General features: G+C 36.2%; 5 protein-coding genes, 1 long non-coding RNA gene and 1 pseudogene across 7 annotated transcripts; 4 read left to right on the top strand and 3 right to left on the bottom strand.

The window, feature by feature from the left end:
* Positions 1-15271: 15271 nt before the first annotated feature.
* LOC143589937 (uncharacterized) lies at positions 15272-19630 on the bottom strand. The gene is made up of 3 exons (XR_013145376.1): positions 19535-19630; positions 18442-18588; positions 15272-15747 (listed from the first exon to the last, which is right to left on the bottom strand). It is a non-coding gene; the product is annotated as an uncharacterized LOC143589937 (long non-coding RNA).
* A 6401-nt stretch (positions 19631-26031) lies between these two features.
* LOC143589939 (uncharacterized) lies at positions 26032-26685 on the top strand. Its single transcript, XM_077070555.1, has one exon. It carries the CDS (start codon positions 26032-26034, stop codon positions 26683-26685), a length of 654 nt encoding a protein of 217 aa, XP_076926670.1.
* A 5628-nt stretch (positions 26686-32313) lies between these two features.
* LOC143589938 (teosinte glume architecture 1-like) lies at positions 32314-33513 on the top strand. Its single transcript, XM_077070554.1, has 3 exons — positions 32314-32433; positions 32524-32870; positions 32940-33513. The coding sequence occupies exons 2-3, from the start codon at positions 32530-32532 to the stop codon at positions 33511-33513; spliced, it is 915 nt and encodes a 304-aa protein (XP_076926669.1). The 5' UTR covers positions 32314-32433; positions 32524-32529.
* An 836-nt stretch (positions 33514-34349) lies between these two features.
* LOC143589936 (uncharacterized) lies at positions 34350-34692 on the top strand. The gene has a single exon (XM_077070552.1). It carries the CDS (start codon positions 34425-34427, stop codon positions 34629-34631), a length of 207 nt encoding a protein of 68 aa, XP_076926667.1. The 5' UTR covers positions 34350-34424; the 3' UTR covers positions 34632-34692.
* Positions 34693-34915: 223 nt separating this feature from the next.
* On the bottom strand, positions 34916-39565 carry LOC143589935 (nuclear transport factor 2B-like; annotated as a pseudogene). The gene is made up of 3 exons (XR_013145375.1): positions 39436-39565; positions 35167-35363; positions 34916-34990 (listed from the first exon to the last, which is right to left on the bottom strand). The product of XR_013145375.1 is annotated as a nuclear transport factor 2B-like (transcript).
* An 8644-nt stretch (positions 39566-48209) lies between these two features.
* On the top strand, positions 48210-51491 carry LOC143589929 (uncharacterized). Its single transcript, XM_077070549.1, has 7 exons — positions 48210-49372; positions 49449-49683; positions 49774-50004; positions 50093-50266; positions 50343-50519; positions 50593-50706; positions 50789-51491. Exons 1-7 carry the CDS (start codon positions 48216-48218, stop codon positions 51119-51121), a joined length of 2421 nt encoding a protein of 806 aa, XP_076926664.1. The 5' UTR covers positions 48210-48215; the 3' UTR covers positions 51122-51491.
* Positions 51492-52256: 765 nt separating this feature from the next.
* On the bottom strand, positions 52257-53960 carry LOC143589928 (putative adenylate kinase 7, mitochondrial). Its single transcript, XM_077070548.1, has 4 exons — positions 53594-53960; positions 52945-53085; positions 52746-52865; positions 52257-52666 (listed from the first exon to the last, which is right to left on the bottom strand). Exons 1-4 carry the CDS (start codon positions 53915-53917, stop codon positions 52514-52516), a joined length of 738 nt encoding a protein of 245 aa, XP_076926663.1. The 5' UTR covers positions 53918-53960; the 3' UTR covers positions 52257-52513.
* Between the last annotated feature and the right edge of the window lie 18129 nt (positions 53961-72089).

Here is a 72089-nt window from a genome sequence, read left to right as displayed (position 1 = left end):
ATTCACATTTGAAAACATAATGTGTGTATCATCCTCACATGACATAGGTCGTTTTAAAATCTCTTTTATCACAGGAACCGGTTTTGAATGTTCCTTGACAAACGGATGGAGATTCTGAGATCTCTGTTGACCACAATTTCTCACCACATGACCTTGTTGACCACACAAAAAACAACTTCGCATGCCAACATAACCATGTTGAGGTTTGGCAGAAACATATGCAACCGAAGGTTGATAACTTACATTTTCATTGAATCGTTTGGCCAAATCATCAGAAGTGACAGACTTTTTTATTCATATAAAATTCAAGGTTAGAACAATTGGAAAAACTTTTCAATGTATATGTTCCCGTTGATTTAACAAACTGAACCTTTTTAGCTTGTTTTAACAATTGTTATGCTTTAATTACCGGGTCTGATGAGTTCGATGTTTTGGTACAAACATATTGACGTTTCAATTCTTTCAACTTGTCAGTTTCATTGTAAAAGACACTCTCAATTAGTTCAGGTTTAATGATACTAATCGGGATATCTTTTTCAGTGAACATTGTGTTCATCCCTTTTAACTTAAAAACTCCAGCAGATGATGGCTTAGAACTTGGAGGATTAATGAAACGCATCAAGTCCTCATCAGAAATTTTCGGTTTTTCTGACTTCTTTGCCTTCACATGTTTGACTTTCACTTGTTCTTCCTTTTTCACATGAGACTTGTTTGAACCATACACATCTTCCTCAAATTCATGAGGCTCACAGAGAATATGATTAGAACTTGGAATGTTCTTGTTTTTGTGTATTACTTCTGGTTCAAACACATCCTCAATAATTACTTTTTCAACATTTTCAACAAAAACTTTGTTGCTTTCCACGTGAAGTTTTTGAGGTGCAAGTTGAGTTTTAACCGTTTCAGTTTTAACAGGTTTAGCATTTTCTGAAATCACAGGTTCTGTTACAATCACCTATTCTTCTCTTTTAGCAAAAGGATTTACTTTATAATCATTGTGAGAAGGTGGTGGAATTTCAACAAAACCTATACCTTTCTTTGAATCTTTTTTTGCTTTCCAGACACTTCAATTATTTCGTTAGCAAAAAGGAAGAATTTCGAAATTTACCCAACTTGTTCTTTAACTCAAGAACCTCATTCTCGAGCTCAGTTATCTTTGAACGATGTTTCAAAATTTCTTGAAACTTTTGGTCATTAATTGTCATTTTCACAGATAACTCAGCTTTGAGATCATGGTTACTTGTCGACAATGCTTCAAACTTCTCACGAGATCTCATTTGAGATTCAAAATATTGTCGATAAGTATCCTTTAGGGAAGCAATTTCTCTCACTAAATAATCATTATGATTCTTTAAAGATTCTAACTTAGGTTTGTTAGATTCACATTTAACACACGTTACTTTAACAGATGAAGTAGCAGAGATAGAATGACTAACCTCATTGATTTTAGCCATGCAAGCAAACACAGTTGTAGGCTTGTCACAAGAGCCGTCAGATTCAGAATCATTGTCAGAAGACATCTCACTTCCACTTGCATCTTGAAAGTCTTTAGTTAGCCCAAACATAGCCAAATTAGCTTGATTATCATTACACAGCAATCGTTGTGACCAATCATTTCCATCAGCTAACATTGCTTGTGACCCAGAAGTAGACGGTTTCTTATCAGCATTATTACCTCGTGATATAGAAGAATTTTGATTTTGACCACGAGGACCAGTATACTCCTTTTTCGGTTTGTCACACTCTTTTGCAAAATGCCCGAACTCTTGACAATTGTAGCACTTCACTTTTAACTTGTCAAATCCCAATTTCTTGTTCAAGGCAGGAAGATCTTTGCCAGTCCTTTGCATGAATCTCTTAACCTTACGAACAATCATATCCATGTTCCATTTCAAGTCCATGATCTCTAAATCATCTGGATCAATCTGATCATAATCTTCATCAGTTAGATCACTTGTGGCTATCTTACTGCTTACCAAATTCTCATATGAAGACATAAAGGCTGACAGAAAAGCAAAATTTTGTTCAGCTTCCTTCATGTTTACATTAGATGGTGAAGTAAATGGATTTGTATTAGATGAGTTTCCAGATCCAACAGAGACACCAGGTGATCCAGAATTACCAGCAGTGTAAAAACATGCTCTTGGATCATTATAAACAGTTGTTTCATTTTCACTTGCAGGCTGTGTGAGAAAAGCAGTGATTGGAGAAATCGTAGAACTTAGAGGCATACTACCACCATAGAAAGCAGGATCTTGACTTTCTTTGGAGAACTTCTGACATTTAAGATCGTATTCTCTTTCTTCAATCTTTTGCAAGAATTCCGTTGCAGTCAAGTCTTCATTCAAGAAATAGTTATTATCTTTCAAAACCATTAAGAATGTAGAATAAGAACTTGGTAGTGCACTCTTGATAGTGTCAATCTTATCAACCTCAGAAATTTCCAATTTCATTTTGTCCATCTCAACAATCAAGTGATTAAACCTAGTAGTCATCTCCTCAACCTTTTCTCCTTTCAACAAATTAAAGTTTCGAAATTGAAACTTAAGCATTACCTTCTTACTCTCAGCTGTATTCCCAATACTCCTCATACGAATATGTTAAAATAAGGAAGCACAAATCTTTATGCTACCCACTTGGTGAAAGATGTTTTCAGATAAAGCCATAGTAAGAGTAGAGTAAGCCTTTGTTTCAATCTCTAATGCTTTCTTCTCTTCTTGTGAATATTGAGAAATAGATTTAAGAGTAAAACCAATATGTCATCTCCAATCATTGGAACAACATATACCTCATCTAAGCAATATGAGCAGTCAGGATGAACAGAACCCAAATGAGCACGAAAATGGGGTTCCCATTTAGAAAAATCGCTAAATTTCATCAACCTTGGACATTTCGAATGTGAGCTATTTCGGTATCAAGTTGCAACATTTGTTGCATTAACATGTTCTGTGAAGCTAGTGCATACATACCAGCCATGGTTGATAACTGATAAATTCCAAACTCTAAGGATTAGAATTGAAAATTAAGATTAACGAATGGTGAACAGTAAGGATAACGAACTGTGAACAGTTGTAGCGAACTGTGAATAGTAATTAACGAATCACAACTTAACGAAGTTAAGAGTGATCAGGTAACGAATCAGAAATGATTTTAACGAAACTGAAAGAAATTTAACGAATCTGACAGTCGACGAATCAGATGGTCAACGAACAAGTCAACTAACGAATTAGCTAAACGAATCACTAAGGATGGGCTTAGTGAATCAGAAAGTTATCCTTAACGAATCACTAAGAGAGGTTTAGTGAATTAGATAACGAACCGGCTACAGTTGATAAAGAATCAACTTATAGCGAATCAGGTTGTTACAACGGTTTGTAACAAACTCTGACAACAATTGCCACGTGGCAAAAGTTGTTATAAAACAATTACCGAGGTGAGACACGTGTCACACGAATCAATTAACACGAATTAGAATACTTAGCGAATTGGTTCACGAACTAGCTAATGTTTTTAACGAATTAGCCAAAATGATTAACGAATTAAGCTGAATGATTAACGAATTAACGAATCAAACTTAAGGAGTAACGAATTGATTTGAATCTTCAAATCTTCAAACCTTCAAACTCAAATTTCCAGAAATCTAGAAATCTTATGAAAATAAACCCAGAAGCCAAATCTGGATTACCAATTCAATAATTAACCAAATCGTTCAAACAAACTACCAACACACTTGTAATCACAACCCGAATCCAAAACACCTCATTCCGTGAACAATAATCGATTAACTCGTATCCAATTTAACCAAAAACCATCCCCTGTTTCAGTCACAACCATATCCAAACCACAAACCTTACAAACTCAATACAATTACCAAATCCGAATCACACAACCGCTTCTATACCTTACCAAACACAAATTCAGTCCAATCAGTCCATAATCAATTCAATTCACACACAGTTTGATTCAAAATCAAACCGAATATAAACTTAACACAAAATAACAATTAAACGTCTATTAATAACGAATTAACTATCAAAATCAAGAGCAAAAGAGCACCGAAAGCTCTGATACCACTTGTTTGAAATCGTTAATCTCTTAAACACAGATCTTAAATCTATGTATATATAATTAACCTACTAAGGATCTAGTTCGTAATTGCCATTGATTTGTTAGCAATACGTTATATGTATGTATGTATGTATGTATGTATGTATTAATTGTATGTATGTGATAGTGATAATATTAATATGAAGCTTGAGAGAGAATCTGAGCAGAGGTTCGTTAATTAAAACTCAAAAACTTATATTAACAGTGACAGAGGTCACTATATATAGAAGATGGACCTAGTTCGTTAACATTCCATAACGAACTAGAGTCCACTTTGTTACATACATTAAAGGAAATAACTTAAACGAATCACCCCCCTGATTCATTAAACATCCTTAACGAATCAAGAGGGAATATAACTTAGATCTAGTTCGCTAAACATCCTTAGCGAACTAGACAATACATTAACGAACTAAAGGATAATATAATTGTTTATTACATAAATCAAACGAAAAATACGTTAACGATAAATACAAAGAATTGAGACGCAAATGTGCACTAACAACTACAACAAACCCAAATGCAGCAGCCAACCTGTTACATTAAAAAGTGGCACACCCACTGTTGTCTCACCAACTTCAGAACCAGTTATGGAGAAGGAATCCCCTGATAAAACGCAGAAAAGACTAATCCCAACAGGCACCGTACAACCTAAGGAACCAGTCCGAACTTATGTTCCACCTATTCCATACTCTGGACGGCTGAAACATGAGAGATTGGAAGCTCAGTACGGGAAGTATTTAGAACTCTTCAAACAACTGCACATCAATATCCCTCTCGTCGAAGCCATTGCTCAAATGCTGAAATATGCAAAGTTTCTTAAAGAAGTGCTGACCAATAAAAGAAAGCTGGAGGAACTCTCGCACGTTACCTTGAGTAAAGAATGCTTAGCTGTCCTCCAAAGCAAGCTGCCACCAAAAATGACCGATCCAGGGAGTTTTACTATCGCTTGTCTCATAGGAAATTTGTCTGTTAGCAATGTCCTGGATGACCTGGGAGCTAGTATTAATTTAATGCCTTATGCGGCTTTTGCAAAACTAGGGATAGGAGAACCAAAGCCCACATGCATGAGCATTCAGTTAGCTGACCGATCCATTAAATATCCTCGGGGCATTGTTGAAAACATGCTTGTCAAAATTGACAAGTTTGTTTTTCTCAATAGATTTTGTGATTCTAGACATGGAGGAAGACAAAAGTGTACCTCTGATTTTAGGAAGACCCTTTTTAGCCACCGCAAAGGCTATTATTGATGTTTGCACCGGCAAACTCACTCTCAGGGTCAATGACGAGGCAATCACTTTTGACATAGGAAAATCTATGGAATATCCACAACATCACGATGACACATTATACTGTGTTGACATCATCGATTCTATCGTTAGTTGCTATGTGCGGAAATCTTCCTTTAATACCTCATTAGAAACACAAATCTTAACTGACATTATTACCTAACCCATTTTAGAAAATGATAATCTCAATACTGTGAATAACTATTAGGAAGCATCAAAAGTAGTATATGAGATCACTGAATGCAATGAAAAATCAAAACCATCAATCGAAGAACCACCAGACTTAGAATTAAAAGAACTACCAAACCATCTCGAATACGCCTTTCTGGAAAAGGACTCTCAACTCCCAGTAATTTTTTCATCTCACCTTTCTAAAGAAGAGAAATACGAACTTCTTAAGGTTCTCAAAAACCATAAGAAGGCTATCGCATGGAAGATCATGGATATCAAGGGCATCAGTCTTTCTTTTTGTACTCACAAAATCCTCATGGAAGAAGAATACAAAGCCGTGGTCCAACATCAAAGACGTCTCAATCCCAACATGCAAGATGTAGTGAAGAAAGAAGTAATCAAACTCCTTGATGCCGGCTTAATCTACCCAATCTCAGATTCACCTTGGGTTAGTCCCGTTCAAGTAGTACCCAAGAAGGGAGGAATGACAGTTGTAATGAACGAGAAGGATGAGCTAATACCAATGAGGACTATCACAGGCTGGCGAGTTTGCATTGACTACCGGAAGCTTAATGACGCCACAAGAAAAGATCATTTTCCACTTCCTTTTATCGATCAAATTCTTGAGCGATTATCTGGAAAAATTTTCTACTTTTTTCTTGATGGATTCTACGGATACTTTCAAATTCCCATCGCTCTTGAAGATCAGGAGAAAACCACCTTCACATGTCCATACGGAACCTTCGCCTACTGAAGAATGCCATTTGGATTATGTAATGCTCCAGCCACCTTCCAACGTTGCATGGTGGCCATCTTTCATGAAATGATCGAGCACTCTATGGAAGTTTTCATGGACGGCTTCTCAGTCTTTGGAGACTCCTTCGATCATTGTTTGAAAAACCTAGACAAAATGTTGGCTAGGTGTGAAGAAGTAAACTTAGTACTCAACTAGGAAAAATGCCACTTTGTGGTCAAAGAGGGCATTGTTCTCGGTCATAAGATATCCCAAGCAGGACTAGAAGTTGATAAGGCCAAAATAGAAACCATATCCAAACTTCCACCACCAACTTCAGTCAGAGCCATTAGAAGTTTTCTAGGTCACGCAGGCTTCTACCGCTGCTTCGTAAAAGACTTCTACAAAATTGCTAGACCTATGACTAAACTTCTGGAGAAAGACGCACCATTCGTCTTCTCTGAAGAATGTGTTGAATCATTCAACATATTAAAAGACAAACTTGTCAACGCACCAATCATGACTACACCCGATTAGACCCTTCCATTCGAGATCTTGTGCGATGCAAACGACTTTGCAGGAGCCATACTCGGACAACGCAAAGAAAAACATTTTCATTCAATTTACTATGCTAGTAAAACTCTTAACGATGCACAAGAAAATTACACCACAACAGAAAAAGAGTTACTAGCAGTAGTCTTTGCCTTTGAAAAATTTAGATCCTACATAGTTCTTTCCAAAACCATAGTTTACACCGACCATGCCGCCATACGATACCTTTTCAACAAGCAGGACGCCAAACCTAGACTCATCCGATGGATTCTACTACTCCAAGAATTCGACATAGAAGTCAAAGACAAAAAGGGAACAGAGAATGTAGCCGCAGACCATCTTTCACGCTTAGAATGCCCAGCTTCAGAAGAACTTCACAAAGAAATTATCGATGATAATTTTCCACATGAAATTCTCATGCATATCCAAGAAGTCATGCAGGAAAAGGATGAAAGTCCTTGGTTTGTCGACTTCGCGAACTATCTAGCTTGTAGAATCCTAAGAAAAGGACTCACTCATCAACAACGGAAGAAATTCTTTTCCGATCTTAAGTTCTATTTTTGAGAAGATCCATACTTGTTTAGGATAGGTGCCGATCAGGTTATTCGTAGTTGTGTAGCAGGAAAGGAAGCCTTAGGTATTCTCAAACACTGCCATGAAGGACCAACTGGTGGACACCACGGTACCGCCACGACGGTCAGAAAAGTGTTTGATGCAGGATTTTTCTAGCCCACCATAAACAAAGACACACATGCTTTGATCCAAGCATGCGATGCTTGTCAAAGAGCCGGAAACATCTCAGCCAAGAATGATATGGCTCAGAAAGGCATTCAAATTTGTGATGTCTTTGATATATGGGGAATAGATTTCATGGGCCATTTCCTAACTCTTTCGGAAATAAATACACCCTTGTTGTAGTCGACTACATATCTAAATGGGTAGAAGCACAAGCTCTTCCCACTAACGATGCTCGAGTAGTTGTACGATTTCTGAAAAAGTTATTCTCACGATTCGGTACTCCAAAATCCCTTTCAGCGACAGAGGTACTCACTTCTGTAGTGCTTTAATGGACAAAGTCTTAGCACGATATGGAGTTCACCACCGGCTGTCAACGCCATATCACCCTCAGACCAGTGGGCAAGTAGAGGTCTCGAATCGAGAAATAAAAAGGATTTTAGAAAGACCATAGGAATGAATCGCAAAAATTGGACAGAAAAGTTAGATGACGCTTTGTGGGCCCTCAGGACGGCTTACAAAACCCCCATAGGAACAACACCATTCAAACTTGTTTATGGGAAGGCATGTCATCTACCGATAGAACTAAAACACAAAGCGTATTGGGCTCTGAGAGAAGTGAATTTTAATCTAATGTCCGCCGGTAAAAACCGAGAAGATCAAATTCACGAGCTCGAAGAACTAAGAGCACTGGCATATGAAAATTCCTGGTCTTACAAAGAAAAGACTAAACGTTTACACGAAATTTCAAGTTGGCGACCGTGTACTGTTATATAACACACGTTTACGTCTTTTCCCAGGAAAATTGAAATCTCGTTGGACAGGTCCACACATAGTTGAATCAGTTTTTGATTATGGGACAGTTGAGATTTCAAATTCTGACGGCCACAAGTTCAAAATTAATGGACATCGATTAAAACCATACATCGATGGACTATTCGAGACCGTCTCGGAGGTACTAATCCTCCACCGGAATCGATGAACATATTAGAAGTAGGGTCTGGCCAAGACCCTGATTAAACTAGGCATTGTAAATAGATATAAAAATAAATAATAAATATATAATAATTGTGATTTGGATGTTTGTCGGTTGTTTGCAATTTTATTACTCAGGTACACTACAGGAAAACAGACGAAAAATAGGGGACGCTCTGTCGAAATTTCGTTGGCCTGTAGGGAAGTTCCTTTCCATTTTACCCTCCATACTTCATATGAATCTTATTATTAATCTTTTTATGAATCTTTTCACATTGAGGACAATGTGAGATTCAAGTGTGGGGAAGGGAATTACTTGACCAATTGTTTGCTCAAGTAATTATAAGATTCTCTAATAACAAAATTTTTGTAGCAAGTAAAGACTATTTTTATAACAAAACCAATGAAAATCCAAGAAATTTTTTTGCAAATAACCAACTATAAATATGTTATAACCAAAAAGTGAAAAAGTAAAAACAAGTTTTGTAATAATGAGAACAAATTTATGCAAAGTATGGCGTTTAAACTCAATCCCTCCGTTACTGTGAAATAATCCTCATGCCATATAAATATTTTTTCGGAAGAATTGAGTGAGTCATATGTTTCGTGTGATTTAGAACTTGTCGCAATTATTCATTTCAAGACCACACGAAGCGATGTATAAGGAAGAAAGTAATATTGTAACAATCCCCTCAAACCATTCTCCAAATTACAAATCCCAAAAATTCTAAACCAAAACCTTACCACTTTATCCCTCTCACCGGTAAAATACAACACCGGTCTTTTACCGGCAGACCCTAAAGAACAAGAAATGCATTCTTTCGATTTCAATTTCCTTTGCTACATACATTTAGCAAAACCTAGGTTGCCTCCAGAACTTAGGGAGAGAACTTTCCTCTTTAGCAATGAGGTGAGGAAAAAGTGGCGCCAAGATGAACAAAGGCCACCATTTTGTGGAGTTTCCAACAACGCAATGAAAAGAAGAGCAAAAAGATATGAACGATGCTTAGGCTGCGGAAACTGGTCCCACGAAGGAAGATGTAGAAAAAGTCAAACTCAGTCTCACTTGAATATACCGAACTAATGAGGGTGGGGGCTATTAGGCTCAAAGCCGAATGATCCATTAGAGTTGGGAGTTATGTTCAGAGCATGATTGAGGAAGAACTGATCTACATCCTCGACAAAACTGGTCTTGACAATCTGACCTTAAAAGAGTCACTAGGTTTGTTTAAAATTAAAAAAAAAAAAAAGTTTAGCAATCGGGAGAAAGGAGCTAACCGTTGAAGACATCTTAAGACTCCCGACAATCAGCAGAAGTTGTATTTACCTTCATCATTAACCAAAACCCTTGAACCACCACAAAATAACAAGATCCCTACTCACACAAAACCAACCCAATTACCTTCTGATCTATGCAACCCTTCACAAAGGTGGAGATTTTAACTTGTTACAAGCCTATTTATCACAGGTTACATTTTGGCTAAGAGTGTTCACATACATACATCACATGTATGATCTGATATAAAACCGAGTGTGAGTGAACATTGTGAGAACGTGACGTTTTGCATAAACGGAAGCTCATAAAAACAAATCACCTTTTTATATATCACTACATATATTCTTATGATTTAAGGTTGGATATTTTGTTCCCATTTTCTTGGAACTCTTTTGGGGATGTTTAAGCTATGGTCCTAACTTGCTATTTTTAGAGAATATTTATAAGTAGCTTGCTTGAGGACAAGCAAGGTTCAAGTGTGGGGATGTTTGATGTATACAAAAATATACATCCTTTTAGCATCAAATAATCTCTAAAAACTGCAACTTCTATCGTATAATATAGTTAAAATAACTACTTATCATGTTAAAATGTATTTTCAGGTGAATCCAAGCCTCAAACGAAGAAACGAATGAAAAAACGAAGAAAAACCAAAGAAAACCCAAGAAAAAAGAAAAACATGGGGCTGTGCTTCAAAAAGCATGGGGATGTGCTTCTGGAAGCATGGGGCCGTACTTCTGGAAGCACGGGGCCGTGCTTACCTATCAAAAAAGAAAAAAATCTACAAGAAAATACAAAATAGTGGACAACTAGACACGGGGCCGTAGTCACCTTTCAGAAAGGACAAAAAGAATTAGCACATGTCACTAAAAAGCACGGGGTCGTGCCTCAGGAAGCACGGGGCCGTGTCACCTTTCAGAAATGACAAAAAGAATTAGCACATGTCACTAAAAAGCACGGGTCCGTGCCTCAGGAAGCACGGGGCCGTGATGAGTCATCATGTACAATCTGACAACATGCAACTGGGACACGTAGACATGAGGCCGTGCTTAATAAAGAACGGGGCCGTGCTTCTACCTCCAGACAGCCTATAAATAGAGGCTCTTGTGTCATTTGAGAAGTGTGCATTGAAAAGAATTCTATCCGGTTTTCTCTTATAAAAACACACACTAACACTCACATAGAAGATTTAGTGAAGAGTTTGAAGGCTTGGAGGTCATCACCATCAACCATCATCATCATCATTAAGAAGGAAGATTCATCTACATTTGGTTAGATTGTTCCAAGTTTAATCATGTATTTGTTATCATCATTCATCTTAATGTTTATCATCATGCTCATCATGAGTTAAACTCCTTTTACCATCTAAAATCTATGAAGAAGCTTTGTTTTACTTGATGATTATTTAAAACATGTGGTGTAGTCTAGTAAAGTACATGGTTATCTTACAATTATCTTTTGATGAGAAATGTTTCACCATCTTAAATCACTAATTCAAAGTTGGTGGTTGTCAATTCTATTGGCAATCGTTCATGATCGATTCATGTTCTTGAAAGATAGAAATACTTTTATACATTATCGAAACGTGGATCCTTATATTGTACTTAGAAATGATGAGATATAAGTTATGATGTATTTCTCTAAGTCTTGGTAATCTGAAAATGGCTTTGCCTAGGATATCATGCTAGTTAAAGAAATCATATGTTAATGGAATGTGTAAGTATAACCTACTTAAATAAACCAATGGGAGGTTGTGTGAGTTAACTACAACCACCCGAAGTTGTTAGAATTGGTATTTGAGAAATCGAAGTCAATCCTAATCTTTCTACTTTACGAAACTACTTGCCAACTTAAATTGACATCATTGAGGTGACATGACATTAGGAAAGGATGGACTTTAAAATGCGCATGTTACCTCCTTAGTGCCAAAGATGCTCACTTAAGCCTTAAGGAGCTATCTATCATATATTGCTACGACAAGTTTACCACATGTTTGAATATTAATTATCAATGCTAAAATGGAGTGAATTCTTGATCATAGATGGTAGCCTTCACGCAATTGAACTACTTGTTTAGAATCTCTTGTCTTGGTCACCTATATATTATATACAAGTATTTATATTTTATAAAAAGTTCAAAAATTAACCCAAAATGATTAAAACCTCCGATTAAAGTAAAACAACGATTTATCATCAGAAACATTTGTGTCCACGGATCGATACTTGGTTCTTACCAAACATAGGTACACTTGCCTATTTTGTGTGTGTTTAGTCTTTGTAGAAATCACTTTTATAAATTTAAAACACGATCTTGTGCAAAAGCAAATCATTCCATTTATTAATATTTAACCGTAACGCACACTGAACATCAGAAAGTATGTATGTAAGTATGAAGGAAAGAATGAAAGTACGTGTGTATGTAAGCATGTAAGTAAATATGAAGGTATGTACCTTCGGGTGCATATGTAAGTATGTGAATGTATTGTATGTCGTCTGATTAACTAGAACTCACTCAAGCATAGCTGACTTTTAGTATGCACGCAAGTGATCAGACTAAAGAGTTAGCATGAGGATGGCATGTGACATGGATTGAACGGTTGGCATCTGTAGATGATAAAATGATGTTTTAAATATGATGTTTATGTTATGACTCTAAAGAAAAGATTAAATGTTTTGTAATGAATGATTTAAGTTAACGTTTACGCGAAGTTTTTAGTTCACTCTGATTTGTAGAACTGTATTTATGAGTAAATCTGACGTTAAAGTAGGGCTACCGGGTTCGGAGCCTCACATAATAACTTTTTAGTAATTCCATGTTTAAGGTATTTCCGAAATCAGTTTATATTTAATAATTATACATTGAATAATTTAGGAATCAAATAATAAATATATTAATAAAAACATAAATTATTTCCTTAATTATCGCTTTTATAGTAAAAAGGTTTACATAAAATTTGAATTTTGAATATAATAAACCGGTTTATTGTAAATAATCATCTCCAAAAATAATCGATTGATTATAAAAAAACTATTATTAGAATAATTATACATTGAATAATTATACATTAAAACATAAATTATATTCAAATAATCATCTCAAAAACTAAGCGATTGATTATAAAAAAGAAGTATATTAGAATGTATTATATAATAAGTTTTAATATTTTCATGTTTAAGGTTTTTCCGAAATCGGTTTATATTTAATAATAATACATTTAATAATTTAAGAATCAAATAATAACAATAATAAAAACATAAATTATTTCCTTAATTATCGTTTTTATAGTCAAAGCTTTAAATAAAATTTGAATTTCAAATTATAGGCAACATGTTAAATATTAAATTTGATTTGACTATCAATTATAGCTAAATAATAACATATCAACTTAATGTACATTTATAAATTATTATATAAAATATTATAAAAAATTTAGTAAATTTATTATTAATATTTCTGGAATATTAAAGATCAATATTATATATGAAACAAATAATTTACAAACAAATTTATTAAACATTCAAAAAAATTGTAATTAACAAAATATTAAATCGAAGTTTCTGACTTTTGATAAAACTGAATCAAAATTGGCCGAAAAAAAATCATAAATTGGACGGAAATTATGTTTGTTAATATTTAGTAAAGAAAACAATAACAAATTGGACGGATAAAAAAATCAGAAATTGGACGGAAATTCACTTCTTAATATTTAGTAAACAAAACAATAAGAAATTGGCCGGAAATTGAAGAAATTGGACGAAAATTACGTTGCGAAAATTTACTAAAGAAAAGAATAACAAAGTGGCCGGAAATATTATAATGAAGAACTAACTCTATGTGCAACAATGGATTGTTAATTACCTTTAATATATTCATCGGATAATCGATGTGTTATAATCATCATTAATTGACCAAAAATATCCTTTTAAAATCGACTCTGAGGAACGATCAATTGAACGGAATCGAATCGATTGGAGACATCAATAACCTTGGAAGTGAAGAAAATCATAGTAGATCAAACAATTGTTTGTAAATACTGACGTTCGATGTTGGATATGAGCGACGGAATTAGGGTTTGTATTTTCGTGAGGAGGTTAGAGAGAAAAATGAGTGGTGGAATTGGTTGTGGATTATGAAAAATGAACTGAGTATAGTTTTTTGTGGAGGAAGCGGGTTATTACGGGTCATGGGTTATAAATATTATAAAATGGGTCCGTGTCACATGATATTTAATATTGATTTATTTTAATGGCTAGAAATTAAGAGAATAGGAAATAATCCACATGACATCTAGGTAACATTCTATGTAGAGGTCCTAGAATTGTGCTATGTATACAAATTGTATTGTCTTAATAGTATATAAAGATGTGATACAATGAATTAAAACTTCTGACATAAAAAAATAAAGAAAATGAAACAGGTGTAAGAGTTATATTAAATGGGGATACTCAACTACTCACGGTTGCATTTTGTTATTAATGTAAATTTATCCTTGTAATAATATCAAGTCAAATAACATAATATTAAATACTAATATGATATGATATCACACTTTTATTTTGTATGTAATAATATTACAATGATGTATGCTGTGGAACCAAATTCAATCAATCGGATTCTTGAACCTTTGATGAATTAGTTCATTAACTTCATACATTAAAAAAGAATTTTAAAAAATCAAACACAATAAAGGATATTCGCTTTGGAGTCATGAAGGAACCAAGTTCATTTACGTTACATATTAAATCGATTAAATCTACAGCTAGGTAAGTGAGTCGAACACCCGTAAACTACTCGAAATCAGCACGTTTAATAAACATGCTTGAGCTTCGGGTTTATTACGCTCGCGACCTTAAACAAATATGTTACTAGATAAATACAATATAATATATGATTAAACAAATATCACTATGTCCAGTACATAAAATCAAATTATATACAATGAGATATAAATGTAATTAAGAATATATTAACAAACAGGTATACATATAAATAAAAATAGTACGAATTAATCTACTTTTAAATACTCGTAGTTTTTTACTGAACAAAAAAAATGATCCATTTACAACACAGAGGCAGGTAAGCGAGGCCAATAAGCTACACGCCAACCCATTTTGAATGACAATAAACAAACCAATCCCAAACTTTTAAAATTACATATGTGCCGTGCATTAGCTTTGGAGATAAAGCTCGCAACAAGCCGAGCTCAAGTTATACGGGGCAACATGAGCTTTCAATATCAAATCACCAAATGATTTGGTCAACTACCTTGAAATTCAGATGGTAAGAAAATGTCTAGAAAAATCAACTGAAATCAAGTGCAGCATGCCCTGCACATAACTTATAAGTAAACCATTTTGGAAGCACAATTGTAGGGTTTACATAACAGATTTAAGTACTTTAACCAAAGCAATATGTGTAGACCACACACATACGGCTAAAGGCGTAAAATTACACGTCAAGTAGAGAATTTAAAGCATCCACCAGAAAATGATACATGCCACACATATAATCGCTTTCCAAATAACACGAAAGTAAAACTGATATTGTTTTGAGATAAGCAAGCATTGTCAACTACACTTAACTGTCATGATAACCAAAAAAATTACCAGAAAATTATTACAAACAGCCCATGTCATAACTCATAGTCCAAACGAAAACATGAAAACAGATGAACAAAAACAGCTGACCATTTGTTGTCTACTTATTGTTGTTCATCGGGCTATTGATAACTCTCAGCCACCATTCCCCTCGTTTGCCACCTGAACTTCCGCCTGCCGAGGACTCAGCGGCTACATCATTTTCAAGCGGGCGTTTGCCATTCTTCTTATTTTCTTCAGACGTTCGCCTACATAATTCTGACAAGGCGTGGATTTCACACGCCCTCCTCAGATCCTTATATTTATCAATCGCTGCACAATTGGAAACCATTAATATCTGCAAATGATACCTAAAGCGGACATGAAACAAAAGACACCGAATAAATTTTCTATTTTGACAGTTAGATCTACATCTACCAAAGATTGTTGTGATACAAAAATATACCTTCTTTCAGAAAGTACACAGAGCAGGACAACTGATTTGATAAACCAACGGTCCTGTCGTATTCAAATTCTAGTTCAGAAATTAATTTTTTGTAGTTTTTTACTTTCTCATAATCATCTTCTTTCATCTCTGAAAGATCCGAGATGAGCTTAGAGATTCTCATGACGTTATGGTTTGCATTCAAATCGACATTCATCATTTTGTTTTAGAAAAAGAAATGAACTGGCGAGAACAATGAGACTGCATAAACAATGGCCTGATTGAGATTTTATATAGCCATTCAACCCCGTCTTACAAGTAGTCAACGAGGTTGTTAGAAATCGAATTACTCGCTAAAGTCCAATATTAAATGCAGATTCAATTAAGAGTTTTATTATGCATATAATTTAAAATTGAAACTATATTTCCCATTAAGTAGGCTTGTAAACGAACACGAACGGAGCACGCTCATGTTCGTTCATTTAACTTTAGTCGAACAAACAATTGAACATGAACAATTAAATGAACGAGGTTTTCTTGTTCATGTTCGTTCGGTATGAAAATGAATGTGTATACGTTCGTTAATGTTCATTTGTTAACGGTATAAACAAACGGTTCACGAATATAACTGAACATAGATGAACGAACATAATTGAGCTACAACCAACTAAAAGTAAATGTAAGCAATAATGTGTTGGGTTTAAAAACTTACAAACACAAGATTATATGGTAACGGGACTAAAAAATTAAATTAAAACGTAAACAAAGGAACTTGAACAAACCTAAACTAACAAACATAAATGTATTTAAACGAATAAACATAAATGAACAAAACGAACACAAATAAATGAGCGAGACATGTGTTCATGTCCGTTTAACTAAATGAACAAAATACTTTATTCATGTTCGTTTGTTCATTAAATAAACGAACATAAATGAACAGTTCATTGAACGTTCAGTTCGTTTACAAGCCTACGATTAAGGTTAAAAAGATACAACCTATCCATAAATGATATTTTTTAACTACTAAACTAATAAGGGCTAGAGTTTGTCTCCACAAGTCAAATTGTTAAGTTTTTAGCTACAGGTTGATAAGAACTATTTTTTCATAGACTAAATTACTAATAAAATAAAATAAGAATAATGCGCTGCAATCAGCTATTTTTCATGGCCTAGTAGCTAAAAACAGCAAAAGAGTTTTGTATTTGGAATTTCAAGATTTGAGTTTTCATTTTTCAACATCAAATCTTAAAGGTTCAAATAAATGAAAAGATAAAATTAATACTGCAAAAGTTTTACCCAAAAAATGTATTCGTTTTAGAAGAGGCACATGAATGCTCTTGAATAGTAACGGCAGTATTGGAACTTACAGCACCTTCTATTAAAAAGTGCAAGGCACTTTGGGGCGTTTAGGTCCCAAAAACCTAGGCGCGGGGCACTAGGCGATCCGCAATAGCTTCACGTACGTGAGGCGCCATGTATTATAACATAAAAATAAATTGTCAATAATATTTATCACATTATTAATCCTTGAGTATTAAATAAAGCGAATATTAAAAGAAGGCAAATTCACTTTTAATCATCCAAATTATGACCATTTTGCCGATTATAATCCATATTCACAATGTGACCAATGACACTCCTAACTTTTATTCTAGTTTTTAATTTGTATCTTTCATTTTCAATATTAAGTGACCAAACGTGTCGCACCACAAAATCATCTGTGTAATTAATTTTTTTAAACCAAGAGTGTGAGTCACGCACACAGATTTGTTTCCAGAATGAAACACAGTCACAACCTAATAACTAAAAATCATGTGTTTTTAATTTATTTTATTGTAATTTGAATGTTTATTTATAATACTTTATTCAATCCTTTTGAATTCTAATTATTTATTTCATACTTATATAAACTTGGGTCGAAGTTTTATATAATTTACTATAAAACGATTACAATAAAGTGGCAGGCAAACGGGCAACAAGCTGCGCCGCAACCCCCTTTTGAACAGCAAAGCCAATCATTATCACTTTGTGTATTGTTATTTAATATAAATTATAATTTATATAATTTACTTATATATGTTTCATACAAATATTTAATAGGTTATTTAGTGACAATTCATTATCACTTTGTGTATTGTTATTTTGTTATTATTATTTTTATTATTAAGATTCATAATTTTATGGCTATTTCAACTCTTACCCCTTATAATAATTTCATCTTCAAGATTTAAGCTAAACATGACGAACATCTAACCATTAACAAAACTTTACTGCCTCACAAGCACGACAATGGAACAAACATTCAACTAGCATATGCTTAAGTCGCGTAGTGTTTTATATCCATCTCTTAACTAGCATATATCGCATAAAAGCATGTTAAGACTTCAAAACAACAAACAGAACCCTTGTAACTATTAATTTGTACTCTATGCATTATTTGGCAGTGTGATAATGACAAATCAATTGCAGCTTTGCATCATTAGTGGTAGATATTATTGTGGTAAACATCAAATTGAATAACATGATTACACTGCAATAAACTGACTTAAAGTTACTCACACATAAAAATCATCACATACCGTCATTAGAATTTGAAGGCCAGAAACGTCTTCCAAGAGCCTTACTCATTTGAACATGCCTATAACATCCACCGCAAAGAGTTCACGAGCTGGTTCATCACAGCAACCGGGATCTGGATATTATCCTTTTCAGACATCGGAAATAATCTACGAACAACAACATATCATGTATATTAAAACTTTTTAGCTTGACGAAGATCATAAAACATCAAGTCATCATGAATATTTAATCCCATACCATAAGACCAACAATATCATTCATTTATGCAAACAATCAATCAACACACCTGTTACTATTAAGAATTAGTTATTATTGAAAATCAGGCCCAACAACACGAACATGGAATTTGATCTCAACCAAGATACAACGACTCCTAACCAATCTATTTATTTATAGTAAAATAAATAAAATATACTAATCCTACTCAATTAAACATAAAGTTAACCTACTAAAATATACTAATCAACATGTCTTTCTACCATTTGCCTTTGATACATTTGGTTTTCTGGCTCCAGAGGCTGTGAAATTTTTGAGTAGGGTTCAGCGCGTCGTACACGGAACCTCTTCAGCTTCTAGGTCCCAAAGCTTCGTTTTTAGTAGGATTGGCTTTGCTATTCAAAAGGGGGTTGCGGCGCAGCTTGTTGCCCGTTTACCTGCCACTTTATTGTAATCGTTTTATAGTAAATTATATAAAATAGATTAATATTGATCAAAACTCTGAAACAACTAATTAATTAATTAATTAATTCATATTTAGTTACAATCTTTTGAAGGTATAGACAGGTAAGTAAATTGTCAAACCTGTTACTGACTTAGCTAATTATTATATAAGCTCCAGCATTGTTAGTGGAGTAGTATCTATCTGTTGGTTTAAAATGTACGTAATTATTTGCAATCTATATATCAGTTTGAATCAAAGACGTAGTAATTAACTGAAAAATGAGGACAATAAACAATTGAAATGAATAGGTAAATTCAAAATAATAATATTATGAGTAAGAAGGAATAATTTTTGAACTAACTAACCATGTTTTACGAGTACCAAAGGTCGTGTTATTTTCCAATTTTCGAAATTATTTTGACCTGACTTACTTCCGTTGTGGTGAGATCCGAATCCGACACCATATTCCTTCCATCCGTGGGGGTAGGGTATCGAAAATGAATTGGTTTATGAGGGGTGAAATAAAGTTACCAGTACCGATAATCGAACCCTAATGCGTCAACCAAAACGTAATCTTAAGACCATGTGTACTCCTCCACTTTCGGGTATTATGCGCTTAGAGTTATGATTATTTACAAAAACAGGCTGTAGTCATAACTCTCCACTCTCGGGCATTATACTTCACGTGGAGCCTAGTCATTATTAATTTTATTTGTTTTTTAAATACTAAATCATTTAAATAAATTAACATAAAATTAAAAAAATACATTAAACTTCCAAATAAAAACTAAATTAAAAAAAAATACATCAAATTAAAAAAACATAAATAATACTAATAAAACTAAAACTTATTTATATTTTTCTAAAATTTTCGCTCGTCGAGTGGCTTTTAGATATTGGACTATCGGGTCGTCTTCGGATAGCTCGTTTGATAAAATCTCGATGTCTTTGTCCATTTCATTCCTTCTAAGTAGGTCGACGGCGTCCAAATTTACTTGAAGTCGTTGGGTTCCAAGTTCGTGTAAATCTTGGAGTCGAGAGTTCATTAATTTGAATTGGCTTTCCAATTCGGGATTCGAACCCGTTGCCGACGACGAAGCGGCCCCTTTCCCCTTTCCTTTGCCTTTGGTTCTTCTACCCCCCGGCCGAGGCATCTCGGTAGTATTCACGGGGTCATTATCGCTTAAGTTGAAGTTTCGAGCGTCGGAACGGGGCATGTCTGGATCAATTGAAGACGATGTTTTAAACTTTTTTTTACCCGGGCCACCGTCGGCTTTGGCTTCGACATCCAACACCAAGCCCCGTTTTGGGTGATGCCTCAATAGGTCTTTTCAAATGCCAAAGTAGTTGAAGGTCCCGCCGACCTTACGTTGAAACTCAACCAACGCGTTTTCCATGACTTCCGCGTCCGAGACACCGCTACTCCTAGTTCGATTCATTCGAGAGAAAACCGTATGGAAAGCCATGCATTTGGTGTTTATGTCGCCCCATTTCGACAGTAACGAATCTTTTTCTCAACGCGAGTCCCCGCCAAGGTTGTGAAACCTCTCTATAATTTTGTGCCAAAATACCCCCGTTTTTTGATAGTTCGCTAAAAAAATAAAAACATTACAAGTTTAATGTTTGTTATAAGAAATTTAAAAAAATATATATGTATTTTAAAAACCTACCGCATTTGGCATCTTCCGATATCTGGCACCAAGCACGAGCACATAGTACGCACTCGTCGCTACTCCACGCTATCACCGTCTTTTTAACCCGAGGTTCGCCGGTGGGCTTCTTTGCGTGTTTTCTCGAACGTCCGGGTTGACTCGAACCGCCTACGGTCTCCGGGACGGGTTGTGTCTCCGGCACGAACTCGACCTCGGGTTAGGTCTCCGGGGCGGGTTGGGAACCCGAACCGGCAAAAATGTTTGTCATTGGGTTTTGGAAACCGGGCACCGCGTTTGGCATAGAGTTTTGTAGAAGTGCAACGTAGGCGGCCATTTGCGGGTCAAACATTTGCAGGACGGGTACGGTTGGCGTCGGGACGGTAGATTGGTTCGGTTGTGGATTTTGGTTGTCTTGACGGGCATATTGGCCGAAACCGAGAATATTTTGGTTGTTGTTTGGAAACATGATGATATAAGTATTTGTGTAAAAGATATAAATATTTGTGTAAATCGGTATAGATTGGAAAGAATGTGTTAAAAAATATGAGTTTGGTTTGTTTATATAGTATAAATATAATTAATATAATTTTTTTTATAAAAAAAAGCCCAACGGCTCCAAGACCAACGGCTCTTTTTTTGGATATGCGCGCCATGTCCAGCGTTTTAGATATAACGTTTGCAAAAAAAAAGCATAACGCAGGGGGGGGGATGTACCCCCCCCCCCCCGCGTTTTCACCCACAACGTTAGCCACAACGTGACCAGTACACATGGTCTAATGCTTAAAACAAAATTAACTTATGTAATACAAACACGGTTAGAGTTATGAGTTTTGAAAAAAAAACCTACATATTTCAAACGGGTAGCGAATACCCGTACCTAAAAATAAATGTACTTAAAATCAGTAAATTTGGTTACCGTACCGAATAGAAAGATACGCGTACCGAACAAGAACAGATATGAGTACGAGTATCTAGGAAAAAAATCTCACCCATACTGATCACAGTAATACGTCTCATTTCAATGATGGATCAATCAAAGGTGTTTTCTTTCATCCTTATCAATTCTTAGTATTATTAAATAATGTTATTGATGGAGTATGAACCATATCAAGGTTTAAGAGATGAGACTAAATGATGAAGGAAAGTTGAGTTGGTATTGAGGTGACGTGAACGTTGACGAATAAAAGATGAGGTGCATATCGTTTAACTTAAGAGCATGAAGGAGAGGGGTTAGGTGGAGAAGAGAGAGGAAGAACTGTTTTGAAATTTAACGTGGTTTTGAGAAGATAATGAGATGAGAGAGAACAAGGGTTTGAGTGGGGTAACGAATGATTAGAAGAATGAGATAAATGTTTTGTATTTCAAACTACAATTGACGATACTATAAAACCATGCGTAATCAAAACTCTAAACATTTGGGAGACGTCTAGTATATTTTTCAAAACTCTATAAAAACTCTTTAGCAATCATTACCCAACTAATTAGTCAATTATTTTTTTTTCTATTTTTCATTTATATTTTTCTTAATAAAAATTAAACAAATTATTGTACATTAATATAAAAATAAAAAACGACACTTAATTAAAAATCATTAAAATAAAAAAAATAAAAAAAACAAAACTACATTAAAATAAAAAAATATGCTAAGAAAAAAAACATAAAATAAATAAAAATTATTAGGGTGGGCGACCCAACCGAGTATAACCGAGTTGGAGAATATCCTTGCTGTACAAGAAGCCTTAGCAAAACAGTTAGCCGGTATGTATATTAAAACCAAGTCTGAAGCCTTTTATGTCGGAAAAAGAAGAAGCATCGGTTTAACAAAAATTAAAACTCTAAAGACGAGAAAGGAAAGGGTAAATATTGGGAGAAAAGAGGTCAACCGAAGAAGAAAGAATAAAACAGAAAGGGACGAGATGATAACTTTGAAGATGATTCATTAGACGAAGAGAACCGAGACAAGGAATCAAGGTACCAACCAAATCAGTTTCCTTTTAGATGCCATAATTGTGGACAAAAAGGGTATATGGCAAAATATTGTCGAGAACCTAGGGAGGAATGTAATGCAACTATTGTTAAAGAAGAAGAACAGTGGGTTGTAAAGGCTAATATGGCCGAGGTTCAAGAAAAAAATGCGTAGTTGACACCGAATTCAAACCGAACCTGGTAGATGAATGGTTTGAAGTAGGCTCATGTTGGTTGACATGTCCAGAAGCAGTGTTATAGTCAAATCAGTTGAAGGTAACCTTGGAATCATCTATTTTTATTTTGATTCTAGATGATGAGGAAATTGTGGTGTAAAAAGGAAAGTACGGTTGATCAAGCCGTAACTGTGACAGAAATCGAACAAGACGAGAAAGAAATCGTGTTGGATGAAGTGCACGAGAAGATACTTTCGTCTCATGTTACGGGTTGTCATGATGGAATAGAAAAGGTTGAAAGTTAATAAACCAACAAGTTTATGTTGGAGTTTGCATGAGGTTCATGCAAAGTTCGAATGAACAATCGAATGGAGGATGTAAGTTCAAGAGGAAGCATGCATAAATTGTGTTCCCGAGCTCACTTACACTGCATTCTCGGGTTTAAAATATAAGAAAAAAATAATGATGAGATTGAATAAAGGAAGAAAGAAAAAGAAATTATATACTTAAAAGGCATTCTCGAGTTAAAATAAAAGAAAAGTAAATAAAGTGTTTATTACATTCTTGAGTTAGATTAGAAGGGATGATAGGAAAAAATTTTGTAACTTTACAATTATATCCTCATAGCAACATGAAAAAGAGAATTAAGATATGGTAAATTGGTAATATGGTAATGGGATATACACTTTCCTTCACAATCCGGCCATATTTGGCAGGAAAGTTTTGAAGGAAAAACAACTTAACTTTTTCTTCCGTTCTCTTTCTTTTCTTTTAATGAAAAAAAACAAGAATGAAGAAAGAAAATTTTCTTATCTTTTTTTTCAATCCCTTAAATAAAAAAATCAAGAATGCAGTGTTAAAGAAAGAAAGGAAAACATTTTCATTTCTTTCTTTTCTTTTCATTTTTCTTTCCTTTCATTTATTTTTCTTTCCTTTCCTACCAACCGATTCCTTCCAAAATGGAAAGAAAATTTTTACACTACAAAAGCCTCCACTTTCCTTTCTTTCTTTAAATGAAACTCGGGAACACACCTTTATTCTTTCCTTCCTTAAATGAAACTCGGGAACACAACACTTCATTCATTTCCATCCCTTTCTTTTCTTTTCCTTCCCTAAGTTGAACTCAGGAATAGAGCCAAGTGAAGATGGAAGAATTGCTTTGAGTACCATGATAGTCATGAAGTTGAGAAGAAAAAGTCGTTTCCCATCTGAAACCGGGTAATAACATTCTAAATAGTGGTAATCTCGAAACTAGCTCATTTGTAACCGGGAAAAAGAATCATAAAGGTAGTGTGATGAAGTTAAATCCAATAATTAAGCTCAAGGAAGAGTGTTACAAGGTGTGAAAGAACAATGGAAGTTGGTATTGAGAGACAATGTAAAACTTGAAGCTAGATTTATTTTTACTTAGTAATCGAATGGGTGTTATATAAACCTATCAAAAGTTTTATTTGTAGTGTAAAACTTGGAGCTAGATTTATTTTTAGTTAGTAAACAAAGGAACAATGGGTGTTATATAAATCTACCAAAAGTTTTATATTTAGTGCAAAACTTGGAGCTAGATTTATTTTTAGTTACTAAGCAAAGGAACAATGGATGTTATATAAACCTATCAAAAGTTTTATTTTTTGCTAGTAGATTGTATTCAGTTCTTGTTTGTTATTAATAAAAAAGAGTCGCATAAATGTTTTATGCAATACAGTGTATGTGTTCTTGATTCACTTGTCTAAGATTTAACACTCTCTTATGTCATGACCTGCTTTACTTGCTTTCTTCTTAATTCTTCTGCATTATCTCTCTCTCTCTCTCTCTCTCCATCCCTTAACAGGGCTGCTCCCCTTTCTAATAAACGATTCTTAAAACATCTTCTCTTTCGTCAAGCTCTGATACCAATTGTTGGAAATCGGGTCCAAGAATACGATATTTGATCTTAACCAATATCGACTTTTTCTCTGTTTTATTATAATTCTTATCTCTTTCCAATACATAAAACATAACCCTCTATTTATATTAAATTAACAACTTGCAAAACAAGGCACCACTTATTCTAGAAACTAAATAACCTATAATATTCTTATCATACTATAATACGCTTACCAAAATTAAACATACTAAAATATTTTCACTTTATACCCTTCAACTTTCTTGATAACTCGTTTCAGGATAACTTCCAATATACACAACGAGTGAAACAATGTTAAGGTAAATCACGATAAAAGCCAATGATTCAGTGTGGTGAAATTTGGAATCCAAACCATCTATTTGGAAAGCAAGATCATTATCCATAGGAGACCAACTAACATTGATTATTATTGGGTTGTTCTAAAGAAGGTGAATCTGAACAAACATTTCAACTTTTGTATAATATGCAAAGTGGAAGTAACCGAGTGAAACCGAATCAGGTCACTATCTTTGGTGGTGGTGAATTAATGGTGGGTGTATTGGATATTCAAACTTTTTCAAAATCTCACGGAGGAGACAAAATCAATCTGAAACATTACGGAGACGATTGTTTTCAAGGAGACGGTTGTGGTTTCAAAATTCACGGGTCAGACGAGTTTAGTTTGAAATCTCACGGCTCGTGTCAGCCATCAGACACATGGCATTATTTTATTGGCTACCGAAGACCATCGGCACGAACCCAAATGTCATGGCTTCGTGTGTTTTGGGAAAAACATTATTGAAGGTTACAACTTTTTGGATCAAATATGGTTTATCTCTATTGAAATGGTTTATTTTGATAATTTTCCCATATTTTACTTTACTTTTGTATCGAGGGTGTACGTGTCTGAGCATCTGCCACTTGTAAGTGTAGATGCTATATTAGACACTTAATACATAGTATTATATTAGAGGGATTAATGTGTAACTTTGTATTCTATTTATAGTTCCTGTATTATTCTATTATTGAATACAATGTGTAATACAATTACCAAAGATTGTTTTGGTATCAGAACCGATCCCAACAACCTTAATTCTGCCGCCACCCTTCTAATAATCCTTGATCGGCTTCTGTTCTTCTTTGACTGGTCAACAATGGCCATCGTTTCTTTCACTAGAGAAGATAAAACCAGCCACAAATCTCACAAGTTTGGATTCACTCTAAGTCCTACCAATTATTGATATTGGAAAACAATGATCCAACCTTTTCTTCTCACTAATGGACTATTTCCCTACATCGATGGAACCATTGTTTGTCCATATAATACTGTCACAGTTTCATCTTCATCCTCTGACAAAGAACCTGCGTTGCTAACCCAACAACCGAATCTAGAGTATTTATCATGGATCTCCAATGATGCTCATGTCCGCATGCTGCTCCTCTCAACGATTTATGAAGCTTATTTCAAACATGTACAGGGTGATACTTCTCGTGAACTATGGCTTTCCTTGGAGCGTGCATATGCACCACATACATCTACACGAGAATACACCCTCAAAACCCAACTGCTAAAGATTCAGATGAAACCAGAAGAAACATTTATTGCCTATCTTACACGAGCACAAGAGTACTCAGATGCCTTAGCAAACATTGGTGAGCCCATGAAAGAAAAAGATATTGTTATGTTAGTTATTTCAGGTCTAAGAGAAGAATATAATTATCTAAAACCCACCTTAATTACAAGACACCCTCCTGTTGTTTTTTTGGAACTTCATGGATTGCATGCGGACCATGAATACATGACCAAGAAAACTGATCCAGAACCCACTGTTCTAGCTGTCCAAGCCTTTACGGCTACTAGCAGTCGTGGCTCTTCCACTGTTTCACTTCCATCTGAAACAGTCTAGTCCCTTCAACAGCTGATGACACAATTAGGGCTCACAGTGCAACCTGCACAGCAACAACATCAGGCCTTTAATAATACCCGTGGACCATCCAATCGTAATCGTGGGTACTCAAATCGTCGCGGTCGTGGCAACTACAACAACAACCAATCTTACAACAGTGACAATCAAAACAACAGAAACATGGGACCTACGACAGGTTATAATCAAAGACTTGGGCATCCTCATCCGTAATTTTTACAACTTGGGCATCCACCGTTCGCGCTTCTCCCACAACTTGGCATCAAAGACTTGGGCATCCTCATCCGCAATTTTTACAGTCTATGATTTCTAAAACTGTTTTCCTGTTATGAATAGTTCTGGTTTTTATTTTTGTAATGCTTGCCCTATGGGAAAATCTTCAAAAATGCACTTGTCTTCTTCGAGTTATAAAAGTGAACATGTATTGGATTTGGTTTTTTATGATGTTTGGGGTCCAGCTCCTGTTGCTTCTTTTTATGGTCATCGTTACTTTTTACTTTGTGTCGATCATTATACTAGATACATGTGGACTTTCCTCCTAAAACATAAATCTGATGTGTTTAGCACTTTCAAACAATTTCATACAATAGCTGAAAGACAATTTAAAACACAACTTAAAACAGTTCAATCAGATTGGGGGGGGGGCAGAATTTCAAAACTTGTCCTCATTTTTCTCAACACTTGGAATCATACATCGTCTCTCTTGCCCTCATACAAGCGAACAAAATGGTTTTGTTGAGAGACAACACCACCATGTGGTGGAAACTGGCCTCACCCTTTTGGCGAATTATGGTGTTCCAAAGCGTTTTTGGAACTTCGCCTTTGAAACTGCTACATACCTTATAAACTGGATGCCTTCTCGTACTTCATCAAATATATCTCCCTTTGAACATCTTCTTAACCGTAAACCAAATATGTCCTTCTCACGTGTCTTTGGATGCCAATGCTTTCCTCACCTTCATCCTTATAATCCACACAAAATGAATTTTCGTTCGCTACCATGCATCTTTTTAGGGTATAGCCCGTCTCATCACGGGTATCCATGCCTTGACCCTACTACTGATCATATTTACACTACCCGACATGTCAGGTTCAATGAGACACATTTTCCTCTTTTACAACCATTCTCCCCTACAAACTCTACACCCGCCCCTGATCCTTATTTCTCATCATATCCCTCTCCTATTCCAAATTCCCAACCATCTAGCCCACAAAATCTTGATACACCTGAAACAACCACCCTGGATACCACTACCCCAAACCAATTTGTTTCCAAACCTTCTACTACTACAACTCCCTCATCACCATCAACTACCTCTGAACCAGCCCCACCTATCTCATCAGCAGCCCTTGAGACTATCAGTCCACCCAAACCGAATTCCAACCTGCCCAACCATATCCCGATACACCACCAACCACCACAATCCCTAACTCCTCAGCTTCTTCCACCACTAATCCACCTTTGCTTTTTTACTTATAGCAGGCGTCAAACCACCCAATCAGCTGCTAACAATCAACCACCTACCTCTTCATCCATAACCGAAAGTCAACCGCGTACCCGACCTTTAAACCTTAAACAAAATCCTAAGAAAAATGTTAAATACAATGCTTTCGCCTTCCACACCTCTATCGACTATTCCTCAACCGAACCTTCTACCTTTGCCATTGCTAACAAAAGTCCTCCATGGCGTGTTGTCATGGTAGAGGAATTCAAAGCCTTAATGCGAAATGGTACGTGGACTTTAGTACCACCCATTCCTAATGCTAATATTGTTGATTGTAAGTGGGTGTACAGGTTGAAACGAGATGAAAATGGAAATATTAAACGATATAAAGCTCATTTGGTGGCCAAAGGTTTCCATCAACAACCGGGGATTGATTACCATGAGACCTTCAGTCCAGTGGTAAAATCCACAACTGACCATGTCGTTCTCTCACTCGCTGTTACACGACAATGTCCACTTCGTCAACTGGATGATCAAAACGCCTTTTTGCATGGTGATCTTCAGGAAATTGTGTATTTACGATAGCCACCAGGTTTCATTGATCCCCGAAAGCCGAATCATCTTTGTTTGCTTCACATGTCCTTATATAGACTCAAGCAAGCTCCACGGGCCTGGTTTCATCGTCTTTTGGGAGCCTTATTACAGCTTGGGTTCCAAGGATCTTAAACAGATCCATCATTGTTTATTTACTCTCACAATGGTAATTTACTATATATGCTCGTTTATGTGGATGACATTATCTTAACCGTAAAAAATCCTCGGCTCATTGATCACATTATTCAGCGTTTAAGCACTACATTTGTGATTCAAGACATGGCTCGCCATTCTTTTTTATGGGTATCAAGGTGTTTCTCGAGGTACTGATTTGATTCTCTCTCAAAGGAAATATATCTCTGAAATTATTCATAAAGCAAGCCTATCTCAGTCTAAACCGGTCGACTCTCCTATGGCCACCGACTCCAATTTGGCACTTGGTGATAGTCCTCCGCTTGATAATCCAGTTAAATTTAGACAAACCGCTGGAGCACTACAGGACCTGACCCTTTCCAGACCAGACATTACCTTTGCGGTTAACAAAGTTTGTCAATTTATGCACTCCCTCACCGAAAATCACTGGTCTGCGGTCGAACGGATTCTTCGGTATCTTCAAGGCACTTATCAACTTCGCTTGCTAATTCAACAACAATCAGCCCCTGTTATTCATGCATACACGGATGCTTGCAATCATTCTCTCATTGCCTTCTCTGACGCGGATTGGGATGGCTCTCTCGATGACCGTCGATCCACGGGGGGATTTGCCATCTACCTTGGATCTAATCTTATCTCGTGGTGTGCTCATAAACAACGCATTGTCTCTCGGTCATCTATAGAGTCCGAGTATAAAGCTTTAGCTGACACGGTCACGGAGCTAACATGGCTTGAGGCACTTCTAAAGGAACTTCATGTTCCTGACATATGCTCCTATTTTGGGGTGTGATAATCTTGGTGCCACCTATCTTTCTTCTAATCCAGTATTTCATGCTCGCACAAAACATGTAGAGATTGACTACCAATTTGTTAGGGAAAGAGTCGCTCAGAGAAAGCTCTCAGTTCGGTTTATTAAGACAGGCGATCAAATTGCGGACATGTTCACCAAGCCTCTATCATCGCAACGGTTCCGACTTCTTAGATCCAAGCTAAAGGTCGCTCCCCGGCCTTAGCTTGAGGGGGAATATTAGACACTTAAATACATAGTATTATATTAGAAGGATTAATGTGTAACTTTGTATTCTATTTATAGTTTCTGTATTATTCTATTATTGAATACAATACGTAATACAATTACCAAGATTGTTTTGCTAGTGTCTTTCTTATGGGTGCAACATATATCTTAAGTTATTAATTATTAGATTTGGATTGAAACTAATGGTGCAATTTTCAGTTAGGAAGACATCTAATGTAAAATTTGTAATGTCTTCTTCCATCTTCTTGCTAGAATTCGTTTTAATTATACTATATATAGTTAAGAAGTTTGGTGCCATAAAGATTTTTTTGGAATATTTTATTAGTTTTATTTTGCTTTTGTGAAAATCATTTTAACACTTAACTAATTATGATATCTTGGTGTGTTGGTTATTGCAAAGTCTCTTAATGTTTTGGAATTTAGAAAAGCCATGCAAGTTCAAACCACACATGAAGCAAAATTTTTTGGTATTTATTTTTTGTTGTGTAGAACTCCATTCTTCATACATATTTTTTTTGGTTTCTTTTTGTGTTTTTAGTTATATTATATGTGTTTTTTTTGTTTAAATATATTGATATATATAAGAGTTTTTGGTGCCGCAAATACGTCTTTGGGCCTCTTTACGACACTTTATTGGCGCAACTCCGTTTTTATGTTTTAATTTTGACATGTAACAAACGTAAAAAACCGATCGAATGCCAATTTTCTTTTTCTGTTGTATTTTTTCTACTTTGTTCTATTTCTGGTACCTTAAAAATTGTGTCGGAAGCTGACCGAATTTGTGTAGTCTCACCACGTTGTTTTAGTTCCAATATCGTAATGAACATAACGAAAACCAACTGAATGTTGTTTTGTTTTTTTAGTTCCGATATTGTAACGAAAGTGACGGATACCGGTCGAATTTGCGTAGACTGAACGCCTCTACGTTTGGGATCGACAATAGTCGGGTTTTATCAACGCTCAAGTTTTACCAACCGACGTTACCCCATTGGTCCGCCTCAATTTTTTTTATTTTTTTTGTTTTATTTTTTATTTTAGTTCCGGTAAATAACGCACGTAACTGAATCCGACTGAATTCGTGTCAACTTACCGCTCAATGCTTGGATATAACCACCATCCGGTTTTACTGACCTGCCCGGCGCAACGCGCCGGGTAAAACTCTAGTTTATTAATAAAAATGTTAGCTACCATTCAAAAAGATGTCGTAAACTAGTTAAACTATCTTGCACGATATGACATAAATTTTGTACATGTATAGCTACATTCTAAAATATCAAAACAAAACATGTGTGAAAGTAGTTTATCATAGTTTTATTTGCTTAATTTAAATACCTCATTTCCAATAAAATCTATATTGGAATGCTGAGAATTTTTTTTTAATTGTCCTCACATGATGTAGCAGAAAAACGCCCATGTATAACCAAAGGTTTTTGTGTTTATTACAAAACGAATACCTTTCATGGGTTGTAAATTGTTATACATCGATATAACTAAAGCATGTAGATTATAATTTTCAAAATTTCAGTTTCTTATTCATTCAACTAATAAAGTGTTTATTTTGATACATAAGCAAGTTATAAAGAGTAAATTTAAAAATGATGATGATGTGAAAATATAAAAATGATTCTAAAAGATGTAGATAGGAGAGAAAATAAATGTTTTTAAAGAACACAATTGAGTGAACTTGTTTTTAATCATTTTTAAAATGCTCTATTATAACTTTTTAGAAGAAATTTTCTTCTGATGTCCCTATATGTAAGGTATATGATGCCATTTAACAAACCCTTTCTAAATGTAATTATTTGAGGTCCTAATACTATACCATATAAAAAATATTAATAGGCACTAACCTACAATTTAAATAAACAAATTGTTTTGTTAATTTTGTTAGTGGCAAAAACGTATTTTGGTGCAATCTTTTCTTTGTTTTTTATGTTGTTGACTTGACATTGACAAAGACATCAACAACTAAAGTGGATGTCAATGGAGTCTGATCAGTGTTCTGTCGTTTTGCGCCATTGTCACATTATCCATGAATTCAAACACAAGATTAAACATCATGAAACCATAATCAAATGCACCAAATGATAAACAAGTGGTCTGAAGGAGAAGAAGATGATAGTCATCAGTTGTTCCTGATTCATGTGTATGTTGTTTGATGATAATAATGATTAACATCACCATCTTTCAACTGTTCATCAGTTTGAATTGAAAACCTTAGTTTATGGGGACCATTTTGGTGGGCAGATAATTACAGAACAAATCTCTCTTTCTCAAATGGTCCTCCTTCAACCTCTGGCTTTAGTCTGCATGTTGTGATATTAAAAATATTGAATAACACAACACCCTTTTTAATCGAAACTCATCATCATTGACTCTTTTGTACATAGTGTCTGTCTGACACCTGCTGCTCTTAAATCCTAATTAAATATATACTCCTTGTTATGCAAATCCATGTCACTTATTGTTCATTAATCTCTTTCATCTTCTCCACTTGTCTATGTAAGTGATCCCCTTTTATTAGTTTCTCCCATGTTCTTAATACTTTCTCTATATCTTTTTCTATTATTAATATTATTATTGTTGTTACAGATCATTATGGATTGGGTTTTCACACCATCTTCTCCATGGGACCTAACTGAACTGGACATAGATGATTTTGATGTGTCGGACGTTTTCTCGGGATCCGATGACGGGATCTTTAACAAAGTGAGTGATCAAGAACATATAATAATGTCATCTTCATCTTCTGCTTTATCCAAGAAACCGAGAGCTGATTTGGGTGAGCAACACGCGTCTTGTTTGGTGGACGGGTGCGAGGCGGACCTTAGCGGTTGCAGAGAGTATCATCGTCGCCATCGGGTGTGTGAAACTCACTCCAAGACACCGGTTGTGACGATTGGTGGTAAAGAGCAGAGATTTTGCCAGCAATGCAGTAGGTATGAATGATCTTGATATCCTTGTGATTATGAATTATTTGACTAAATTTAAGGTTAATTGTTCTATAGATTCCACTCACTTGGGGAGTTTGATGAAGTGAAAAGAAGTTGCAGGAAGCGTCTTGACGGGCATAACCGACGTAGGAGAAAACCGAGACCCGAGTCCATGTACTTGAATTGCGAGAGCTTTTACACCAATCATCAAGGTTTATCATTTGGTTCGATTCGGTTCTCGAAATTAAGATATAAACAAATGTTCCATGACTTCAAATTGGTCGTTGCTGGTACAAAATTGGTTGACTTTGGTGGTTCACCGGCGATGACATTTGGGGAGTCTCACCAAAAACAAAAGCTTAACGAGAGAACACCATCGGATTCATATACCAGTTTCTTTAAGAAGAGGAGGTTCCCGTTTCTGTTGGGAGTTGACTCGGATAAAGTCAACCAACCGTTTACCGGATCATCTTTTCAGCAAGCTGTTAACACAAGTGCATCATCTGGTGTTCTCTATCTTCTGTCAAATTCAAAGCATGTACATCATGCTTCAGTGTCGATGCTGACCAACAGCTTGGTTCAGACCAGTGGTTCTGAGTCAGCACTCAAGTCCACATCTACCGACACGAAATGTAACGGGACTGAATAGTGGTCATACCAACAGTCAGTTGATAGGGATGATTCACTTCCGGACTGAAGGATTGTTGGAAAATGAAGCTGCCCAATTACTCTCGTTTTCTTGAGATTAATCACCATCTCAAAACTTGGTTGTCACCTTGGATGGAGATGAGTTGTAAGCTGAAAATAACCGTCTGTTGGATTGTTATGTAGCTGTAATGATGCAATCTAAAATACATTGTTCATACTTGATTGGCTATTGTATTGTGTGTTTAATTTGATGGTGTGTGTGATCATTTGATTATTTAAAGATCATGGGGTCATATTCAAATGGATGACAATGATTTTTAAGATTTGACTCAAATGAATCACACTTGAGTGATTAAATGTAATCTTATTTTTGATATTATATTGAATCAACACTGTAAGTAGGAGAGATATCAAACAAGTCGTGTTTCGGTTGATATGTTCTATTAAACATGCAACCGTCAATCCGTTTAGCCCACTTATTATGACCACCAACCCGCTTAGCACATTTACAGCTTGATTACAACCCATCAATCAACCTGGTTCCTTAAACGTGCCATGTTCCGGTTAAACACTTTTCAATGTGTTCGGATTAGGGTTAATGTCTTTGACATGAATAAATATAAGTCGATGTTAGGGCTTAACGATTCAGCCCATCAACCCAAAACAATTGACACCCTAACCATGAACTCCTGATGTACAAAACGAGCAAATCAGTAAAATATAAAAATAAATAAAAAGGTAGCTTTAATCCCTTGATTGATGCTCTTGACAGATATCCACACCATAAAACATGTAAAAGTGGGCGGCTTTATTCTTTAGCTTTATGAGAATAAAATTCTTAAGGCATCTACACTCTGTGTTTACATAATATATGCAAACTTATCATCATCTTTGTGATTCTGAGAGGAAAAAATGCAAGACTGGGCGGCCCCAATCATAGCTGCAGCACTGTTTGCATTTCTAGCACCAGGGCTCGTGTTTCAGATGCCTGGAAACGAGTCCCCAATGGGTTTCATGAACATGAAGACGAGTGTAATATCCATGTTACTGCACACAGTGCTGTATGGTTTGTTCCTTATTTTGTTTCTTGTCATACTAGATATACATATCTATGCTTAGTATTTGTATGTAGCATGTAATCCTAATCTTTAACTTAATGCATTTTCTCCTTATCTGTTAATGTATTCTCTTCTTCCCCTTTCTAATAGTAATAAAATCACTTTGATTTAACATTCAAATTGTAGTATACAACCAATTCAGTTATCAGACAATCGAGGTTTTTCAAGAAAGAAAGTACACGCAACATTCATATGTTTTAGCACCAAAAACTAAATAAAGCAAACATGTTCGTTATCGGATTGAAGTCTCACACATTTTAGTTGAGCACAAGATAAGATGATATGTCAAGCATAGTTGAGGCGGAATATGTCATTGTACACATAAAAGCTTCCTTGTGGTGTAGGCATCAAATGAAACATCTGCACGTAACAACAACATTCACATAAATCAAGTGTTTCGGGTCAACCCGTATCAGAATCCCGTTCCTGTTTTGACCCATTACCCAACCCAACTAACTAATTAATACAATTAGATGATCAGATCTAGTTAGAAACATAATAAGTTGGTCAGAGACAGAAGGTGTTTGAGGAAATACCTGACTGAACTTAAGAGCGTGTTGTTCACCGGAGGTTGCCACTGACAAAGACAAGCATACCACCAGCAGGTCCGGAAGGCTGGCAATCGACGGTGTGTTTGCACTGCTGGAAGGGAAGAGATGTGAGCTTGTTGACGATGTTCTGAGACCCTTGGATCTTCTGACCTTCGAAAGTCAACATGGAAGACTTGTGACATCTGCCCGATCCGACCCGACCCAGGTACCCGTTTCTCTTATCCGATCTCTTTCTGTTATGATTTAATATTTATTTATTTACTTATATTTTACTTTTAATAATAATATATAATTTTCCTTCCCGCCTCTTTCTCTCTCTTTCTTTCCGCCGTCCCTCTCCTTCTCTCTTTCCGCCCTCTTTTCCCTCTTGTCGCCGTCCCGCCCTTAAGCCTTGAACCTCTGTCCTTTGTTCCTTCCCGCCTAAGGTTGTCTGCGCAGCTCCACGCGCCAGACCCCTTACAAGGAATCCTGCGTGAAGACCACCTGTTTCAGCGATACGCGAGACGAACTCTTCTCGCAGCGCGCTAAGAATTGTAATTCTTCTCGCAGCGCGCTAAGAACGGTAGTTCTTCCCGCGACGCGCTAAGGATTTGTAGTTCTTCTCGCAGCGCGCTAAGAATCGTAGTTCATCCCTCGACGCGCGAAGAATTATAGTTCTTCCCGCGGCGCGCTAGGAATTTTAGTTCCTCCCGCGGCGCGCTAAGAAATGTGATTCTTCCCGCGGCGCGCTTAGAAATGTAGTTCTTTCCGCGAGCGCGATGCGCAGCGCGCATCCATCAGTAATGGTAACCTTCGCGCCGAGTTAGCGTGTGGCGCGGAAGCACATTTTGTCCCTAATCTGAGTGGAATTCTCTGCTATCTCAATCGCATCTGGATTCCCTTTGATGAGAATCTTCGCGCTGATATCCTGAGTGAAGCGCACAAATCTCGGTATTCTATTCATCCTGGCGCTGATAAGATGTACAAGGATTTGCGCATAACTTATTGGTGGCCCGGTATGAAAAAGGATATTGCTGTGTTCGTAGCTAGATGCCTGACTTGTTCTAAGGTAAAAGCTGAACACCAACGCCCATCTGGTTTGCTCGAACAACCAGAAATTCCTACGTGGAAATGGGAATGTGTGGCGATGGACTTTATTACCAAGTTACCTTTGACAGCAAGCAAACATGATAGCATTTGGGTAATAGTGGATCGTTTGACTAAGTCTGCTCACTTTCTGCCCATTCGTGAAAACTACCGTGTTGAGCAACTCGCGCAGCTTTATGTCAAGGAAATTGTCTGCCGCCATGGTACTCCTTTGAGCATCACATCCGATCGCGATGGCCGTTTTATATCTCGCTTTTGGAAATCTCTCCAATTTGCGCTAGGAACTCGCTTGGACATGAGTACGGCATATCATCCTCAGACTGACGGTCAGTCTGAGCGAACTATTCAAACTCTTGAGGATATGCTCCGATCTTGTGTTCTTGATTTTGGAGGTAATTGGGATTCACACCTGCCTTTGATTGAGTTCTCTTATAATAACAGCTATCATTCCAGTATCGGTATGGCCCCATTTGAAGCACTTTACGGTCGTAAGTGCCGCTCCCCGATTTGTTGGAGCGAAGTGGGTGAAACTCAAATCACAGGACCCGAACTTGTTCAAGAGACAACCGATAAAATCGCCAAGATCCGTGATCATCTGCTGACTGCCAGAAGCCGACAGAAGAGTTACGCAGATTGTAGGCGGAAGCCTCTCGAATTTCAAGTTGGTGATCTTGTTCTCCTCAAAGTGTCGCCCTGGAAGGGTGTTGTCCGCTTTGGGAAGAAAGGTAAGCTTGCTCCTCGTTATGTTGGTCCATTCAAAATTCTCGCGCGTGTAGGAAAAGTTGCCTACAGACTTGACCTGCCGCCCGCGCTCAGTAATGTGCATCCAACGTTCCATGTATCCAATCTCAAGAAGTGTTTAGCTGACGAGAACCTTCACATTTCACTTGATGAAGTTCAAGTTGATGAAACTATGCATTTCGTTGAGAAGCCTGTTGAGATTATGGATCGCGAGGTAAAGCAAACCAAGCGCAGTCGTATCCCTATCGTGAAAGTTCGCTGGGAGTCCAAGCGCGGAGCCGAGTTTACATGGGAAAGGGAAGATCAAATGAAGATCAAGTACCCGCACCTGTTCTCTGCGCAACCTACTTCGAGATAAATTTCGGGACGAAATTTCTTAAAGTAGGGGAGACTGTGACATCTGCCCGATCCGACCCGACCCAGGTACCCGTTTCTCTTATCCGATCTCTTTCTGTTATGATTTAATATTTATTTATTTACTTATATTTTACTTTTAATAATAATATATAATTTTCCTTCCCGCCTCTTTCTCTCTCTTTCTTTCCGCCGTCCCTCTCCTTCTCTCTTTCCGCCCTCTTTTCCCTCTTGTCGCCGTCCCGCCCTTAAGCCTTGAACCTCTGTCCTTTGTTCCTTCCCGCCTAAGGTTGTCTGCGCAGCTCCACGTGCCAGACCCCTTACAAGGAATCCTGCGTGAAGACCACCTGTTTCAGCGATACGCGAGACGAACTCTTCTCGCAGCGCGCTAAGAAGTGTAATTCTTCTCGCAGCGCGCTAAGAACGGTAGTTCTTCCCGCGACGCGCTAAGGATTTGTAGTTCTTCTCGCAGCGCGCTAAGAATCGTAGTTCATCCCTCGACGCGCGAAGAATTATAGTTCTTCCCGCGGCGCGCTAGGAATTTTAGTTCCTCCCGCGGCGCGCTAAGAAATGTGATTCTTCCCGCGGCGCGCTTAGAAATGTAGTTCTTTCCGCGACGCGTTAAGGTTAGTTCTGTCTGCCTTCGCGCTCGCGCTCTCTTGACCTTCTGTGTCTGCCTTCGCGCCTTAGCCTTCTCGCGCTAAACCCTTTGAGTTTTCTTCTGTTTAATCTAGCCGTTGCTTTTGTGTTGTCTTATCTTTTGAGCTGTTGACCTAATCTGCCTTATGTCTGAAAAGTTACTTTCGGCGCAGCATGCGCACCAACCCCATTGGTTGGCAGAAAAAGTGACTGACATTATCTTTTGAGATCTGCTTTTTCCATGCTTGACCAGTACCTTTATCTGACCCGCCCATGCTTTTTACTGTTCCCTGTCAGCTTTATCTTGCCCCCTGCAGCTGCCATATCTTTTGATATCTTTTGCTTTTGGAATCTTTTGCTTTTTGAGATCCTTTCCCCTTTTCTAGGGATTATGTCTCCTAGGGTTTTCCTATAAATAATAATAATATTTTCATAACACTACACACACAAAACACTTAATCTCTCATGTTCTCTTGCCCCTTGCTCTCTCTGCCGTCTTCCTCTCTGCCTCCGTCTTCCTCCCTGTTCTGCCCTGCTTTTCCGGTAATATATATATTATATATAATAATTTACTTATTAATTATGCTAACTTATAATCAAAACTTAAAACAAATCATTAAAACAATAATCTTATTTATAGGTTAACTTGTGCTTGTTTAAAGTTGGTTCTTGCTTTATCTTACACCGCATCGTTTATCAAGTGAGTAATCTCGTACCTAATCCCTTTTTGCTTTTAATGTTTTGGGATGTTCATGTGTTCATACAAACTTAGAGTCTTAAACTTGTTTATGAACTTTAGTCGCGCAGTATCCCATGTGTTGAGGACGTAGACTTGGCTGTTTATTTGTATGTGTGGATCATTAACCGTCTTGTCGGTCTATTCCGCAGTTCTCATGGTACCATTAGATGAACACGGGAGAACTATCGTTTATGATTTTCTCTTTTGTTTACACATGCACAGTTTGTCTTGTTTGTGAGCTCAATTGTGAGCACTGGCAGTCTTATGAATCTTAGAGTTGGTCCCGATCAGATTACACCCTTGTTGAAAACCAGACATACACATGTTGCGCGCAGATTTATTGTTATCTATGTATTGTATTAAACTTGATTTCTCACCAACACGCAAGTGTTTGACGTTTATTTTAACACATGTTCAGGTTTGCAGTAGCTGTTTTGGAGCTTGTGGACACATAGGAAGTTTCTTTATTTTGGACCTAGATTAAAATGTATCAAGACAAGTTTTTGCTGTTTGAATATTATGATTTATAATATATTGATTTATGATGTTTTATGTTATCTTGTTTACCCTGCGCGTGCGCGAATGAATGTATTTATTAAATATTGACACCCAATAGTGTCACGAGTAATGAAACAATATGTGGCGCCCCGATGTATAATCCGCCTTTGGTCGGGGTGTTACAAGACTCCTGGTACAGGTTACCCAGACCACTCCGGTTGGTATCGAACGTCGAGTAGTAATGCTCCACGAATGCTTTCGCCAGAGCGTCCGGATCCATCGACTCTGGTTTGGTTTAGATTATTATTATTATTATCACCTTCAATCGACTTGGCTGAAATGTTAAGCTACTGGTTGGTCATGGGGCCTTTTATATTATTAATACCAGTCATGTCCTGTCCGTCCAACCCATCTCTCTTGCTAGGCTTTTTTTTTTTTTAAATATAATTTTAATTATTCTATAATGAATAGTAGATTTATGCCTGTTTTGTATTCGATGGTCATGTTAGCAACGTGAAATCGATATGTATCAGTAAGGTTTTTTAATATGCTAAATTCAAAAAACAAGTTAGCAAATATCAAGAATAGCGTTGTCACTCATATAATTAATAATAAAAAATATTATATATTTAAAATGACGTGTAGTCAATTGGTAAACCTCATGCGTTGTGGCTTTGAGTTGATGTGAAATCATTTGGTTACGTTCTTTGTGGTACGCATTGCGGTGGCGAAGCGGTGCAGACGCGCGGTATAAATTAGGATAACAAAATGCAGTCATTGCGACGACGATACGACACAAATTTGATCGGCATCAACTAGAATCGTTTAAATTCAAATTAGCAAACGTCTAAAAATTTAACATATGTATTTTTTTTAACCAACATACTTTTTAAGAGAAAAAAAAAGGCATGTTTAAAAGAAAAAAAAAACAGATGTTGAATTACCACAAGACGCCACCTAACCTGTTCAGATTATTGAAGTGAAACCTGCAAACTTTTTATATATGTGAAAACAAAATAAAATGTCTAAAATAAAGAGTAGATAAATGGTGGAGATGGACATATATCATGGTACATTCATACTTTTTAGTTTTGGGGTTTTGAGTATCGTTATCAGCTTCAATTCAATTCACCTAACAAAAGTTGTGATTAATACAAGTACACGCATTATATGGAAATAACACTTTTATAAGACATGAACAGATGAGTAAATGGTACGGCTACCGGGTGCCGGTATTTAACCGGTACCAAAATGAGCATTTCACTAAGCGAAACTAGTCTTCCAGTACCAATACCAGTACCAAGTTCTTTAGAAAATCAGAATCGGTACTGGTACGGTGGTACCGGTATTCACCAAATATTTTCTTATGATACCGATACTAAACCAAGAATTTTCGGTCCAGAAGTTTTATGAAAATCCGGATTGTTAGTATCGGGATCAATACCGATATAGTATCAAACTCATACTTATTACCATATATAATGAATAAAAAACCTAATAAGGAAACGTTTCGTCTTCTTTTTCTTTTCTTTTTTTTTATCTTCATCAAGTTCTTTTTTTTGTTTATCTTCAAGTATAAACAGTTAAAACACTTATGAGTTAGAAAATCTCTCACAATGGTCAGAATTTTTTTTAATTATGTATATATAGAAAAAATGGCCTGGTTTGGCTGTTTGGTTGGGTCATATATCAAACAAAATATCACAAATAAAAAAATATTGTGAAATGTCATTAAAAAGATATAATATATTAAAGCTATTCTATATGGGTATACATTTTTTTTAATATAACCATAAGTTCATAACATCATTTAGTTTCATACTCTTAAGTAAGTCGTTCTCAATGAAACAAATACAACTATCATATAAATTCTCATCACTCATTCAATTGCACAAATTAGATTTCACGTACTTCATCACTGAAAAGTATCTTTCAGCAATTACGGTTACGATGGTAATACGAGACTAACTTCAATAAACGATACACCAATGAAAATAAATGGTGTTTTTCTTTTTGAGAAATCTTTCAATTATGAGATCCAATATTATTTCTTCATACAAGATTCAAAATTCAAATCAAATCATCATTATCATTATTCATCACTAACAAACTAAATTAACATTAATAAAATCCAAATATCATAACTAAAAAGTAAACCAATGACAAATTAAGCACTAAATTTAAAAGAGTTTTAACTAAAAATAAACTAATCAAGCAAATTGGGCATTAAAAAAATTTTAAAATATTAATTTACATAGTAAAATAAATCAAGCCAATTTGTTCTTAAAAATACTGGCAGGTTGTAATTGGTTAAATGAAAACTATGAAAAGAAATCACATTTTCTAATGTACAAACCTAAAACTGGACGACTCACAACTGTCGATTGGAGTTTGAACAATTGGACGACAAACTGCCATTGGTCGATTGTCGACTTGTCGTTCGGTGATTTTGATTCTAGACGACAACTCGATTACTAACTTCAATGAATTTGGATCCACTTGTTTTTAATTAGGTTAGATGTAGATTGGATTAAGAGTTTGAGACTTGAGTTTAAAAATTAGATATAGATTGATTGGACATTTGAACTTAAATTTTTACCACCATTTAGCCAGTTTTCTCTTATAAAATTGGCCTTTCAAAAAAAAAAAGATTGAGCTTAATTTCAGTTAAACCCAATTTAATTGGATAATTATTATATATATATATATATATATATATATATATATATATATATATTAAAAGAGAACATAGTTTACCAAAAACGTGCATTGCCTGTTGTAATTTATGCTTCTTTGGTTGTAAATGACGTTTTAAAAGTTGTACATGTTGCTATTAAATCGTAGCGTCCTTTTTTTCAGCTTTAAATATTTGTATGTCTGGCATTGTGTGTCGTACATCTTCTTTGGTTTCTGGCTGTGACGCGTGGAACTTGGGAACAGACACCTGTCTCCTCCTTTTGGTTACCTACTTAGGCTGAGGGGTGTGGGGCTTCAACGGGGGCGCTAGAGCCCCTCCGCTCGCGCCCCCAGGCGCTAACACCACACCACCAGGGCGCTAGCGGGGGCGCTAACGGAAAAAAAAAGAGAGAGGCGTGAGCTGGTTAGCGGCTGAAGAGAGAGAGAAACTTGCATTGGGTTTAGAAAAAGAGCCGTTGGGCTCTTAAATATTAAAAAAAAATATTTTCTTAAACTATAAATATATACCTTTATAAAATATACTTTATTTCACAATTATACACCTTTACTCCTAAAATCCTCTCAAAACTAACATAAAAAAAATGTCGTGGTACTCGTCTGATTCCAACTCCTCCGAAGAGGATGATTTGCTTCTTCATGTAGGGGGAGTTTTGACCGCAACCGTGGTGGATCTCTTGCAAAATCAAGCCCATCAACCTCGAGTCCCGAGAGTTGGAGCACCACCTCGTGATCGTGATCGATCGGGTGCTAACGATACTTTGATTAGGCATTATTTTAGCCCTCAACCGGTATACGAGGAGTCGGATTTTCGAACTCGTTTCCGAATGAGCAGACAATTGTTCATGCGTATAGCAAGTGATTTAGAGGCACGGTATCCCTTTTTTCAACAAAGGGAGGATGCTAGGGGTCTCCCCGGTTTTACCTCTCTTCAAAAATGCACGGCTGCTATCCGTCAATTAGCGTACGGCATCTCGTCGGACGCTTTGGATGAGTATTTACAGATGTCGAAAAGGGTTGCACGTGAATCCCTTCATTTTTTCTACCAAGGTAAAAAACATTAATTTTAGTTTTCATTAAATATTTATTACATTTTTTAATATATATTATATGTTTATAGATTATTTTATATACGTAGGAGTCATATCGATTTACTCTCGGAGATATCTGCGTAAACCTACAATGTATGACATCCAACACATATATGAGGTGCACGCAGAAAAACATGGTTTTCCTGGGATGCTAGGTAGCATCGATTATACGCATGTTGGATGAGCTATGTGTCCAACGGCCTAGCGAGGTCAGTTCCACCGTGGTGATCATAAAGGGCCGACTCTTATACTTGAGGCGGCGGTGTCACAGGATCTTTGGTTTTGGCATGCTTTTTTTGGTGTTGCTGGGTCAAATAACGACCTTAATGTTATCGATCAGTCACATTTGATCAACGACCTTATCGACGGGGTTGAACCACCTCAATCTTTTGTTGCAAATGGAGAACTCTTCAAGTACGGGTACTATCTGGTCGATGGTATTTACAACGAATGGGCTTTGTTAGTTCAAGCTTTTACAGATCCAATCGCCGATAAACGGAAGTATTTTACGAAGAAGCAAAAGTCTGCTAGAAAAGATATTGAAAGAGCTTTTGGAGTTCTGAAAAAACAATATTATGTGCTGGCGAACCCGATACGTTATTGGACTCGGGAGAGGATAATGAACGTCGTCTACACGTGTCTGATCCTACACAACATGACGTTAGAAGACGAGGGCAAAGCTATCTGCCAAAACTACCAAGGTGACATTCCGCCACAACCGTCCACAATCAGTGATCAACAAAGACTTCATAACATAGCAAATATCAAGAGCCGTGAGATACACGGGAATCTTCGACATGAGTTGGTTGAACATTTGTGGGCGAGGCGACCCGATGATCTTGTATTAGATTAGTGTTATTATTAAGTATTATTGTTTGTTTAATTTTTAGTATGTTTTTTTTTGTAATTTGAATTTTAGATATTAATGTGTTTTTTTTATTAATGTGTGTTTTTTTAATAATTTATGAGTTTTTTTAATAATACGTTGTTTGAATATATTTATAAAAAAATAAAAAAAAAAATTTTCGCTGGAGCCCCTGCTGGAGCCCCTCCACACCAGGGGCCAGGGCTCCAACGGGGGCTCCAACAACCCCCTTATCAAGTTTCTCTCTCTGCCACACGTCATAATATTATTGGTTGGAGCCCCCACTAAAGCCCCCATTAAAGCCCCCCACACCCCTTAGTCTAAGGCTGAGGGGTGTGGGGCTTCAACGGGGGCGCTAGAGCCCCTCCGCTCGCGCCCCCAGGCGCTAACACCACACCACCAGGGCGCTAGCGGGGGCGCTAACGCTAAAAACAATGCAGGCGTGAGCCGGTTAGCGGGAGAAGAGAGAGGGCTGCACAACTTTTGATGGTTTTTTGACCGTTGGGAGCCGAACAAACAAAAAAAAAAAATATTTTCCTATATTTTTATACCAAAACTTCAAACCTTCACCCAAAATCAATTCATCTTCTCAATTTTTTAAAAAAAAAAATGGCTGGAAATTGGTTCCCAAACCTTGATTCAGATTATCTTGACGATGATTTATGGTCGTCACCGCACCAACCGATGTTTTATTCGGAGCCGTAAGAATCATCCGGCTTTCAACCATCCAACACACAACCGTCTCCTAACTTTGTTGTTCCGGAGACACAAGAATCACACGGTGAAGCTACGGGACCAAAAAGACGCGTCCACCGGAAAAAACAAGTTGCAACGGACGGGTCGGGACCGGCTTCGGCTCCGAGGACGAAACGGAAAGCCACTCCGTGGTCATCGGATGAGAAGGAAGCCTTGTGTCAGGCTTGGATAGTCATTTCTGAGGATCGGCGTTGCGGTAATTGTTTTAACGTTTTTAAAAATGATTTTTAATAAAAAAGTTAAATAAAAAAGTTAAATGGAAATCTAATTTATTTAGTCATTTTGCAGCCGACTACCAAAAGAGCAAGATTTTTTGGACAAAGGTTAGGGAGACGTTCTACATGCTCGTTGGGAGTACAGAGCGGAACGCCGATATGATTTAGGGTCGGTGGTCCGAAATCAGAAAATTTGTCGGCTTGTTTACTAATCTTTTCAACAGGAACAGCGGTCGTATGAGACCAAGTGGCAGTGATGATTTGGCGGTTTACAATTTCACGGTCGAAGAGTGGAAGCAGGAGTGTTTGCGGAGGTATGTGATGGTGAAGATGTGGGACGATTTAAAGTTGGGGGAGAGGTTGAAAAGGTGTTCCAAGTGGGTTGAGCTGGTGGCGCCGGACTTTGATGCGGAAGTAAGGCCGAAACGGACTAAAACTAGTTCGTCTGGAGCGTATAGCACTTCAACCGGGTCGGATTGCCGCGTTGGATTCGACCTAAACATTGCGGAGGAGGAAACGTCTTCACCGCCGAGGAGGTGGCCATTGGGAAGGGACGCCAAGGGGAAAAAACCGGCTGAGGGGGAAGCCGTAAACATCGCCAATCTTGTTGAATCCCTCAATAAATTCAACAAAACCATGGAGGTGGTCTCTTATGACAAAAAGGAAAAAAGTCGAATGAGAGATTTGGACTTTCTTACTAGAGACTTCAGTAACCTAAATCCGGTTGATCAAATGCTAATGGAAAAGCAAAAGGAACGTATCCGAAAGAGGTTGATCGAAGAAGACCAAGCCGAAAAATAAGAAGAATGTTTTTTTAGTACTTTAATTTTTATTTTATTTTTAGATATTAATGTGTGTTTTTTTAATAATTTATGAGTTTTTTTAATAATACGTTGTTTGAATATATTTATAAAAAAATAAAAAAAAATTCGCTGGAGCCCCTGCTGGAGCCCCTCCACACCAGGGCCAGAGACTCCAACGAGGGCTCCAACACCCCCCTTATCCAGTTTCTCTCTCTGCCACACGTCATAATATTATTGGTTGGAGCCCCCATTAAAGCCCCCCACACCCCTCAGCCTTATAAGTACTACCCCTTTTACTTTTCCACATGATCACATTGCCACCCTTATCTTCTCAATAATTAGTGTTTGTACATATTTAGAAACCATCCAAAGTCATATAATTAGTGTCAAATGAATTATAACGGCCTCACTGTAGAATAATAACTTATCTTTTTTCATCATAGTTAAGGATGACTAACGTTTGATTTTGATCAGTGGTGAAGCTTGGGCTTCGTCACGGGGGTGACTGAAGTCACGCACTTAAAAATTTTTGATTCATCGATTCGGGTTGGATCAAACAATATGACATCTATATATCTATTTTTTTCATTTATTCAAATGATTGTTCTTACAATAAAAAAACTAGATAGTTTTTTAACCAACATATACCTAAACTACTCATAATAATGCGAGAGTCGAGAGGAATGGTGAGTACCTTAGAAGAAGAATTACAAAGCAGCTCGACGACCTTTAAGATTTTTGAAAATCCAAACCCTAATCAATCTCCATTTTTTTATGTTGTTTAAACAAGTTTTTGTTTTTACAAATAGCCCCCTCAATTTTGAGTTTTATAAAAACAAAACTTTTATAATTCGACTACTATTTTATCACTTTTGTTTATAAAAACTGTGAGGTTTTATAAAAAAAATCAAACGATGGGGTATTATATTTTAAAAAATTAGTGATGATCGGTAGCGTTTTGAAAATATACATCAAGGGTGACCGCACTTAATACATATAAAAATTTTCGGGAAAAATCGCAAAACTTACCATACTAACTAAAAAAACGGCAGTGACTGAGGCCATCCCGGGTCCCCAAAAAGCTGCGCCCCTTATTTTGATAGTTTTAAAGTCAAATTGTTAGTAATGTTATTCGCCATTGTAAACTAAACCACCCCCTTTGAGAATTAAAACAAACCATAGCAAATTACTACTAAAGATTTGGCTTTAGATTGATTTCACGATTTGGGCTCATAGGACTTTTTAATAAAAACAATGCATTTGAGACTATCAGAATAAAAAAGCGATAATGTTTCAATTATTAAAGCTTAAAAGACCAACTCCATGTGTTGCATTCTTAAACAAAACTCAATCATGTGTATGACACAGATTAAAGTAGTTAAATGTTCAAGTAAAACACAAAAAAAGGCGCATGGTCCAAACCCTATAGGATCTAGTCCATTTTTTCTTACAAATTCGAATATAAATCGTAAATTAAACCATTTACTACAAGATTAAAATTCCTATATTGACTAACCGAATGGTTTCAAACCGAACCCTAGACACCCACAATCATATTTTATACTCCTTCCGTCCCATTTGATTTTTCTAGTCTTTCTTGTTTAACTTTGACCGACAATATTTTTTTTTGTGTTATATAATACTTGATGTAAAATATATGAATGGATTGGGTTTTAAACGTATTTTACATTGATATAATTTTCATCAAGTATTATATGACACGAACAAAAAAATTTACGGTCAACGTTGCAAAAAAAAAGACTTAAAAATTCAAACTATGACACTTATAATGTTACGGAGTGAGTAATAATAAAAACCACATCTATATATAAAATACAAGTAGAGTTTTAACTTAGTTTGAAGTTTTTAACCGTTCTCTTTTGCCCAAAAGTAAAGTGGAAGGACAGAAATTAAAAAAAGAGTGCTGGTGTCTTTTTTAATCCTCCAACTTCAGCTCAGAAAGTGGCATCAGTCTCTGCTCATAAGTCATTATCATCTCTATCTCTACGACGATATTATTATTATTATTATTATTATTCACCCAATTTCCAAGCGTTGTTCAATTTCATGTAAGTTCGTTCCTCATCACCCATGGAATCATGGATGCTGCTTCATTATTCATTCCACTTAATTCATTTACAGTTTCTTTTCTTACCTCTGTGTGTATTTCATTTGATGATTTTTTTTATCTTATATAGCATTATGATGAATGATAATTAGGGCTTCTTACATTCATCACTTTCCCTTGCTCAAACTCTTGTAACTTACAATCATCCAATATTTATTTAGTCTTCAGATATGCTTTTTTTTTTAAGTTATCACCAGTATTGGATGAATACCATACCACTAGCTTTTATTATTATTATTATTATGAGCCCACAGGTATCTACATACATATTGGAATACGTTATTCCTTAATAATCTGATCATAGACATTTTGCACAAATTGCGGATTCTGTTTGTTTGCTACCTCATTTTATATGTTCTAGGTTATAGACTGACTGATTATCGCAATTTCACAGCGTTTTCAAGACATAGAAGAAGCACACAGAAATGGTACAGGGAGTGAAAACTAAGATCAAGAGAACTCCCTCGGTTCAACTCAGTTACATAATAGATATTATAGAGATTAAACCATGGCCTCCGTCTCAATCACTGAGATCCATTCGTTCCGCTTTGATTCAATGGGAACACGCTGATAAAACTTCAGGGACTACGAAACCAGTCACCCCTTTACTTGCTTCCACTTCCGGAGTCGGTGATGGTAAAATTGAGTTCAATGAATCTTTTAAGCTCAATTTCACATTGCTAAGAGAAATGCCAATTAAGGCTGGAGACGGTGACGTGTTTTTGAAAAACTGTATCGAGTTTAATATGTATGAACCGCGGAGGGATAAAAGCGTTAAAGGTCAGTTATTGGCTACTGCTGTTGTGGATTTTGCAGAGTATGGTGTTGTGAAAGACGGTTTGGTTGTTAGTGTGCCTATGAACTGCAAGAGGGCGTTTAGTAACACGGTTAAACCGATGTTGTTTTTGAAAATTGAAGCGGCTAATCGTGTGAGATCTGTGTCAATGGATAGAAACTCGTCTGAGTGTTTAAATGAGGAACATGTTGAAGAAACCGAGAGTACTTCTGTTACTGATGATGATGTTTCCTCACAGTCTTCCATGGCTGCAGCATCTTTGACTTCACGGTCAAACGTTAGTCCAAATGTTCAAAAAACAGTTGCTGAGTCGGTGGCTGAAACAAATGAAGAAATGGGATCTGTAAAGGCAATGGAATCGCGGGTCGATGATGAAAGTCAAAATGTACAAGAAAGTCAAAGTGAACAAAAAAGTCAAACCATAGGAGATCATGAGGTCAGCATCGTAAGTGGTGATCGGTTTAGAAAGGTTAAATCTACCGGATCGTGGAGGTCAAACAAGATCGGGGAAAAAGTCAAAGATGTGAAGTTACAGCAATTGGAGCACAGGGTACAAAGTCTTGAAGGTGAGCTGAGAGAAGCTGCTGCTATTGAAGTTGGACTTTACTCAATAGTTGCAGAACACGGGAGTTCAGTTAGCAAAGTCCATGCACCAGCTAGGCGTCTTTCTCGGCTGTACCTGCACGCGTGTAAAGAAAATTCTCAATCCAGAAGAGCAAGTTCAGCAAGAAGCATTGTTTCAGGGTTGATTTTGGTGGCAAAAGCGTGCGGAAACGATGTTCCAAGGTACTTTGTTGTAAACTAAACAAATTCCTTTAATACCATGAAATTGCCAACTAATTACATCTACTTTGTAACACAGGTTAACTTTCTGGATGTCAAACTGTGTTGTACTAAGAGCAATTATATACATTACTTTCGAGCAAGAACACAAATCCCTTTCTTCAAGCAAAAAGAATGGCATCAAGGGTAATAATGACATTAAATCTTCACTCAAATGGAAGAAAGAATGGGAAAATCCTTGTAATTTTACCTCAGCACTGGAAAAAGTTGAATCTTGGATCTTTTCACGGATTATCGAGTCAGTTTGGTGGCAGGTTGTTTCGTTATCACAAATTACTCATTAATTTAAGTTAGATATTATGCACATATGTGTATTACTAACTTGATTCTGTTGAATTTTCCAGACTTTGACTCCATATATGCAATCAGCAGCTGCGAAAGCTATAATAAGAATTGTAGATTCTGAATCTAGTAAATCGAAATTCTTTAAAAAAAAATCGAGTCCACGTACTCAAGAACAAGCAAACTTCTCAATGGAGCTTTGGAAGACAGCTTTCATGGATGCTTGTGAAAGAATTTGTCCCGTTCGAGCTGGTGGACACGATTGTGGTTGCTTACCTGTTCTTTCCAGACTAGTAACTTCAAAAAAATATACAATATCCTGCTTTACAACATCAACTGTTTTACCTGTTTATAATATTATTTTTAAAATTTTTTTTCTAGGTTATGGAACAATGCATGGCTAGATTAGATGTGGCTATGTTTAATGCAATTCTTCGTGAGTCTGCTGATGATGTTCCAACCGACCCTGTATCGGACCCGATCAGTGATGCAAGAGTCCTTCCTATTTCATCAGGGAAAGCAAGTTTTGGGGCTGGTGCACAGCTTAAAAATGCGGTTAGTAAAACCAAATTAACATATGCTTCATATGTAGCTTTTGAACTTGGAAGTGTATTCTTTTGGTCAAATGCAGATAGGAAACTGGTCAAGGTGGCTGACAGATCTATTTGGTATTGACGATGATGATGTGTGTGAAAATGAGAATGATGACACGAAAACAAAAGACAAATCTTTTCATCTCCTTAATGCATTGAGTGACCTCATGATGCTTCCTAAAGATTTGCTCTTAAGTAGCACAGTTAGAAAAGAGGTTTGCTATTCTGAATAAAAATTTACACTTATTTTTTTCACAAATTAAATATATTTAATTTGTGTTCTATAAGGTTTGCCCTACTTTTGGTGCACCATTAATAAAGAGGATACTTGATACCTTCGTCCCAGATGAGTTTTGCCCCGACCGGATACCTGTGGTGGTTCTTGAAGCCCTAGATTCAGAGGTAAACTACCCAATAAAAGCAATTTATTACAAATGGAATAATAAACTTAACACAAACATTTCTTAAACTATTGAATTTCTAGGATTCATTTGAGGATGGCAAAGATTGTGTGACCAGTCTCCCCTGTGCAGCAGCTTCTGTTGTGTATAATCCACCGCCTGCATCTTCAATAAGACACATACTAGGAGATGGTGTGAGCCGAACTCAGTTGACCCGCAGCGGGTCAATCTTGAGAAAGGCAAACACGAGTGATGATGAACTCGATGAATTGTGTTCCCCCTTGACAGCCATTATTGATGGTTCTCGGGGATCACCTGCTGCAACAAAGTCCATCTGGAGATCAAAGGATACAACCACCAACGGTAGTGTTCGATATCAACTTCTTAAAGAGGTATGGATCAATAATGAACAGTGATACGCAAGTTTCGAAGGCTGTGATGTCTTAAAACGACACGAAGACAGTTGGATTGAAGGTGAATGTAAATATTTGCAAGCATATGGAATAATTGGGCAGATCATATTTTGTTATTGAGTTAGCTGCCGGTTTACCAACTTTGAAAATTTTTATTATATGTGAAGTTGTAGCTTGTAATGGTTTAGTCTTGGCCTTCCTATGATTCATATGTATGGTTATGTGCAATTATGTAATTTTACATGCACTGTTTGAGTAAGCTCTTAGAATAATTTTGGATACAAAACCACCACCTTTAGCTGGGTTCTTTGGCATTTGATAATACCTAGTCATAATATTTGTTGGGGACATATTTTATTCTTATGTATGGTAGTTAAAACCAAACAGACACTTGGTAATGCACTATTTCAACCTTTCACTAACTCAAGTTAAGAGAACCCAAGATTATGTAATCAAGAAAGGTTGTGTTATTAGGGGAGTGACCTGGTTTAGTTCTGAGAACCAGGCTCTGTCAACTTATGAGTTATGAATATGGTAAACCGGTGTCTTTATGCCATGAACTCGCGAGGGAATGACCCCAAGTCATGACAGATGAGATACACTTTCTGGTATACACATTTAGTTAATCGTTGAGCCACGTTCAAAGAACATGTATAGTGATCAGGAACTCTTTAAGCATTTAAAAAATGAGCCTAAAGCTCAACTGATCCTACAACTTTGGTACAATATTTGAGTCTTAAACTTGGTTTTTGTAGTTTTGAATTTGGTATAAATAAATGTTAGCTCTTTCATGTAAAGTTACCAAGTACAAATACACACTTTTGAATTCCATCTTCCACCAAAGATGACTCTTGGTAAATGCAATTTTGTAAATTTCCATGAAAGCAGTATATCATTTAATGGCTTCATAGCAAGTCAAAGAAGGCATATCATTCAATGATACTATAGCCAAATCAATGTCTTCACTTTTGGGACATTACATAACCAAGTTGATAGCCAAAGTGGGGTAGCCATACCATTCTAACCAACACCAGATACATTGCAGCCATCCTAAATCCAAGTTGCCAAATTGAGCCTATAGAACATGTCATCTTTTAAGTTTCACCAGAATGTTAAAAATATAAAAAGACAAATATAATAAAATATTAGAGGGCAAACTTGAATTATGTAAAACACAAAATTGATATACCGAGTACATTTCTCGGCCATGTCTGAGACTACATTATATATTACATAAAACCAACACTCCGGTCGGGGACTAACTGAACAACAAAAATTATTCTCTCAAAAATTGTAACTCAGGATATTATAGCAAATGCTAAATCCACAAAACTATATTACACTCGTAACACTTGTATATTGTTTCGCCGAACATAAAGTAGTTAACTGCAAGAATCATACACTCAACTTCTGTGAAGAGCTGAGAGCATTCATGTGTTGAAGATGAAGAGCTGCTAGTAGCCCTTGCCATGTTTCTCCAGGTGCACCAGCCACATTGAAATTTAGAAGCTTCCTTTGCTTCTTGTAATACTCCTCCAATGGCTTGTTCTGCAAGTAAAGTTCACATTTAAGTCTCATAATTAGAGCTGTTAATTCATAGAATCATAGTGCTAAGACTGAAGTGTACCATAGATTTGTGCACGCTGTGAATATCTTGATAATGCAGTAGATGTGTCTTCTGCAAGCCGGCTTCTGTGGATTTGAAGTTTAAGACCAAATCAACATCTGCAACTTGGTCAAGAATCTCCTGTTAAAAATAAACAACCATTAGCTTCCTTTTCTTTAACAAAAATCAAAATAACATCATCCATAAAAACCCAACTTACCGCTTGTGTTCTTGTTCGAGGAATGCCATCCAGAATGAAGCCAGTTTCACCCCTGTAAAACCCTTCTTCCAACCTCTTTGATAACAAACCGAAAATCACCTCCTCCGGCACAAGCTTGCCTTGATTCACAGCATCCGCAATCTAATTTCGATTAAAAGAAACATGAATAAACAAATGAACACTGCCGGCTTTGAGGGGGCGGAAAGAGCGACCACTCGTAGCCCGACCCCCAGGCTGGCCCGAATTTTAAAGGAAAAAAAACATATTTTTAAAGTTTAAACTTACTTACCCAAATCATTTAAGCCATTTTTAAAAAAAAAATTACTTTGCAAAAATAAATCATAACCAATAAGCCTATTTAAAATTTAACTATTTAAACACGATTTACTATTTAAAAATTTAACTGTTTAAACTTTAAACCCAATTTTTTATTAAAAAAAAAACCCATTTTACTAAATAACCAAACTTTTTCTTGCCAAACTTTTAACAATTCTCAGAGACGGCCCAGCAAATGAATCCCTAAAATAAACCCTAATTGTCCAATACAACAGCTTAACAAATAATCAAACTTGAAGAAAATTAAACCAACAAAACAAATAATCATCATCATAATTTAACAAATACATTCACATCAAACAAACAAACAAACCTGTTTATAAAGAGACGATCTAGGGTTAAGTTCTTGACGAACTAGGGTTCCCATGGAAATATGCGGTACTTTTAGAAGCTGCGAAAGCTTCTGGGCGTACATTTGCCTGTTGGTCAACGGATCACCAATCACAACCCACTGCACGCCTCTGCCGGACACCGATCCCAACGAATCCTCCATCTCCGACGAGCTACCGTTGTTGTAATCGTATTCTTCTTCGTCGTCGTAATCGTACTGGAGCTGAGCGGCCGAACCGAATGAACGGCGGTTGGTGTGACTGAACCGGAGTCGCGTGAGTGATCTTAGGCGACAGGCGACGGCCATGGCGGCGGATGGATTAGGGTTTAGACGAACGGACAGACAGACAGAAATCAGGGTTTTCAGTATAATAAAAAGTGGAGATATTAGTTATATTTAATACCCTCCAACTTTTGCTTATTTCTAATACCGTCTCGAAGTTTACCTGGAAAGAGTGTGTGCCAGGTTGAAACTTGAAACTGGACATGACTGAATTAAAACTGAACTCGAAACATATAGAGGATAGAAATGCAAGAGGCGAAGACTAGACTGATATGGGCCTATGGGGTTAGTTGTCTCGGATTGGGTGAGAACCGAATATGAATTTCTTAACCTAAGATTTTTCATATTTAGGATTTTAGTTGAATCAAACTGAAAAGGGACTAGACCAAACCTGAAATCACCCCAAAAATTAAAATTAAGAATGAGAACCGAAATGAATATCAGAATATGTTTAATCAGTCATGTCTCGAGTTTGTCCTACTTTGGACATATGAATTACTTGGTTCATATTGAATCATGTTCGTTATAGTAGAGAAAACCGTGTAAGGCAAAAGAAAAAGATAAACCTTATTGACAGTATTATTTATAATAAGTGACATATTCTTGAATATTGTTGTAGAAAAATGTGTTACTTGAAATTTTCAAATGCTTAACTTTTGGTGTTTAGTTTATACTATATGAAGAATCCTTTTAATTAAGGTTGTTTATATCGGTGGAAAGGGTCTTTGAAAAATATTTATTTGTTTTAAAGAAATGGTCAGAAATATTTATTGTTTTAACCTAGAGTTTAAATCTTTTTAGCTTGAAGATTTTACAACCTAATATTTTATTATTATAAGAGCATCTAAAGAGCTAGCATTTTAAAGATAGTGATATAGACTTATAAGTTGTTAAGGTAAGCATAAAGAATTATAAACAAGTGATCATAATTCATAAGAATGGCAATAATGAGAATTGCCTGTGCTGAAACAATGTGGTTTCATGTGAGTAAACCTAAAAGGTAGTTTATCTAAACTAGTAATGCATACTTGACTACTTCAGCAAAAGATTGAGGGTGAAGATGAAAAATGGTAAATACAAGGTGACATCAATGAAAGTATGAAACAAACGTGTGGTGCATAAAAATTTAAATAACAAGCGGTGGGCTTTTTGTTGGTAGAAATGACAGGTGGAGGGTAGTCCCACGATATAGCGAACATAAATAAAGCTGTGGCACATGACTGACATTTGTAATCTAGTCCACACGGACACCCAAATATTTGAATCGACTTCCAGCCATAAATCTAAAAAAGAGAATCACTTTAGAAAATCACGGAAGTGTTAATACTTTCCGGCTATGAGAAAATCAGCATGAAGTTTTGTTAAAACGTTATTATCAAGTATGCATTGGGCTTTAATTAACGCACGCGTCCCCGCCATGTAGCTCAATTAGTTAACGGGGCGTAAAACTTGGAACAATAACCTAGAGGTCGTGGGTTCGAAACCGATCCTAAGCGCCAATCGCCTTGCCGTTGAGTGAGGCTGATTTGCCTCTCATGTGATGGGCCTGGAACGGTCTGACGTTGGCCGGTTTACGTATCTGGAACAACGTTTTGGAACAATAATTAACGCACGCCTATTAACATCATGCTTTAACTAATAATGACTAGCATCAAGCTTTAAATTATATATTTAATTTTTATTTTTTAAATTAACCAACACAATAAAAGGTAAATAAAAATATAAAACAATTTAAATTAAAATTAAAACAAAAAACATGAAATAATAATAATAATAGGGTGCTGCTAAACGTACCCCCCTACTCTATTTTTACTAAATATACTCCCCCCTGAACTTATTACATAAATTACAATTAGTTTTTAACATTATTTATACACATATTAGTCCTTACAACATTACTTTCATTTGATAACCTCCACTACATATATCAAATTAGAAACTATCAGGTATTACTATTAATTTATTTTTTTAATAATAATATTTTTAATATTAATATTATAAATATTTATAATATCTTTTTTTAATTTTAATAGTATATATATTTATAATATCCTTATTTTACCACTTTATCTTTTACAAAATAAACCAAAAACCCAAAACCCAAAACCCTAAACCCTAAACCCAAAACCCTAAACCCGAAACCGAACCCTAAACCCTAAACCTGAAACCGAACCCTAAACCCTAAAACCGAAACCCTAAACCCGAAACCCGAAACCGAACCCTAAACCCTAAAACCGAAACCCTAAACCCGAATCCAGAAACCGAACCCTAAACCCGAACCCTAAGCCCTAAAACCGAAACCCAAAACCCTAAACTCGAAATCATAAAAAGAAAACGCAACTTGTAAAAAAAATAATATTAAATACTTACTTTTGTGCTAATTTGGTAATTATATGATTTCAAGAGTTAATATGAAAGTTGGTTTTTCCAAAGGGGGGGGGGTATGACAAGCAACCAGGGGGGTACATTTAGCCTAACCCTAATAAAAACTACTTAAATTTACCAATTCTAAATAAAATAAAATAAAATAACATGAAACATATGTCATTTAGAGATTAATTTTTAGCAAAAATTTCCAACTCAAACTATTTTCTTAGTATTATTAAAACTTATTTATGTCAGTGCAATCATAACATATCAATATATCATTTAATTAAAGAACTAATTACCTAAATTATATAGATTAATAATATGCGGGTATTTCAATATAATAAAATTAATTATATCTTTAATGATATCATATCTATCTTTTTATTTATTAAATCAATTTATAAACATTTTTCTGAGATGAATGTGGTAAAAATTAATGAACAATATTTATAGGTCAACAAAGATAAAAACAAGAAGAAATTATGTATAAATAACAATGAAATTTCCAAGTATTCATTCAACCTTTATGGATCCATGAAATTCTCATTCATCTCTTTCAAATCTATAATACAAAAACGTGTTTTAGTCATGCTAATTTTATATATGATGTTTTTTCATGTCATTTATAGTGAAATATCTTATCATATTTTGTTAAAAATCACCATTTTATTATAAAATATAATGACAACTTATAAAATCACTATGCGCATATTTTTCGTGATTATAATGAAAAATTGCGTGAGAATGCACCACGTATTCGTATAAATATTCCGTTATAAAATATAACTTGAACTTATTAGACTATTTAGTTTGATAAAATATAGTTTCTTTTTATTTAATTATTTAATATTTATAGTTAAATGTATTTTTTTTGAGCTTCCCGTGCATCACATGGGTTATAAAGCTAGTTAATATTAATATAAAACTACCCTTTGTCCATATATTTGGCTTGGATTTTTCATTACACTTATTCAATATAGCCTAGGTGGTCGGACCTAGATGCGATATGTCATTTGTGAGAAGCTTGAGTTCCTTTTCGACTTGTTAGTCCATATGTATTTTGTCAGGTCCCACTTATGATGTTCGATTCGGCTCGGATCTTTAATCAATCATGTCATAACTCACACAAAATTAATCGTGTTGGCAAGAGAGTTAATGACGGGTTACTATATTTAGAAAGATGACCGTTTGTTAAAGGCGGAATCAATAACAAACATACGGTTGCAATGAATATTCAAGGACAGAAGGCACACACAAGATTCACTCAAAAGATTTCCATTTATATAATGTTAATCATACAAAAGGATAATCGATTTAGGGTTTTCTAGGAATCCTAAGACAGCCGTCAGTTGTGTATTTTTCGTTTCTGCCTGTGTCTATGTCTTTGTCTGTCTCTCTGTCTCCCCTGCGGCGTGCCCTAAATATTCTATTTATAGGTCTGCCAACCTAAGACAGCTGTTATTCCTTCTAGAAACCCTATCCGATAATACATATTCAAATTACATATTCAAAAATAAAACTAAGTGTAAAACAAGTCTTCCGGGTAGGCTTTTCATTAAACTTCAGTCTCCGAGTATGCAGTGTACTCGGCCTTCCTTCAGACTTGGTAAACATAGAAGTGTACTCGAGAATCAGTTTCCGGGTAGACTTTACTTAAAGAATATTTTACCAAGTAAAATATTCACCGAGTAGACTTCAGTCTTCTTGAATTTATCAGACTTTGCCCGATAACTCCTTACGAGTAACTCTGTTCTTCTATGGTCCTGTTCGGCTCTTTGTCATTGAACAACTTATTAGCAAAGCGTACTCGGGAACCACTGTGCCTTGCTTGAGCTGAATCTTACTCGATATAACTTAGAAATATTCTCTTAACTCATCAAGTATACTCGGACCATATTTATTAATAAATACCTTGCCCGGTCTTCCAATTACTTGGCTTCATGGACTTGGTTGACCAAACCTTACTCGGAAGAGTAAAATACTTAGTCTTGAAGAACAACCCTGCTTGACAAAGTGAATCTTGCTCGAGATGCCAAATCAGTGATCCTTACTTGGGAAATCACTAATAAGCATACCTTGCTCGGATATCCACTTAAGAAGACTATTTGAAGTAAACCATGCCCGGAAGGCAAAATCTCATACTCGGCTAAGTAGAAGCTTACTTGAAGGTCCAAGGTGTGCTCAGATTCAATACTTAGCAGTTTCTGAGGAGGTTGAGAAGATTCCAATCTTCCATATTCTTCGTTTTAGGTCAAATCTCCTCATTTGGGTCAAATTCTTGACCCAACAATCTCCCCCTAGATTGGAACACCTCAGCTGACCCAAAACACTCTATGGTTACATACACTTAGCAAAATACACATCAAATTAAAAAGTCAAATTTCATAATCAAATTACATAAGCAAAAACTGTCCGAAGACATTACATAGCAAAGCCTATTCTATCTATTTTGTCTTTTTCTTTCGTTGTAGGCTGCTTGTCTTCTCAGCTGGATTACAGATGCAGCTCTTTCTCTGAAGATATTGAGCACTTGGTAGTGAGTGTGTCCTTCTGGTATCACCAAGTCTCTTATATCTGTAAGATCATCATTGTGTAAGCATGTCAGATCTGCATCCTTCTTGATTGTCGCCAAAGCTTTTCCATCAGAGTTTCTCAGCACATAGTAACCAGTGTCTTCTTTGTATTCCACTTTAGCAATGACACCGTTCTTCTGCACTGTATAGTTTGGCCTTCTCATTCTTCTTCCCAATCTTATACACGTATCCATGTTGGACAGTGGATTCTAATCTCGGACACTTATCTGGTAGTTCAGTTCAGCCCTGTCCATTTTCTTCAGCTTCTCTGACCTCTTTGATTTGTGAAGTTGAGTCATTCTCCAACTTCTTTTTTCTTTTAAAAACTTGAATCCCTTATCAGCTTCTTCATGTAGATACTTTGATAAGTCATTCATCTGTCTTCCTGTTGATCTGTCCCTGTTTCTGTAGTCATACAAGTGAAGTGTGGCCATTCTTCTTAATTGATCTTCATTATACTCACGGAAGTCACTTCTGACCACAATCTCTTTTAATAGCCTGCTCTCCATAATCACTTTAAGGGAATCAGTGACTGAATCATAATACAGCTCTCTGGGTAGATCCACATCAGATTGTGGTCATGTTCTGTGTTGTACTGAGCTGCTTGATTCTCCTCTTCCTTCTTGTCCTCTTCCTCTAGGAAATCTTTGATGGAATGAAGGTCTGAATGGAATTGATTTCTTGGGCTTTTGAGGTCCCAAGTTGAATGTCTTCACATTTATAGCTTCCACCATCTCAGTAGGGAGGTTGGCTATCTCCACAATGTCATGTCCTGCTGCCTCCAGTTCAATTAACATTTTTATCATTCCTGGAGTTCTTGCCAGTCCAGCAGGTACAAATCTGCCATCAGCATAATATATGGGATTTTCTCCTTCTCTCAAAGCCTTCTCCCACTCATCCTTCTGAAGGTAGAAAAGAGTTTTCAAATCCTCCTTTTCTAATACATTAAAATATTCTTCAGACATCCCTCTCTTGCTTATCATTATGTTCTTTAGGATGTTGATCATTTCCTCATTATCCCAAGGCATGAATGGTTCATCTACTGTTTCAGGTTTCACTTCTTCTTGGACAATAGGGATTTCAACATTTTTTACTTTCTCCTTTTCTTTTTCCCTTATTGTTTGAATTCTTCTTTTCTTCCTTGGTGGCTCATCAGGTACTTCAGTTTGAATTGAGCTTTCAGTTTGGACCCTTGTTGATTTTTCTTTTCTTTTCCTTCTGTTATACTGATCCACAACTGTCTTTTTATCCAAGTTCTTTACAATTCAGGCTTCATTCCTTTTTCCAACAAATATCCACACATTCCATTAAACTTTCTTTTCAATTCTTCCAGTTCAAGTTCCTCATTTTCTCTAACACATCTCTCCACAACTTTCTCTCTTTCACTAATATACAACTCTTCCAGTTGGTCAACAGAGAAATGTTCTAAATCTTTCTCAGAGTAGCCATGTTTTCTCAGATAATCTTTGTGCTTCTTGGTCTCTTTGTTCTTCTTCTCAATCAGCCTTTTGGCTTCTTCCAAACGTATTTCAATGTTTGCCCTGTGTGTATCAGTCATCTCAACTTGTGGGGACATAACATTGGTGCTTGTACCAACTCTCCCTTCATCCTTATCAGGATTATCATCATTATCATCATCAGAGTTCTCAGAGTCATCTTCTTCTTCTGTCAGCTCATTCATAGCATCTATCTTTGGTTCATCAGGAGCTGGATGATCTGCTTCATCTCTAGTTGTTACATCAGGGACACCTTGTATATGGTCACCAGGTTTTAGACTTTGCAAAGGTGTAGCCCTGATAGGACTTTGTACAGACGTTCCTTTACTTCTTTGATAAGTCTTTTCAAATTTTCTTTCTGGCCAGTTACCAGTAGGGTTCTTTCTTAAATCCTCTTTCACTTGTTCAGCCCATTTCTTGGCAGCCATAGATGCAATTGACTCACCAATTTCCTCTTCAGGAATCATACCCGTATTCATATTGGCTGGTTCAGCAGTTTCAGATGTTTGACTTTGGGATTGAAACATGCTTACTACCAGAGCCAGAGAGTTGTCCACTTCCACAACTCTGCTCATTTTGATCAGTTCTTCTATCACTTCTTGTTCAGCCTCATCTTCAGTCAGTTCCTTTTCAATGTTGGCTTGTCTGATTAGATTTTCTTGCTCTGCAATCTCTTCTGGAGTTAGAGATAGGGCTATTTTCTCCCTCTCCAAAGTTTCTTTGATTATTCTTTCATGCTCTTCAAGAGCAGCAGCAGCAACATCATCTTTAAAGGTTACATCTTTTTCAGCATACGCAACCGGTTCTTCCTCTGTTGCTATCCCTTTACCTTTTTCTATTCTCTTTCTCAACTGCTCTTCATCTTCTTCTTCATCATAAGTTTCATACTCATCAATCTCTTTGAACAGTTGCTCTAGTTCAGAATCATGTTCTACCCTCTTGGAACTAACTTCTTGATCATCTTCAGGTTCAGTGGTTACCAGTTCCTCAGTAGCAGCATTCAAACCAGTAAGTTCAACAGTCATTTCCTCATCCACAATCTCAGTCATTTCTTCTGTAAGTACAACCTCTTCATCATCATTGGTTACTTCTTCTCTCACATCCATTACTGATTCATCACTATCATCATAATTTTCATTATTATCTTTAAAGCATCGATACTATCAACCCTTTCAACATCATTCATGTTTACATCAGTGTCATACATATTCTCTCCCTGTTTTGGGGCAGCCGAGGTCTTCTCAACCTCCTGCACCAGGGTTCGAATCATCTTTTCAGCCTCAGCTAACTTTCTCAATAATATTTCATTTTCATTAGTTAGTTCTTCATTCTTCCTACTCAATACAACATTCTCACCCCTAACCTCCTCAACTTGTCTTTTCAACTCATCATTTTCCAACATCAACTCAGCATTTCTTTGGAGTGTATCAACATGTGGACTTGTAGGTTCTGATGTAGGAAATGGTTCAAACTCAGGTTGGTTTGTGGTGGGTGTTTGAGGTGGGCTAGAAATGACTGGTTCTGATTGGTTTGGGCTATGTGTAGGTGGTGTCTGTGGTGGTGATAATTGAAGTGTGGAAGTTTCAGGTTGGTCTAGGGTAAGGGTTTGAGGTGGTGATTGATGTGGTGGGGTTGGTGGTGGTGAGTGTGGTAGTGTAGGGATTGGTTGTTCAGATTCTTCTCTTTGCTCCCCCTGTTCAGGTGCCATAATCTCCATCTCCAAACCATCTCCACCTTCGTTGCCATCAACATCATCATCAGAATCTCCTTCATCACTGTCATCATCACCCCCTTCTTCCTCCTCTGAGCTTAGCTCAGGCACAGGAATTATAGCCAAATCATGGTTTAACAACCAAGGTAAAATTTCAAAAGGAACACTTGCATTAAAAGTATTAGAGACACCAGGATTCTTGATTCTTTTGTAAGCATCAGGGTCTTGCAGTTTATGTGTGTCTCCAATTGTTGGTAAATCTTGTAATATGCTGTTGAATATGATCTGCAGGAATCTTGGGTACTGTAAAAATCTCCTTCTTTTTGGTTTCTTTAGATTCCCCACTAACCCCTCAAAAATCATCTTGGACAAATTAAAGGGCAGATCAAAGATAGTTCCAACTGTGGCATTTGCTAGATCATGACTCATCAGAGTCCATGATCCCTTCCTCGGAGCAAATCCATGAATAATGCGGTGAATTAGAAATCTGTACAGCATCGGAAACAAACCCTTCTGAAACTGTCCTTCATGGACATTTCCTTGATACCCCATCGTTTCTTTAAAAATCTTCAATAAGTGCTTTGTATTGAAGTTTATGTGATTGTGATCATCGTCATTCAGCCTTAAACACCTCCTGATCATTCTTTCAGTGATCTGAATTTCTTGTCTGGCCACGGTTGCTTCTATTCTTTTTCCATCAACATCTTCAATCAACTCTGCTGATCTCCAGAAATCCAAGGAGTGATTTCTGTAAATAATCGGGCTTTCAGTGAGTGCAAAATTGATGTTCGACCGCGCCATCCACGAAATCATTCGAGCCATAGGTTCATTCTCTGGTGTCACTTGTAGTAACGCGCACATGTTGTGCTTTGGCTCAAAAGCATACGTCGGCTCGTTATCTGCCATATCTGAAATTCACAAACAAACATATTCAAAGTGAAATTAGTCATAAAGTTTAATACTTTAGATAATTTCAAGTTATAAAAATGAAGAAGAAAGAAAGAAATCTTCATGAACCTGTTCTTCGACAAATTAATAACCTAAACACATAAACAGAGTGTCAGTACTCAAATACATAATCAAGTCACATTACAATCTAATCGTGATCGGAAAACATAATATTTAATGCTTACCGAGTCGGAATTAGTGGCTGATAAAAATTAGGGTTTGGATTAATGTTGAAATTCGATAAGTCGGTTATATTTCTTAGTCAGTGAGAGTTTGTAGTGGAAGGAGAGAGAGAGAGGGAAATAATGTTGAAAAATTTTCTTAAGTCCCTCTTTTATACCTTTTTGAAAGTGGGTTTTAAATGCTTTTTGTCATTTTGTGAATTATTAGCTGTTACCCAGTAACATTATCCACTTGATATATTAAAAACATTTAATTTCATTTATGATCATAAGTCCTTACTCGAAGGCTTAATATATCAAAAGTCTACTCGGTCTACTTCCACTAACAAACCTTACTCGGTCAAACTTTACTCGCTCAAATTTTCAATTTGGAATATACAAAGTTTGCCCGAATTCTTTTATTTTTAAACCTTGCTCGATCAAGTATATTAATTTAAAGTTAAGACATAATGAAGAAAGCTTACCCAAAATACTTGATTTCTTGAGAAATAAATCATAAGACTAATAATCAAGCACAGTTATCAAATAAACATTCTTACTAAGAATCAATTAGGATCCTCACACAGATTTCTCAAATTCAAATTAAAACTTATCTATCATGAACCCTAATAAGAATCATAATCAATTTTATCATACTAACTAACATAATCAATCAACGCATTCATTCAAGTATGCTTGTATACATAGTGTGCTCGAGCACTCTTTCAAATGTAAAGTGTGCTCGGACAACAATCTTATGTAAAGTATACCCGAATAACTTTCATATAGTACAAAGTGTGCTCGAAAAGAGATTCTAGCAGACAGTGTACTCGGAAAGTTAAAGTTTGAAATTACCAAGTATATTGAAGGAACATGAGTGTACCCGAAATATAAAGTGTGCTCGGAAAACAAAGTTTGCCTGAAAACACTTGTAATATCAAAGAAATCATAAACACACATATCACAGAGCATGCTCGGAATGAAATTAAACACACAAACGTTTAAGTGTGCTATAGTCTAAAATTTCATAGAGCTTGCTCGAAAATCCTAAGTTAGCACTAAGCTCGCCAGGATAAACACATTCAATCATCGGGTATGCCCTTGCTCGAGGAAACTCAACATATCAAGCCATACCCGAAAAATGACAAACTTAAACAGTAACATCTAAGCGTGCCCGGAAAGATTAACAAGTCTTTCCTAACAACATATTCACACAAAGCTTACTCGGTGTACTCACTTAAGTTCACAAAGTTTGCTTGGAAACACAATCAGCATATAACATGCATAGCTTACTCGAAACTAGCATATAACATGCATAGCTTGCTCGAAACAAGAATTTCTTGTTAAAAGATAGCTATTTCAACACATAATCATCTCAAGACTTCAAGCTTACTCGGGAAAATGAGTGCAACAGTGTACTCTACCCGAAAAGTGTAAACACTTCAAAGCATGCTTGAAAATCATAAAGTTAGTCAGAAATGACTAAGCTTACTCGGAAAGTTTGAGAATTTTCAAACCTTACCCGATACAACATATTCACACATAAACAAGTCAAACATGACTAATCTTACTCGGAAAGTTTGAGAATTTTCAAACCTTACCCGAAACAACATATTCACACATAAACAAGTCAAACATGACTAATCTTACTCGGAAAGTTTGAGAATTTTCAAACCTTACCCGAAACAACATATTCACACATAATCAACTGTTTTGTACTCGGAAAGGTTATAATTCATTAACCTTACCCGAAAATGCATATTCAAACAGTTTGTGCTCGAGAAGGTTATAAAGCATCAAACCTTACTCGAACTTACATATTCAACCTATTTTAGGCAAAATGCAACACTTTTGGACTTAAACCACTTGTCAAAGACATTTCTAAGTTATGTATCATTTCAGAAAATAGTTTAAGAGCAAATGGTGCATTTAGAGATCAAATTTCAGTTATAATTCATTTCAAAACAATATCTTTATCAAACTGAAAAGATCTCAGGAATGAGATCATATTGACTAAGTAGCTATCTCATTACTTCACTCTCAGATTATTATGACAACTTAGATATGTTAACAGCATGTATAAACTTAGCATGATTTTCATCTCTTTGGTGATATGATTAAAGTTCAATTTGAGCATAATGCAAATAATGGTCAACACTGTGCTATGATGCCTCATATCTCTTCTCAAAGCTTATTTAGCTTTCCCAGATCACCCCAATTTGACTCCAACCTCCTGTATTTGGTCAAAAATAGTTTTTGTATGACAGAACTTATTGTATTTTTGTATTTTTATACACAAGCATATATAGAGGTTGAACGTTGAACTTACTGTTAGGAACATGCCTTTCATTCAAGATGAGACAGATTTTGCCAACATCTTTGTAGTTCTTGTTGTAACCCTCTTGTTTGATAAAATATTTAAAACACTTATCAACTTTTGGTTGTTATTCATTCTTCCCCTTGTTTTTGATATTTTCTCAAATTTTCTTAAAGCATGTTCTTTGTCATATTTAAAAATGTTTCATTTTGGTTGACCAAATAACAACAGGCTCGTGTATGACTGGGTAATCACTTTTCTGCCGTATCATTCGGAGAGATCTATCTTGAGACATGCAAAACAACTATGCATCTCCACATAAAGATTAGCATATTCATTATGTTTATATCACCTTAGATTTTACATCATCATGGGAAAGTAACCATACATGTTAATGACTATACTAAGGTCTTTTTAGCCTATTAATTCCATATGATCAGCTAAGTAGTCAATGTACTATCATTTCCCAATAAATGCAGTTTAATATTCAATCACCCCAATATCTCTTTCTTATCAGGTTAATGGCTATCCTGTTTTGACCAAAAGTGGTCAACAGGACCAAACATACATGTGAATATATGTCCTATAAAGTCAGAGTTATTGACATAGTTTTAAGTGAAGAAATAAGAAACAAGTCATAGTTGCCCCAAATGCATTCAGTTTTCAGGTCAATGGCTATCCTTTGAATCTATAGAGATTTAAGGACCAAACATACACTAGTGCATGTCCTTCCAACTGAGCAAATGACATAATTTTCAGCAAAAATAACTACTTGAGACTTTTCCTTTTAAAAAAAATCCCTCTTTTAAGCTTCTTAAAAGCTTGAACTGAATAATCTTATCATATCTCTACACCATTAATCAACTTGCTCATGTTTTGACCAAAATATAGTATTTATGCAAAATTCATTATAAATTTCATTGAATCACTTAATTTTGACATAAAACACATTTTGACACAAACAGTTGCATCACACACTCAAATCTTAATCATTCTTAACATCATTAAGAAAAAACAGACTGTACTCACATTCAATGTCTATCCTATCTTAACAACTTCAGAAGATCAGATTAAGAACATATTCAAGTAACCATAAACATTGATTACTCATGACATCATATAAGCAGTCAATTTCACCTAAAAAGATCAAACTACTTATCATAACATCAGATCAGTTAACATGATAGTCAAGAATTACCATCAATTTCAAGCAAATTGCACAGATAGTTACTTAAGCACCTATCAGTTAACATCAAAACAGTGACATAAACAAAACATATTCAATCAACATTCAGTTGAAACATATTCAATCAACATTCAGTTGAAACATATTCAATATGTGTAATCCCTAATAAAATAATCAGTTATCACAGAGAGACACACATAGAAACAGTTAAGTCACATAAACATTTAACATACTCAGTAACATATTCAGTAACATACTCAGTAACATACTCAGTAACATATTCAGTAACATATTCAGTAACATACTCAGTAACATATTCAGTAACATTCAACATGTGTGACCTCTTCTAAAATATTCAAGTAGCACATAGAGGTACCCAACCAAGCACACATCCTTAATCAGATTTCATCAGAGTTGATCATCCCCAGGGCTTTCAAAAGAAAGTTGAACCTGATCCTATCAATTGGTTTGGTGAATAAGTTAGCCAAATTATCACTTGTATCAACTCTTTGCATTTCAATCAAACCTTTTTCACTGCAATCTCTGATGAAGTGATGTCTGATCTCAATGTGCTTAGTCTTAGAATGCTGCACAGGATTCTTAACAGTAAAGTATGTAGCAGTATTATCAATCAGAATAGGGGTGTTTTGAAAGTTCAAACCATAGTCCAGCATTTGATTTTGAATCCAGAGAACTTGTGAACAGCAGGCAGATACAGCAACATATTCAGCTTCTGCAGTGGATATTGATACTGTAGTCTGTTTCTTGCATTGCGATGACACTAGCCTTTCTCCCAAAAACTGACATCCCCCTGATGTTGACTTTCTACTCATATTGCATCCATCATAATCACTGTCTGTATATGCAATCAGATCAAAGGATTGGTTCTTTGGATACCAAATCCCTAAGTCTGGTCTTCCCTTCCCTTCAAGTATCTGAATATTCTTTTAACAGCATTCATGTGGGAGACTTTTGGATTTGATTGGAACCTAGCACACACACACACAGCAAACATGATATCTGGTCTTGTTGCAGTCAGATACATCAGAGATCCAATCTTGGCTCTGTATTCATGCTCATCAACTGACTCCCCCTTTTCATCAGCTATCATCTTTTCTTTGGTGTCCATTGGAGTTGAAGCAGTCTTGTAATCATGACAGTTGAACTTATTCAAAATGTCCTGCATATACTTAGTTTGGTGAATGAAGATCCCTTCAGCCTTTTGTTGAACTTGCAGCCCCAAAAAGAAGTTTATTTCACCCATGGAACTCATGCTGTACTTGGACTTCATCACCTCTTCAAACTCCAAACACATATTTTCATTTGTAGATCCAAAGATGATATCATCAACATAGACTTGTAAAAGCAGCAAATCTGACCCTTTCCTTTTGTAGAAGAGTGTCTTGTCAATGGCTCCCCTTGTGAAACCATTTTCAAGTAAATGAGTTGATAACCCATCATACCATGCTCTAGGAGCCTGATGCAATCCATAAAGGGCTTTGTTTAACTTATACACCCTGTTTGGATACATGAGATCCTCAAAACCTGGTGGTTGAGCCACATACACTTCTTCATCAATCTTTCCATTTAGGTATGCAGACTTAACATCAAGCTGGAATACTCTTATGTTCTTTGAGGCAGCATATGCAAGGAAAATTCTTATGGCTTCCAGTCTTGCAACTGGTGCAAACACTTCCTCAAAGTCTATCCCTTCTTCTTGAAGACATCCCAGTGCTACAAGTTTTGCTTTGTTCTTAATCACCAAACCCCTTTCATCCCTTTTGTTTCTGAACACCCATTTGGTTCCAATTACATATCTGTCATGTGGCTTGTCTACTAGATCCCACACGTGTAGATCTCTAAACTGGGCCAATTCCTCTTGCATAGCCTCTACCCAACTATTGTCTTTTAAGGCTTGAGCAATATTCTTTGGTTCTAATTGGGATAGAAAGCAAGAGTAAAGACAGATGTTTGCTATCTCAGAATGACTCCTTGTTACTCTTTCATGCAAGTCACCAATGATATTTTCAGCAGGATGATTCTTTTCAACAGTAGGAGTTTGTATTATCATATTTGTAGACAAATTTGTGTCAAGATTTGATTCATTAAGTTCAGGTTCTTCAATGATCAAATCAGCTTCTGCATCATGAAACTCTGGTACTTCATCATTGGTTTGTCCTGAAGTAGATGCACCATTGTTTCCCAGATTCAAGCTTTGAAACAAGTCTTGAAATCTTGCCGTGGAAGCATTTTCATCTTCATTTGATTGGTTGCATGTGTCACTCCCATTCTGAACATGATCATTTTGTACATTTGAAATGTCCTGATTGTTTACTTCCTCATCTTGTTCAATGGCATTGCTTGAGGAGCTTTTCACAAAAGTATATTCCTTTTCTTTTCTTGCAACCTTTTCCCACAATTCTTCCAAGTCCAGTTCTTTCTTCTTAGTCTCTTCAACATGTGTACTGGTCTTGTAGAATGAATCATCAAAGTCTTTAGAATAAATCTTGAATGACTTTATTAACTTTTCATGATCAAATAGCCATGTTGCACCACTGACTGTATTGAATTGATTTTCATTGAAAATGATGTCAGATGACTCTATCACACTCATGTGATCTTTCACATAAACTCTGTATGCCTTTGAGTGAGCAGAATATCCAACAAAGAAACAATCTAGTGACTTAGTTTGAAACTTGTTCAAATAATCTCTAGTGTTCAATAGAAAACATTTGCAACCAAAGGGCTTGAAAAACTTGATGTAAGGCTTTCTGTTATTGAAAATCTCATATGGAGTCTTGTTATGCCTTTTGTTTACAAGTACCCTGTTCTGAACATAACATGCTATATTGATTGCTTCAGCCCAAAAAGTGACAGGCAGATTTGCATCAGCCATCATGATTCTGGCAGCTTCTATCAAAGTTCTGTTTCTTCTTTCTGCCACACCATTTTGTTCAGGAGTTCTAGGAGCTGAGAATTGTTGAAATATTCCTTTCTTTGTGCAGAATTCTTCCATAACTCCATTTTTGAATTCTGTACCATTGTCACTTCTCATCATTTTGACTTTCTTATTCAGCTTGTTCTCAATCATTGTAACACAACCCATAATCAACTCAGCAGACTCATCCTTGGTACTTAGGAAATAGACCCAAGTATATCTAGAATAGTCATCAATGATCACCAAACAGTATATTTTCTTTCCAATACTTAGCACACTCACAGGACCAAAAAGATCCATGTGAAGTAACTCAAGTGGTTGAACAATTGAGTTGATGAGCTTTGTCTTATGAGTAGACTTGTGTTGCTTTCCCTTTTGACATGAATCACAATGATCATCAAACTTAAATTCTCTTGTAGGTAAACCAGTCACATGTTCACCCTTGACCAGTCTATTCATGTTCTTTAAGTTTACATGACACAATTTCCTATGCCACAATTTTGATTCATTTTCAGTGGCTTTGGAAACAAAACATGCACCACCTCTTGAAATAGCTTCTTTCATATTTAACTCATATAAGTTGCCATTTCTGGGTGCCATCATCATAATCATCTCAGGTGGAATCACAAATTCAGGTTTTAAGATGAAGCAATGAGAATCATCAAAACTAACTTTGTAACCTTTATCACACATCTGTGATATGCTCAGAAGATTGTATTGAAGTCCCTCAACATGAAACACATTGTCAAATGACACATTTCCATTTGTCAAGATTCCTTTTTCCACAATCTTTCCACCATTTCATCACTCCCAAAGGCAACAGGACCTTCATATTTCTCTTCATAGTTCACAAGTGACCTCTTGTCACAAGTCATGTGCCTAGAACAACCACTATCCATATACCATATATCATTCAATGGAGTGGCCTGTTCCTGCACAAAGAGAAATTTGATTAGTTAAGTGATGAGGTGCAAGTTTCATCAACTTGCAACTTATCAGTGTCAATTTCAGTGGCAGCCTGGGAAGTGAGTGTTGTAGGTTCAGAATCTGCATGAGTGATTTCCAGATTATCAGAATGATCAGTTTCATTCCCACATTCTCTTGGTGTTTTGAAAAGTGAAACTGAACATTGAGGCTCAACCGAGTCAGTGACATTCTCTTTCAAGACATAGTCCTTTGTTTCTGAGTAGTCTCTTACAGCCACAGCTTCAATTTTAGTTTCTGCTTTAGGTTTCCAAGTGAAACCTTGTGGCTCATATCCATGTTTCATCAAAAACTTCTCATCACCAGTAAGTTCAATTGATTTCATTCTCTAATAAGTATCATTTTTTCTTGTCTTTTCACTGTTTGATGATCCTTGAGAGTCATCAGACTTAACTGATTGAGTGTCTTGATTAATCTTCAGTGACTGATTTTTCTTCTTTGTCATATTCTTGTGCTTCTGTGGTGACTTACTTCTTCCTACATACTCAGTCACTTGTTTCTTTCCTTTGATTTCAACATTCTCTTCATTACTTGTCTTCTTTCCACACAGATTTCCTTTTCCCAAATACATTTCATACTTCTCTTTGTACAGAACAAAGTCTTGACCATACATTTTTCCTTCTGGTACATGAAATGGTTTGAGTTTGAATCTCTCATGGCATGAATATGTGTGGTGACCATATTCATCACACCTTTTGCACCAAACCTTTCCTTTGAAGACTTCATGTTCTTTTGGTTTCTTGAATCTTTCACTTGGCTTAGGTGTATTGACTCCTAAAGTCTTCTGATTTTTCAAACTATCAAAGTCAATTGAAAAAGGAACAAATTCCTCAATCTTGATGTCTTGTCTTTCAACATTGCTTTTGACAAAGACAATCTTCTTCATAATCATAGGTTCTTCATCACTGCTTTCTCTAACCCTTGACTGTCTTTTCTCATATTCTTCATTGTCTCCACTTCTCCAACATCCAACACTTCATGACTAGAAAAGATTGGATAAACTGGGATAAAGTTTTCTGTATCAATCTTTTCATTCTCCTTCTTCTTCTTGTTGTTCTGCTTTATCCTATTCAATACAGTCTTGCTTGGAGGTCTAACTGCATTGTAGTTTATCTTCCTTCTGTCACAAATGTCAAAAGAGACATGTTCCCTTTTAATGTTGTCCTTTTGCTTCTTTGATTTTGATGGGACTGGTGGATACTTTGGAAGCTTGTCAACAGATTCAGGTTTTTTATACTTTCTACCTCTTTCAGCAGCTTGAATTTCCTTTTCAGTAATTTGATCACTTAAATCACTAAGATCATCTTGATCCAACTCATCTGAATCAAAGTCATCCTCAGAGACTTGAACTCCAATTGACTTTTCCATTTTCACTTCTTTCTTAATCACAAACTCTCCATCTTCATTCACTTCTACCTTTTTGTATAAATCAACAAATTCTTCCCTGTCTTGAAAGATATATTTGAATTGTTGTAAGTATGCATCTCTTTTCTCTTTGTCAACTTTTGGCAT

The sequence above is a fragment of the Bidens hawaiensis genome, unplaced genomic scaffold (assembly GCF_021521415.1).
Source record: "Bidens hawaiensis isolate Kalapana, Puna unplaced genomic scaffold, B.hawaiensis_p1.1 tig00038052_1, whole genome shotgun sequence".
Taxonomy (NCBI): Eukaryota; Viridiplantae; Streptophyta; class Magnoliopsida; order Asterales; family Asteraceae; genus Bidens; species Bidens hawaiensis.
Note: the sequence above shows the minus strand (reverse complement) of the source record. Positions and strands in the feature narration are given on the sequence as shown.

Coding starts and splice junctions, on each gene's coding strand:
- LOC143589939 (XM_077070555.1), top strand. CDS start 26,032: ATGATCCAACCTTTTCTTCTCACTAATGGACTATTTCCCTACATCGAT.
- LOC143589938 (XM_077070554.1), top strand. CDS start 32,530: ATGGATTGGGTTTTCACACCATCTTCTCCATGGGACCTAACTGAACTG. Junction 32,871..32,939: donor TTTTGCCAGCAATGCAGTAG/GTATGAATGATC, acceptor ATTGTTCTATAG/ATTCCACTCACTTGGGGAGT.
- LOC143589936 (XM_077070552.1), top strand. CDS start 34,425: ATGCAAGACTGGGCGGCCCCAATCATAGCTGCAGCACTGTTTGCATTT.
- LOC143589929 (XM_077070549.1), top strand. CDS start 48,216: ATGGTACAGGGAGTGAAAACTAAGATCAAGAGAACTCCCTCGGTTCAA. Junction 50,005..50,092: donor TACCTGTTCTTTCCAGACTA/GTAACTTCAAAA, acceptor TTTTTTTTCTAG/GTTATGGAACAATGCATGGC. Junction 50,520..50,592: donor GTAGCACAGTTAGAAAAGAG/GTTTGCTATTCT, acceptor GTGTTCTATAAG/GTTTGCCCTACTTTTGGTGC.
- LOC143589928 (XM_077070548.1), bottom strand. CDS start 53,917: ATGGCCGTCGCCTGTCGCCTAAGATCACTCACGCGACTCCGGTTCAGT. Junction 52,866..52,944: donor CTCGAACAAGAACACAAGCG/GTAAGTTGGGTT, acceptor TATTTTTAACAG/GAGATTCTTGACCAAGTTGC. Junction 52,667..52,745: donor ACAGCGTGCACAAATCTATG/GTACACTTCAGT, acceptor CTTTACTTGCAG/AACAAGCCATTGGAGGAGTA.